Raw genomic sequence first — 71771 nt, forward strand, 5'->3', positions numbered from 1 at the left:
TTTATGCAGTTTGCTATGCCTGCAGTTTTAAAGTAAGGGGTAATGAGGGGTCTTACAGAGAGGTGGTCATGTAGCCAGAAAGATGAACTTACCCAGAAAAAGTATTGAGAACTAGATACTCTCCTGAACAACCCAAGAATTAATTAATTTTCATACATAGATCAGTAAGTAGCTCTGTGCGCAGTAGCAAATGACAGACATACAAACTGAAAAATATTCTTTGAAGTCTCATTTTGGCTTACCATGAAAAGGGAAAACCAAATCAAAAAGATACATCATAATAAAAACTTGTTAGAAACCTCCTCAGGCAAGGAATATAGCAAGGACTAAAAGCTTTGATGGCATTTAGACTCCTGGCTACACAAATCTCTTCTAAAATAAAGCAGTCTCTAGAATAGATAGTCACATCAGACAATGACAGATCACTAGTTAAAAGTTCATGGTCTTTCAGATAAGACATAAAACCAGGTCCTGACCTTGTGTGATCATTAAAGATCTCATAACGCTTTTTGCAAAAAGAGGGTTCTTAATCCCACTGGTCTGGAAACAATCTAATTTAGGTAACTACCTAAATCAATCTTACAGATTCATGTAAATACAGCACTCTGTTCTCCAGGCTAAAATAGTCTGTGGCATTTCTGTGTGCAGTAATACACGAGTAAAAGAGTGCTCCTTATCTCAGCACTAGGTGAAGTGATCTTTGTATATGCACTCATTGCCACACCTACATGGGGGTTATGAAACTCAACATTTGTTAAGGAATTTGGAGATGCATAGTACAATGGATAAGAAACTTATTACAGTGCTCAGTGCAGTTCAGTTTCTGTGAAACCCTTTCCACCCTAGAGTAGCTAGAAACTAGAGCTTATCAAATTTTGAGAGCTAACAAATAAATGACAAACACAAAAGAGCAGAATGCTTATGCCTGTGCCACTGAATAAGCCTATGGGACAATAGTCAAAGAATGGCAGGGGCAAGACTGAGACAGGTGGATATTGCCTGAATTATGGCATTGCTGACATTGATGGTCAGCAGGTGAAACTGTAAGTGATCCAAACCACTAAATTTTCAAAACATAAGGATAGGGCTCTTGGATAGGCCTTAAAGGAAAACACAAAGGTTCTTCCTAAGCACAACTTCCAGCTTCCATCCAGGAGGACTCACAAGCACGGCTCGTTTTCAAAACTTCTTTACAAATATTATCACCAGATGTCCAAAAACTCCTTGGGGTTCATTCAATACGGAAATCCACAAGCGTGGATGAGAGAGCAGACAAAACCAAGCAACAGAAGCATCAACTGTGCTATTCAGTAAGGAGTTAGTCTCCCAACATAGTCAATAATTACCTCTTAGAGGAATAAAGCAGCAATAAAATTCTGAAGGCACACACAGCTGGAGCTACAGAAGACTTGAAATATGGATGTAGTGGATTTTTACTCTAATAAAAATGTAAGAGGACAATTACATCTGTCACCAGAAATATTAAGCTTTGAGAGACTTTGAGAGTGAGGTCTTAACATGACCATGCCTGTATGCATGTAAAAGAACGCCTGGGTCAGGGTGGGCCTCTGGATACTGACAGTGAAGGTTTATTTTGACTTGAGATCTCTATTCATGACTATCTCTCAAGGGAAGTATGTTATTCTTTTGCAGCTATATGAAAAGGAAAGCCTGTTATCAAAGCAGCATTCAGTTATGATTACTTACAGCACTTACCTCTTGTAATCCTTTGGCATTACTAAACAGAGGGCATGATTCCATTCCCATTAAGATACAAGAATAGATTCCCTGGGAAAACAATTAAGGCTAATACGCAGATGGATTACAGAGATGCTCTCACCTGCATCTTGACAAAGCAGAACATCCAAGTTTTCTTTACTAGCAAAGTCTAGTAGGTTACCATTTTCCTGATCTTCACTGTCTATTTACCTCAACAGTCTGACTATATAACTGAAAGTCAATTGCAACTTATGAGAAAGATTCCAAGAACAAGTTGTTTCTCATGATGACACTTGCTTCTTTGATGAGCCTGCGAATAAGAGCACACAACAGCTTTTTAAATGCATGCAAGTTCCTGGTAAAACATTGTGCACTGGAGTCAAGAGGACACAACTCCAGTAGGACTCTCATGCTCACTCTTTCCTGTTCCTCTCACACGGGGGAAAAGCTCCAAGCCAAAAAGGTACCAGTAAAGATTAGCTTATAGTATGCAGTAAGAAGACTTTGGGAATATCCTCCAGTTAATTATTTAGTACAGTTTGTTGGAGGGTATGTGGTTAACAAAAAAGAAGCCTGAACTAAACCACAAAATACATTTATCACACTCTAAGAACGTTTTTCCTATAACAATTAATTCTTCATAGTCTGTTGAGGATGAACAAGAAAATCGGTATTCCATTTTGGATACAGTTTTAACATCATCACATTTAAGTTCACTGTAGCATGAAAAGTGGAAATTTCAGAAAATTGGGAAAATCTTTCACATTAGAAGACCTGTTAGTACAGTAATTGGGGTCTCCCCCATAATGAGAAATTACCTTAATCTCGGGCTATATATCTTTCTGGAGTGCATCATACTTTCTCTTTAGTTTAGACCAAAAGCTGTATTCTGGAAATTCATAGAATGGCTTAAATTGGAAGGGACCTGAAAGATCATCTAGTCCAAGCCCCCCTGCCATAGGCAGGGACACCTTCCACTAGACCTTATTGCTCAAATCCCCATCCAGCCTGAGACAAGGAAGTCACGTGGGACAGTGTCAAATGCTTTGCGCAAGTCCAAGTGGATGATGTCAGTTGCTCTTCCCTTATCTACCAATGCCATAACCACATAGAAGGCCTCCAAATTTGCCAGGCACCTTTTGCATTTAGTGAAGCCATGTGAGCTGTCACTAATCACCCTCTTAAACTCCATGTGCCTTAACACTGTTTCCAGGAGGATCTGTTCCTGTCAAGGGTTTAGTCTGACTATAAAATTGCATTTTATGTTTAGGCAAAAGCCAAGAATTCCATTCTAGCTGTAGGTTTATTGCTTCTTTCTTCCATCTGCAGCTAGGTATAGGAATCACCAAAATAAATAACTACAGAAAGCAGTAGATTGCTGGTTCAAAGGAAAAGTTAAGTTGCAAAATTCAGAATAGTTTCCTAATCTCAAAAGTATCTTGGTAGCAGAAGACTATTTATTGTCCCTAAAACAGTATTAGCAATTATATAATAAGACTAGAGAAGCTCTGCAAAATGCACATGGGCACCTGCTAACTTTTCCAACAGTGCAATGCTTGGCCTTCATGGCACCAGTGCATGCTGAGAATGAAAAGTTTTGACTCGCATTGCACCGGAGTAGTTACTTACAGATAACTTAAGTTCTGCATCCTAATTTTAACCTCAAATTGTACTGTTACGAAAAATATAAGCCCACACCCCTCCCTTAAAAAAAAAGCTTCAGAAGCTATAAAATATAAAACCTGCTGATAAGAGCTCATTGCGAAGAAGCATGGTCAGCAAGCCCATACTCTCCTTCATAAATATTTTAAGTGTTCACAAAACAGTACCAAAGAGAGAAAGACACCAAAAAGTTATTTTATATCCCCTTTCCTCCCACTTCTTTTAATAGTGGACAGATAGGAGGAGAGCAATGGCAGCTTCTGCCCAAATAATTTCATCGATCCAAACCTGATCAATCTTACAGCAGACAGTACCAAAAGGAACAAAAATGAGCCACCATCTGTGGTGTCTTCTGGGTGGCAGCATAACTAACATTTTCTGAGTGAGCTGACACTCATGTCAGAGACAAGAGATGCAGGATGGTTTAGAGAAACTTTTGTATAATTCTAAATTTGTTTTTTATAATCTATGTTGAAAGATACATTGAGGCCAGGAGTAGCAAGCTGCTTTATTTTTAAAGATGCTAACAACATACCTTCACAGTGGCTGTAATTGTATCATCATGCTATGTCACCCCCCTCTGAAACTACAATTCATTGCCAGCAGTGCAATACCTGAAGTTAATTCAGAGCTCTCTGCACTTCCTGTTACTCTCAAGATAACAGAGAGCCACCCCAAACATGCATCGTGCTGGAAGCTGCTAACGAAAGTCCATGTGCACTGAGGAAGCCTAGAATACTGTTGTGGAGATGTTCTCCTTCATTTTGTGAGCAAAAATTTGCTGTGGTGGAAGCAGTAACAGTAAAAAGTCACTTAATACAGTTACTGTCCTTTCAGGAAGACAGATCCAACAGATTAATTGCTATAGTGTCATCAAATATCTGACAGATGAGACTCAAATGGCGTGGTGTGCTTACACCACCTACGTAGCATGGATCTTAAAAGTAAAGTTACAGCCTTCTTTGCTGTAAGATTTCCAAATGGGCATGTTGTGCATGTTATTTATGGACATCTGCCCAGACCTTCAGATGAACACCCCAAGAGACGTGAGCTTCCACCTCAAACTCAGCGGTGACATCTCAGTTCTCCAGTTTAACTGTTGAATTATGGATTGCTTCTGCAAACAACCAAAAGAGTGAGAAAAGCCAACAGAGAAGAACTAGAAGTTACTATAATGGTGGAAAACCAAAAATAGAAAGGGAAAAAAATGTGTACAGAAGGAGAGTCGAGTGACTGAGGGACATGGAAGAAAACAAATGAAGGGATAAGGACACTGTGGAGATAGAGGGGAAACCACAAATTTCATCTCAATCTGAGAGACCCAGAAACCACATCCAAAAGCTGAGCCACTCTCCAAGCTCACTGGCTCACTCAATCCTTCCTTTTGTCCCATCCCAAAGCTTCAGACTGGTTACTGTGGTTGGGGAGCAAGGTCCCAGCAGCCACCCAGCACTCTGGAGAAGCAGAAAAAATGGATGAAACAAAGTATTTACCTCCAGTTGATGCTGCTGCTGCTGCTGACCGCTCCCCAAGCTCCCTGAGGGCTGGTGCTGGGCCCAGGTGTTCCCCGTTACTTGCCCAGCCCCATAGTTGTTGCCCCTCAGGATGGGCTCCCAGCACCCAGATTATTCCACAAAACTTCCTTCCAGCTGTAGTCATCAACTAAGGCCTCAGATCTTAGCACACACTGTCACCTATGTGGCTCTGCTTTGACAGCAGTAGTATTTCTCCATCACACAATCCCCCTTTTTGTTGTGGCCTGGACAAGCAGTTGCTTTGTAATGAGCATTGACTTCACTGGTCTGGTTTGTCATCCATGTTAGATTAGGGCAGAGGGACACAGAGGGTAGGTGCCACTAATCTTTCCCATATGCCTTAGACTTCATTATAATGTCCATACACAGTACTTTTTGGAAACATCCATCGACCTGATTGGACTTACGAGCTGGTTGCTCAACAGACATCAAAGTACTGCAGAAAAGTTGCCCGGGGCAGAGTAAAGCAGATTCCTCTGGTCTCTGGAGCCATGGGTGTCTGTCAGTATCTAGTAGTTACAGTCCACTAGCAAATAAAGAACTGGACCCAAAGATGGGTCAGGTATTGCTCTGTCTACAGTGTCCTTTGTCAGTAACCTACTCACAACTATTGCTCAGGTCAGGGTTGACTGGAGGCTCAGAACACCGCCAGTGAAGCATCTGGTCCTCAGTCAGGTTGGAGCTCTCTGTGCTTTGGCTGGCCAGAAACTTACAGACAGCATTTTTGCAGCAGCTGTTTTGAGACTCAAGATTACCACAAAAAAGGGAGGGAGGGGAACAGACAGCGGCCAATTTACCCCTGATTGAAACCACTACTTATCATGCAAAACGCAGTTCTGAGAGCATGGCTTCAGCACAGATTCTCCATTCAAAGGGAGAGGGTAAGCCAGTTTTTAAAAACTAGAGAAAAAGGCCAGGAATTTACCATAAAGTTATTTAAACAAGGGATATCAGAGGGCTAGCTTTGTAAATGGAAAGCTTATATGAGCTTCTGTAAGCCAATGGGAATAAATTTGTTTTGCCCCCCAAATATGATAATTAGCTGGAGGCAGCACCACTTCATCAATGAGAGATTTCCAAGGAGAACTTTGCAGAACTAGGAAGGAGCACAAGCAACAATAAAAATGCCTTCTGCTCTACTTTCTGACACCGAAAGAAATGCACTTGTCTGACCCGTACTATATTTATACACCCCCATCTTATGGCTTGTTCATGACTTCATCAGCAAAAGGTGTTTAGGGTTTGCCTGATGTTAAGTGGCCAGACAGAATGCATTAGTCTAGAAATGGCTTATTAAATTCCGCTGTCAAACTGAAGGAGTCAATAAATACAGTGGAATGTAAGTGCTTTACTTACATAATGCTTCATGTGTATTGTTAAAAAGTTCTCATACAACACAGTTTCAGTTCTGTTTTAATTTCTTCCTTGTTTAACGCATTACTTTCTTCTGCCAGGTCTTGTCCTACCTCAGTGTGTAGTACTGTCAGCCACTGAGTTGCCTACATCTTTTTTGGGAACTGCCCCTACTCAGCAAAGTGGGCCAAGTCATCACATAGGGATTCTAAACTCAGGGAATTCAAACCACTCATGCAGTTGAAGGATCACAAATCAACTCCATTTTTTCTAGGCAAGAAAGGACATCCTTCCAAGCTGATGCAAGCTCACTCACCCATTACAAAATGCAAAAAAAGATTTAGCAGAATGCAGAAAACTTCAGCCATTAAAGTTATGGGATGCAAAACCCTTGACAGCCCCACCATCTTACTTACCAACTCAACAGCAATACTAAAAGCATTACCTTCAACTCATGTCCAGTACAATCAATAATTTTTAAAAACACGTCGCTGCCTTCCAGCACAGCCCCTGCTAAATTTGTACCATATAGATTCCACCGTTATCCACACGGGACAATATCAGTAACTTGGATGAAATCAAGCATTTTCGAGCCACAAAGGACCAAAAGATGAGGCCTTTTTTTGTTTCTAAGAATTAAAACATAGGCAGGGATAGTTTTATTTGGTTGTTGTTGCTGGTTTTGTTGACTTCTGATGAGAGGTATCAGACAACATACGTTGTTCTGAGCTAGAACCACTTCAACCCCAGAAACCTATTTGTGGGTCTTATTTCAGCAGAATTATTTTCTTCTCAAGGAAATCTTAAGCTTTCAATAAAGATTTAAGAAGTCACATCAATTTTTTTGGGGACAGTTTTAATTTTCTTCATCTCCTCACTTACCCTGATCAGGATTAAACTGGATTAACAGAACTGGCATGCTTTGGTCCTGCCTCTGACTGCATTCAGCTGAAGTTTAAAGCTTACATTCACTCTACCAGGATTTTTCCAAAATGTTCCTGCTGGTAAAGCACCAAATAATTCTTAGCAACCTATCACATAAAATATTGAATTCTCCACACTTGCTCCAAAAGGATTTGCAAAAGTAAAAAACACAGGAAATTCAAACCATGTTTAAAGGCTGGTTGTTTTTTGGTGGGATTTTTTTTCCAAGTTCCAATAGCGCTGAAGCTGAGAAAGCTTGCATTTAAACTAGACAAAGCAATGCCCTCTAGTGTTCTGCAGAGAAATCTGGTAAAAGGCTGCCCAAAGCCTTAAAAAATTCAAGCTTAGGACTGCTGTACCACCTCAAGTGACATTCGACATTTTGAAAACTCACATGCAGCATCCTTAGAATTTTCTGCACATAACTGTGGCCTGCAGAACTATTTGAGATCCTTTCTTTTCCTTCCCTCCGTTGCTGATACTTGTATCATAATTACAAATACCACCCATGGACAGTATTTTACTGTCTTCCCACCTGTGGTGTTTGACAAATCACATGATACCCACTCTGCACCTTCCCCAAGTACACACAGCATTTCGTACCCTGTATTACTGACCCATCACACAACATGTAATTTTTGGCTTGAGGAGCTTTCTTACAGAGCTGCAAAGCTTAGTGCATTTTCTCACAGCAGTAGCATTCCCAAGATATTGATAAATTGCAAATAGAACTCTCCAAATTCAAGAAAGACTTAAAGAAAAGCAGTCTCACAGTTAAAAAAATACCTGCAGAGTTCTCAAAATATTTATTTACACCCTGTACACAATACAAAACTCAACTTTGCATCGCACAAAGTACTGGAAGACATTTTATAACTGGTGGTCTAAAAAGCAAAAGGCAAAGTCCTTGATGAAGGCTGGTCTTAAAGGGGCAGCTAGGAGTCCTTATATTTTACCATCCATTGCTCTTGAAAGACAACTGCTGGGCTCTCACCATCTAGATAAAAGCAGAAAAAAGATTGAATGGAAATGCCAGTTTTGCCCTTTCTGAAATAAGGTGAAGGTAAATGAAACTGTTTATTTTTTGGCAACTTAAGGGGGACTGATACACATAGAAAACTGCCAATACAAAGACAGCAACCCAGTCACAAATGCCCTAAGCTCTATGTGATTATGTAGCCATATGAGGGGGCAGCAACACTTGACTTTTCAAGTGAAAGAAAGATACTGTTATCATTGGGCACAATGATCTTAAAAGGTCTTCCCCAAACTAAATGATTCCTTGATTCTATAAAGCTGCTATCTGGACTTTGTTTCTTGTCTGAACAATTTCAACTACAAGCAGGCCTATTAACAGTGTTTCATACTCCTCTTGGGACATTGACTGGAGCAAGGTTAATACAGGCATGGTTTCTTTGGAGGGAAGCTAACTTGGCCTGTTTGATAGGTAACAACAGGAGCTTGGCCTTCAGACTAGGCATTACCCTGCACCTTCCAGAGGAATTTATTTGTAAGAACAAAAAATCAGAGATACTTTTATGAACAAACCTTGTTAAAGTTCTCCAAACAAAAGCCTGCCAGAGTGACTGTAGTTCTGCAAAAATTACTGGATATAAAGAAAACATCCAGGGGGATCAAACCTAGAGTAAATTCTGGACTTGATGTGGCACTTGTGAGGAGCCTTTTAGCCTTGTGTCTAAGGCTGCAATATAGAATTTGGATGTAGAAGTGGGATCAAATTAAACATTGATAAAATTACATTTGAGCTAAGAAACTCCACTTCAACACTGAAATTGAATTCTCCTCAGAAGGCAATCAATACATATTCTAGCTAAAAAAGCAGAGACTTTTTTTTTCTCTAAATTATTTTTGATCTTGTTATACATGGAACCAAATTAAGGGAAAAAAGAAAACAGTTTAGAGACTATCCAAAAGACAGCCAAGGGAAGACATTCATGTTCGTACCACTGCATTAGGTATTAATATTTCTTAGAGGTCTGACGCAATACATCTGTATGCACAGAACACTATCCTGGAGAAACTGCTTATATATATATATTAAATATAAGGAAAAAAAGAGCTCACAGGATCAGCTTTTTCCCTGTCACATCATCATTCTATTTGCAGGGGATAGTGTGGGGAAAGGACTATTCAAAATTCAGGGTACAAAAAAAGCAAGGGAAATATCTAGGGAAGACAGACATCATCTTGAAAACCCAGTTTCCAGCCTGACTGAATGAAATAGCTTTTCCAATTCCTTCAGTTCGTCCAACAGTCCAGTGCCTTTCAGACACATCCTCACCTTCTCTGGGAAGAAGAACAATACGAAAGAAAATGAAGGAAAATGCTCCAACATTCAACACAGAAAGGCCACACACACAAATACTGTGCATTGTTCTGCAGACCTGGGAGCATTCTATCAGTGCTTCACGTGGCAAAGATGCCAAGAATGTCCAGGTAAATACTAAAACCATCTGAGCTGCAAGTAGTTTCATCAGTGAAGTATAAACTGATCTCTTCCATTCTTCACCTTGGCTCTCTTCTTGCACAAGTGTTTTGCTATGAGTCTAGCGCTGGTGCATTCTCCTTATTTTCTTTCTGTGTCACCATCTGCAGGTACTTCAGTCTCATGGGAGGGAGCTGCTCATAAAGGTCAAATCCCATAGGGTTCTCTGCATTCAGCAGTCTGTAGTATAGCAGGTGTTTTTTCAAATTCTGAAGAAAGAAACAGTAACCATTAAACATGTCTGAAAGGAATCTAATCTTTTCCACCATCTCCAACACAACATAGCAATCTGCAGATAGTACAATTCCATCATTCCCAACATATTTAATTATATCTTCAATTGAAGAGCTATAAAAGGCAAGTTTCTTGCAATAAAATTTACTTTTGATCTGTATGAGAATTCCTCTTCTGAACACAACTCCACCGTCTTCTCAGCAGCCTCTCATAAGGACTTTTTTGCCAGAAATCCAAGTGGGGTTTTGAGTGGGATCTAATAATTTACCCTTGACACTAACCACAGAGGGCCAAATGACCCCATTCTGTCACAAAAAGGATAGACTTTGGCAAGCTCCTTGAGAAAAGGAGAAACCTTGCATCAGTTCTGCTCTTTTCAGGGGAAGCATTAACCTCAGAGTTAAGGCAGATCACTGCTGTCTGTCTATTCATAGCTGTGCTAGAATCATTCCTCTAGCACCTCTGACTATCCAGATATAATGCTGCCTGGACAAGACGATTGAAATACAGTACAGGAGATTCATCTAGGTTTCAATGGGCTCCGTGTTTTGAGTTTAATTACTACAAGAACTGGTTAACAGTACAGACATTGCAGGCCAAAATCCTACTGCTAATCTCTCATTCTCAAATTAGCAAGGTAGTTAAACACAAATTTCAAAAGCCAAATATAAGTATGTAAGAGTACCAGGTATAGAACATTTAATTCCCAGGGGTACAAACTGAATCTTATAGATCCTACCTCATCCACCAACAGCCATGTTTTCCGCAGCATGCTCTTCCGAGCAGCATCAGTCTCCTGGGAACAAAACACATACCTTCCTTAATAGAGTACAATAATAATTTTGCCCATGAGCATACAGCACTCCAAGATGATTTGTTAATTATGACAATGAGCAGCTTGTTCTAGCAGAAAGTGCTTGAGATGGCTATCACTTGGATCCTGCCTCTCTCCTCCTTTCCCTGATCTGAATCTCGGCTGATTTCTCATCCTTCAGGTAGAACTGCAGATGAGAGGTGAAGTGTTGTTAGCACAACTAATTATTGCTAGAGGCTCCAAGGCCACGGGAAAGCTTCTGCTTGGTTACTCAAGCAAAGTGAAAGTAAAAAGTACTTTACACCTTAAGATTGCTCAGGCAGAGGTCAAATCTTTTACAGAATCACTGAATATGCTGAGTTGGAAGGGACTTACAAGGACCATCAAGTCCAACTCTTAGCCCTGCACAAGACCATCCCCAAGAGTCACACCATGTGCCTGAGGGTGTCATCGAAACAATTCTTGAACTCTGTGAGGCTTGGTGCTATGACCACTTCCCTCGACTGGCTGGCGATGCTTTGCCTGATGCCCCCAGGACACGGTTGGCCCTCCTGGCTGCCAGGGCACTGCTGACTCATATTCAGCTTGCCACTGACCACGAACCCCAGGTCCCTTTCCACAGCACTGCTTTCCAGCATCTCATTCCCCAGTCTGTACATACATCCAGGGTTGCCCCATCCGGGATGCAGAATCCAGTACTTCCCCTTGTTGAACTTCATATGACTGGTGATTGCCCATCTCTCCAATTTGTTGAGGTCTCTCTGCAGGGCCTCTCTACCTGTGAGGGACTCAATAGCTCCTCCCAGTTTTGTGTCATCTACAAACTTGCTTAGTATCCCTTCCAGTCCTGTGTCCAAGTCATCTATGAAGATATTGAAGAGCACAGGCCCCAAGATGGAGCCCTGTGGAACCCCACTGGTGACAGATCACCAGTCTAATGCCACCCCATTCACTATTACCCCCTGACCCGCGAGCTGATTGCTCACCTACTGCGTGATGTGTTTATCCAGCTGTGTGCCAGACTCATTTACTGTGGGAGACAGTATCAAAAGATCTACTGAAATCCAAAAAGATTACATCAACTGGCTTTCCTTGATCAACTAGGTGGAGCTCTCTCTGCCTGCAGCTCCCTCATCCTTTCTGCTTTATTCTTCCCTCGATACCACAGCCCACATAGTTGCTGACTTCAAAAATTTATGTGGGACTGGCTACCATTAGTGCAAGTACTTCAGGGCATAATGAACAAAAGCTGCTGCCTCATACGTGGTCTACTGAACAGCCGACCAGTCCTCTCAACACAGTTGCTTACAATCTTTGTTTTTAAGTCCCAAGGTCAGTGATTCACCACGAGCCACACTGGACCCCTGGGAGAGCAGATGCAAAACCCAAAGAAGTTCTGCTATCCGTTACCTACCTGTGTCGCACTTTCTTGGGAGAAAATAAAGCTGTTCACATGAGCCACAGCCACCACGTAAAGAACAGGGCACCAGGCGTGACGCAGCGCACCAGTGACCAGTGTTCGGAAGTAGAGTCGCAGGAGGTTCAGGTTATCCTCAGGAGGGGAAGTGTATCGCTTAAGCGGCACAGGGAACTGCAACAAACCCATACAGAGGCAACATTACAATTTTTGTCAGGGTCTAAGTAGTGAGGGGAAGTTCATGATTTCTAGGGTGTTTCCCAGCTGTTTGCACATGGTTGCCTATATAACATGATGTACATGGCGGCATGACCCCCATTTGCAGCAAGAGCTGCTACTGCCCACACTGACTGATGTAACATGCCTTGACAAAGTGTTCTCAAGACCTCTTCAGCTTTATGGAGCTATGTTTTACAGGTTCTATCACTGTGGCTGATTTTTGGCACAGGTAAGAAGAGTGGTTACAAAGTAAGTAGACAGAGCACTTTTGACAGCACCACTAAATTCTATCTCTTGTGCTCTGCTTATTCAAAAAAAATATAGTCCTGAAGTTGACAGATCAAATTTTCTTGCCAACTTACCCAGCAGAGCACAACTCCAGTATGACTAAATGTGGAAACATGGTTGATAGGGAAAATTAGTATTTGTCTATGCACTGGGTAAGGAAAAGGTTCGCACCAAGGTGTGAAATATTTATTTAAGGGAAAGGCAATTGCTGGCGGAACATGGGATGTGGTGAGCCCTTCATATACAGCCTATAAATTAGAAGGTTCTCAATCACTAGACCAAGCAGGGTGTGGCACAGTTTTCACTGAAGACTGAGCAATTTCACAGCTCCTGCCCTCCACATATACATACTATCTGCTTTCAAAATAAAGTTCAAAAGGTGTCTGAAAATGCTTATGTGACCTACAGCTGCTGGACTTTGCTCTTTAGACTTACAGTCAATCAAGCTGTAAAATGTACATACTGCTGTTACAGCCTTAAATCAAAAGAACATTGCTCTCCATTCCTATTCTATTTCATATTTCATGAGTTGGACTCTCTTCAAGGAGAATGAAAAGCTTCTAAGCAAAGAAAGCATGATTATTCTACTGGAACAGAGGAATGGGGAAGAAGGGGAAGGGCTCTGATGCCCAAATCAAGGCTGGAGAATCACAGGCAAGAGCCCAGTAATCCAGAAATATGCACTGACATGCAACTACCATAAGCCAGGATTACCTGCTGTAACGGCACTCCAAGTGCCCGCAGGATATTTGTGTGCTCCCCAAAAACAGAGAGACGCAGATGAACACTGAAACGCTTCTGTAGAGGTAGAAGAACAAAGACTCCAAACAGTGGGTCTCCAAAGGAGACACCTTCAAACTGCTCCAGGAGACTTCTATAGAGGTCATGGAAGGATGCCAAACCAGGGAGAGGAGCATCCAAGTTCAGGGAGTCCAGGGCCTTGGGCTGGCAGTACACAGAGAGAAGGCCAGCTGTGTAGTGGTGGATTGGTGCTTCTAGAAAGAGGTCACAGCCTGTGAGAAAGACACACATAAGCCGTGCAAGTTTGGCAGCAGTAGGGATGCTCTGAAGGGTTTTATCACGCCAGGTTTCCAGCAGTAAGACCCATTGCAAGTTCCAGGTCACAGTATTGACAAGATCAAGTGGGAGAGAGTTCAGTACAGCCCCATGTGTCTCTGCATTAGTCACTTTGTTGTAGAGGCTGATAAGTGGAAAGAACGGCCAGTCCGAAGGCAGGATGGGCCCTCTGACCTCAGGAAGCAGCATTGACTGGATGAGGTAATTCCGCCCTTGGTAGGACGCTTGGGAATGCATAAGAGTAGGCTGCAAGTGGACAAAATGAGAAAGGTAACAGGAACGAATGGAAGGCAGATTCTGATATGATTCTCTCAGCAGGGCACCACGAGTAACCTTTGAAAAAACTGCTGTCGCAGAGCCAGGCTGTGCCAGTTTTGCACTGGTACCCAGATGCAGAATATCAGAGAAGTCAGCTGCTTCTGGCCCTCCAGCTTTCCCTTCACTGTAAGACAAAGACAAACAACAGTTTAAGAAACAAACAAGCAAAAAGCCCCCCTAAAACACCAAACAAATAAAACAGCACATAAATTCATCTCTACAACCTTCCTGGAACAGGAAGAGTAGCATATGCACAGCACTGGCAACACTTGCTACAGCATTCAGGTGCTCTAATATAGAATGCCCATAAAGCACCAGCTATCTTGGTATTCATAGGGAATTCACAGAACCACCTTTGGAGTTAGCAACACTGAGGTTGTGCCATGAAAAACCTCCACATGATACCAGCAGTCTGGTGTGGAGGCTGAAACCCCTTTTCCACAGAGGCAGACTACTTACTAACACAGATGTCAGGGTGCTGAGATGAAATACTGTGTATCATATAAGGCCTACATGAATCAGTAAGACAATTCTCAAAACAGTAGCTTTGCAGCTGGCAGTGGAAAGGTCAGGGGAACCATACAGACTGTCAGAAACTGTGTGTGTGGAGGGTGTTTGTCAAATCCATATGCCATGATCTCAGACCAAACACTGACCATTTTACTGACCAAACAAAAAACTAAAGCACCACCACACAAACATACAAACCCACTCATAAACTTCATTAAGTTTTTCAGGCTATGTCAAATTCCCATTTATTTTCTAGAATTGCTACTCTCTAGATGGCAGATGCCAGGCCTTAGTGAAAATCAGTTCTATCAGGAATCACACAAGCCTTTTCACAGAGGAAACCAAAAGAAACCAGGCACATTTCTCAACATTGGTACACTAGAGAGAAATACGCAACCATGGTGCTTGTCTGATTAGAAGGTTCAGTGCCTGGAGAATAACCACAATTCAAATACGGGTCCTGTTAAAGGCCAGAAATTATGACAAAATTACAGTGCCAATGTGGTTTTTTCCATTTTCCCCAAGTTTTCCCATGTACCAGCCTAGAGAAAGGAAAAAATGCAAAGCTTACGGAAGAAACTCTGGATTAAAGGCAAGATCCAGTAGGACCTTGTGAGCCAGATGCTCGCTCCCTGGCAACAGGCGGCTTAGCAATGCCATGGCAACACAGTGATGGAGTGAGGCATGCTGGGTGTAATTCGGACAAGCGCCTGCCTGTACAGGAAACAAAACAACACATAAAAGCACTATATCATTTGTCAACAAAGACAATCAATGAGGACAGGAGGGTCAAACAAGACAGAAATCTCACTGGAAAGTGAAAGACTGAGGTAGACTGCAAGAGTTGTCAGCATTCATACCAAGAGATCTTTCTCCTTCCCCTGACTGCCTTAGGTAGTCAGACATTTTTTTAGCAGCACAGTTGAAAACTTTGTTCTTACTCTATCCCAAAGACAGGCGAAAATATATTTTGCCATCCAAAGTATTTTGGAACTAAATCCCCACATCAGTAACTGTAAAGATGTTATTTGCTAATGGGGCATAAAAGTCATCTGAAGAGTCACCAGACCTAAGTCAGACACAAGAAAGAACATGGATGTGAAGACTGGTTGCCAGCGAAGTCAATTCCTTGGGTGAAAGAAATGAAAGGACTAATAACAATACCATTTTCTGAGCCAATGCTAGCACAAAGTACTGCAGATGATATTCATGGCGTAGGATCCACGCAGATGAGGGAGTCACAGAGGGAGGTCCAGTCTGCCAGCTTTGATGCAGATAATCCTTCAAGCCTCTGAAGCCCAGCACAGAGCTGTACTGTAAAGGAATCACAAGCAGGGGTACAAATAAGACAGTTTGTGCTTGGAGGAAAGTAAAACATAGCCCTCTCCAAGGCTTACCTCCTACCTCCTTATATGAGAATTCCTGCTGGCTACTCCAAAAGGGATATTTAAAAACAGCCTGATAAATATCTGCTTTTCTGCCTCTGGGTTCACCTGCATCCATCATGACCATCCCCATCACAGGTAACCAATGGTCACTGCCTGCATAGTGCTTCATAAGGCAGAAGTCTGGCCAGGGGCTTAAACATCTTTTTCCCTTATCTGGCCAGATATTTCTATTAGTATTTACCTAATTCAACACAAGGTGACAGGAAGGCTTTGAGAAAGCTTATGCTAGGTACTCCATCTCTCTAGGGCTCAGTCATTTCCTCCTCAGAGTCTGTAATCTTCCATAACTCACTCATTCTACAAATTCAGGACAACCTGAAGTAGGAAGGAACCTCTTCAGTCACTGTAGCAGTCATTCTCTTATTTAATATTATCCCATTTTCCTTTGTTATACATGCTTCAACCATGCCTTTCCTCCACTGACATTCAAGTTACTTATTCTGCTTAGCCAAACAACAGTTACTCAATTTTTCTCAGCATTCTTTATAAGTTCATCCTTTAAGTGCCACTTGCTCTATAATTCCAGCTTCCTGGCGTCAACTGGATATTGCAATTCAAAGACGAGATATTTTTCAGATCCTCATCCCACCTGTTCTGAAAATGGGGGTATTTCTCTCTATAATACTTGAATAGTTTTAAAATAAAAATGCACAGCAATTTATTTTTAACGGTCCTTCTAACATCTCTTTTAAGCCTGGAAAGATAGAAATACTAACCTCCCTCACAAGTATATCATCATTCACCTAGAATTTACAGTGAAATTTACAGTGAAAAAGTCTTTTCTTACCTTGCTGGTCAGGCCCTTGTGAATATGAGTGATACTATTGATGAGAAACAGGAGGGCAGTAAGGAAGGGGAAAGGTGACTTGGAGCCAACCAGGCTCAAAGGAGGTTTGCCTCCAGTGCAACTCAGAGATGAAATGCTGATGACGGATTCTGGTGCCGGGGAACAGGACAGAGGGTTGCACAAAGCAGAACACGGCCTGTGTGAACAAATAAAGAGAGGGGGGTCAGGTCAAAAGCATTCATACTGCTGAGGAGTTATCTTGTAAGGAATGTTACTTTCTATCTCAACTGCACCACACATTACAGTAAAACAGAAGCCCTGAAGACTGTGCAAGAAAAAAACTAGTATCATGGTTAGTCCAGTAAGCACTACTGCCATACAAGCTAATGCCAGTGAGTTATCACGAATTCTTATCTTCAGCTAAATTGATCACAACGAGCAGAAATACTGATGCAGTGACGCATCTCTGATGTCAAGCATTTGGAAACACCAGACCTTTGATTGAAAAAACCCCCACACATTTCCCCACATACATATGCAAACCAGGCTAATAAAGCTGCCCACCCACTCAAGACATTACAGTAATAAACTTGTAGGCAAAGCCAAAAAGCCTGATTATAACTAAAATTGACATGGCAAAAATGCTGCCCTTTATGTGCTCATGAAATGCATATTTTTAGAATCTTTTCAGAAGAAAACTAGCTTTAAGGTACATAAACATGACTATGCAAACCACTCTTGGGGTGCGTGTGTTCTCTGCAGGCAAAACTAGAACTTTTTGTACCAGCAGTGCTTGTGGGCCCCACACTGGATAAGCCATGTCTGTACAGGCAAGACAGCCACAAGGAAGAGTGACCATAAGCGTGTTGCTCAGTGGTAATGGGGCAATAGGAGAAACCCTGTCAAAGATCCATATTGTTACTCTGTGACAGAAAACAGTTTGCTTAAATGCATGGCTCTTTCTACCACTGGCATTACATGTAGGAGATGCATGAACGCATCTGGAGCTCATGGAGTACCTTGAACTCCTGGCCCTAATCTGCCCAGAAAGTTTAGACAAAATTGTAAAAATATTCAGGCAGAGATTCACTTACTCTTCATTTTCACCAGCCAATGTTAAGAACAGCGTAGGAGAATTCTTGCTGATGGGTTTTTATAGTCTGACCTAACCCACTGTTTTCAGACTCCAAGGACAGGCAGAAAAGGGTCTAACGAGTGCTCACGTTGGAAGCTTTGGTGCCAAGAGCTTCAGACATCGATTCCAGTCATGAAAGAACATGGGCCAAACTGTTTGGTGACCATTCAAATACCACTTAAACCCAAAATTTCCAAGTGTCCCTTATATCAGATGTTCTCAGAAGCAGATGGATTTCTCCCCGATTACCAGGCCTTTTAGGTTCCCACTCTCCTGTCCAGAGGATTGATCACAGCCTAGTAAGGAGGCTCCCTCTACAGCAGAAAGACAGAATATCTGCAGTGTTTAACTGTTCCCAGAGTCAGAGCTTATGTTATCCCGGTATGTGGCTTTTCACTTTTCCACAGGGGTTTTCAAAGCCTTAGTGAAGCTCTGCAGGAGCTTGAAGATGTGAATCTAGTAAAAATATTTTATATATATAGCATCACACAGAGCACATGAATGGTACATGCACATACACACCCCCCTCCTCACATAAGAGGGACTCAACTAATGTTAGTTTTTTTTAAAAAAAAGCAGTGAAACCAAAGCAGAATCAAAGCCAAGAGTGACTAAAATAATCTGAAATGGATATGAAAAACACAGCTACATGGTAAAACAGAGATGCAGCAGCATCTCTGAGGTAGAAAAGGAGGAACTGAAGAACTTCTGTGGCCATCATGCTTTTTCTGTGAGGGGAAAGAAGACAGCAGTGTGTAGAGCCCTGCTGCGCTCTAATTCACACTTCTGGGGCACATAGGTACAGGGAAAAGAAATGGGAGGGGGGAGAATTGTCACACAGTACAGTGTAGAAATGAGGCTCCCTTAGCTTCTGGCAACAGCATCTTAGCAGTGAAATGGTTTTACCTGAGCAAGTCCCACATGCTCTGTATGGCTGGCTGGCTGAGAAGGGGCTGCAGCACCTGAGATGTCAAACATTCCAGTTCCTCTAAGCAGTCAATTGGATTGACTGATGGCTGCAGAAGACATGGAGAAACACAGGAAAAGATGGTGAATGATGAGTGTCTCCCAGTGAGGACAAAAAGATAGATTTGTTTAATTGTTTTCTCTGTGTTTATTCTTTTTTGGCCAGACCACATCACCTACAGAGTGGTACTGCTCTAGCTTAGAGCTGGCCTCATTGCTCATAGTGTGGAAGCTGAGAGCTGGCACTTCAAGGTGTTCTCACACTCAAGTATTAAAATGCATCTCAGAGATTCTTAATTGACTGGAAGCAAGGTATGGGATCCATGGGATCAAGATTCCCTAAAAGAAAACTTGGCTAAAGCCTCCTCCTCATACCATCTACATCTTTCTATTTAAATTGAAGATCACACAAAGGTAATCAGAACTACCTTGAGAAATCAGAGTGGCAAACAAGGGTCTCCAAAAAAAAATTGAAAAAAAAATCATCTGCAAAAAGCATGATTGACCTACCCATCAAAGCACAACTGTGGATAAACACTGCACAGAGGATGAACTGTGGCTTTCAGGGAACCATCCAAATTCTTCTGACCCTAGTAAGCAATATTCTGGGTTGAAGGAACACACTGGCAAATCTTAATGCTCTTTTCCTTCATTAGAATGTTGCTTTGTGATACAGAAATATTCATTTCCATTACATAAAATTCAATTTCCCCTCAGGTGAAATTCCCCTTCAGAAATCAGTAAAACCTCTGTGAAGATGTTAACCTTAGTTCTTACTAGTCTAACAAAAATATTCCAAGAAGGTCCCAGTACACACTAATCTGGTTACTATACAAGTTGATTTTTTTTTTGCACTAATCTATTCAAAGGTGCCACATGCAATTTTGTTTTTTAATCAACTAACCACAGGTAGATAATTAAACTTCCTTTTATGTGAAAATTAAAAAACCCAGCACATTACAGTTCAAGGACTTAAGAAATTGTTCTGTCAGCCACTCTCTTGGGTATCTGTAAAGGTTAAAAAGGAGTATTAACCTCTTGGTTGTCCTGGTTCTCTAATGCCAGGACATAATGATAGCATGTGAAGGGTACTGCCAACCTTTGGGGCACTGAAGACATCTTTGAGAGATACAGACAGTTTCTACCCCAGCCACAACTAATAAACTCAGTTGCTTTTGTCAAGTTTCAGAGGATTTACACAAGTGTGAATAACTACAGCCACTAAATTACCCCCACACCTTGAAGGAAGCTCTCCCAGGTTAGAACTCAGGCACGTCAGTTGGGCAGCAGAGAGGAAAACTGTATTTATTTTTAGATCATGAATCTTTAGGGTAGATAAAGCACAAGACATTATTCTTCGACAGCGTCACACTGATGTGTCACCTTCAGAAAATTCACTTTAAAAGATGGTCACATACTACAGCTGTAACTGTACAGAATTTGACCTTGAATGTCAGTGGGGCAACAAATAAATTTATTTTTATTGTTTCCTATCCAAAGTTCATATGGTATGACCCTAATGTTCAGTCTTCCAACCAGATGAGTGCAGGTAGGTGTCCACATGTAAACTCTTACACTAAAGCAAATGCAAAAATGCACAGCTTAATTTATCCCACCAGAAGAAAGGACTGCCACGCTAAATTAGGTCATATTTGCTTCACACTTTGGATCTCCACATTAAATCAGAATAATCACTGCACTACCACATACCTTGATTGAGACTCTGATCTCAACAGAAGAAAGGATATTTGGCACTCCTAATGTAAAGGATTAGCAGACTTATGTGCCCCTGAATGTCACACAGTCTAGATATAAGCTGTGGTAAACAAAATCTAGTTCTCAGCTAGAGAGACAGTTCTGTCTTTTTCAGTACTGCCTTTAAGTTCAGGTATTTTAGGTAACACACAAGCTGATGCTGGTGAGATGTGAAGACAACCTGTATTTTCAAGTCTTACCTGTTGGCTGCAAGCACTGTAATAAACTCCCAAGTAGATCACACAAGCTGTGGTCAGAGGCTGTAGAGTTTGCCAAGTTTCTGTATGGGATATCTCTTGAAGTATTTTTTTCAGACTTGTCTCAAGGAAGGGCTGTAAGCCTGACACTTGATTCCATGCTACTGGAGGAGGTGGAATCTGTACACTATCTTCTGAGCTATTACTGAAACACAATGGAAGAATGACACAGGATAGCAAATACATCTCAGAAACAACTGTCATCAGTTTTAACAGAAAGATTACCAATTCCACGTAGCTTGGAAGGCCATATCCAAAAACAGCGATTAGGGGGAAAAAAGTCTTTGCATATTCCCAAAGACCAGATCAAATCAATTTAGGCAGAAAGGAAAAATGCAAGATCTACTCATAAAAGCTGCAGTTTCTTCTCCTGTACTTCTATGCCCCTGAGCTGTGCTCTAGCTTTACCAGACACGCTATCTCAGTACTCAGCTTTAGTTGAAGAGTTTCTTCCTTTCCACCAGAAAAAGTACCTGTGTCTTCAGCAAATCCTGCTGCTTTGATGTCTATCAAAACCAACCACCTCTTAATCCTGACCCCTCTTGGTCTCCGCAGAGAGGTTCTTTCCTCCAAATCTCAGGGAGGTTATTTTCTTTACCCCAAAAGGAAGGTCAAAGGAGCCTTCTAGCTCCTTTCAGCAGGGCATTTGGCTAACACTGCCCATCTGCCCCATAGCTGAATACAGATTTTGACTCCTGCCTCTTACCAGGCCAGCAGGCATACAGCTATCAGACTAGATACTGCTTCTGACCTCGTGTCAGAGGGAATACAAGAGGACCCCACCACGCAAGGATATGGTGGGACAGGAAACCATTGCAAATGAAAGGGGGAAAAAGGTGATAGCCGGGTCTCCAAACCAAAGAAAGGGAAGACAGGATGCCAACTACTCAGATGCACAGAACTGGCAGAGAGAGCCTACCTGCTCAGCTTGGCCTGCAGCTCTGCCGTGTAGCCTGCTGTCTGTGTCACATGTATCAACAGAGTAACTACTGCCGCAGCTCGCTGGACAGACAGCTCAACCATAGGGCTCCTACCAGCGCAAGTGCTGAGCAACTCGGGCAGGGACTGCAGTATCCTCACCAGCACAGGGTAGAGATCACTGTAGTATGAATCATAGAACAGATGAGGTTACAAAGGGTCTCTGGAGATCATCTGTACTTCAACTCCCTGTTCAAGTGAGGTCAGCCAGACCAAGATTGCCCAGGGATATGTCCAGTTGGATTTTGAATATTTTCAAGGATGGAGAGTTCATGATCTTGCTCTGCAACATGCTCCAGTGTTTGATTGCCTTTATAGTAAAAAAATTTTTCTTACACTTCAGTGAAGTTTCCTGTATTTCCATTTGTGCCCATTGCTTCTTGTACTTTCACTTCATACCACTGGAAGAACCTGGCTCTATCTCTTTTACACTCTCCCATCACATATTTATAAAGATTGCTAAAATGACATTATGAGAATCATCACCGCCACCACAATAATGAAAATAAGCAGACATGGAAAAAAGATGACAAAGGAAGAATATTGCCATTCCAAATTCATGTGAATGGGACCTACCTAATACTCTGTCTCTAAGCACTCTGACTATCTCTTGGAAAAACTATTCTTGCAAGGGAATAGTTCTCAAGTTCTCATCCACAGTATCCACAGTTATAATCTTACAGCTTTAAGGAATCTTCCGCTGTTTCTTTCGTCAACATTATTTACAATGCTAACATACTATATACAGTTTTTACTCTTTTTAACTAATATACCTGATTGTGCTAGAGAACACAAAATGCTGCTGTGGATGAGAATCTCCCTTCTGAAACTCAATACTGACCTTCCTTTTACTCCTCTTCAGAGCAACTCCACAGCCACCTCTTTGCTTCCAACTCCAAGGCCATATCTCTGCTTCCAATTCAGTGCAGTTACAGAAAGAAGATTCAACACTTGAGCTAGGTCAGACCCATCTCCCAGTGCAGACCTTGGCAGTCAAGCACAAGAACTTGTACTGAACTGAAGTCAATGCACTGTGCAGTTTGACTGCATGAGTCTGCTTCACTCAGCATGCGTGCTGATGATTGCTGCCACAGACTGCCTTAGATCAATCAGATTCAATCCTAGGTGTGCTGCAAAGTGTGTGTCTTGATGTCACACAAGCATAGATTATTCATGCCTTCAAGGGGAAAAGGATGCAGCCCTAAAAAGTTACAGTGGTCTCCCATAGCATAGAAGAGAAACAACAAAGTACCAGTGCTTAAACCAACCAGAAAAGGACAATACTCATCACAAATACCTTTAGAAACTGTGAGTTTTACTGCAGGAGGCCAGAGAAAGTGAGATAAGACACTCTGAAGGAAACAGAGACTGAGCCTAGAGAACCCTCTATTTGCCCCTCTGGAACAGGATGTCCATTTTCTCCGTTCTGCCCTCCACCCCCATTTCTCCAGCTTTGGGCTGTACCTGTAGAGATCACAGGCCTGTCCATAACCAGCAGCCACAGCCCAAAACCGTAAGGCTTCTGTGCTTAGCCTTATGGCTTCTTCCCTTGGCAGAAGCAGATCCAGAGGGTCTTCAGCTATAAATCGACTTAACCGACTTTTCATTTCAAATTTGTTAAGCTGTAAAACAAATTAACAAAAAAGAACAAGCAAGAAAAAAGATAAAGTGACAAGGTACATCAGTTGCATGCATCATTACCTCATTACTCTGATACACAAAAAGAGCTGCAGATTTCAATTCAGCCCACTCTAAACTCCTCTCTTCAAATCTGTCTTTATTTTGTGTAATCTTAAGGAGCATAGTACAAAGGATTAGTAAATTGTCAATGGCTATTAACAGAGAAGTATTCCTTGAAGGGATGCCTAGGGGTACCTAAACCATTCCTAACACAAATCAACTACACCTAAAATCATTTCTGATGGAGGTTTATCTAGCCCATGCACACTCTTGTTTTGGATGCTTTCTGCAGCATTAAACTGATTTTTAAAAAAATACGTAACTATCCTTCTTTAAATAGTCTTAAATAGAACTCCGTTAGTCGATATTACATGTAAAAATATACCTTATGAAAAAAACTGTATACAAAAGTACTGAACTGATGCAGACGTTCTTTTTGGGAGGTCACACTAAATGCCATTCAGAGGTTCTAAATCTTTCTATGATTCCGTGTTTATTTTAAAAGAAGAGTGTACCTCCTGCCTATTACTTTCAAAAAGTTATAGAATGTTGATGCCTTGGAAATGTTCTGAGCTTATTTTAGTATTGAATTAAGCATGACATGACTCATTTGCAGTTCTCTAGAAATAATTTTTATCCTCCCCTACAATTGGGTATTTTTACTTAACCACAAAAAAGAGCTTCTCTTTCCTCCTCCCACACATACAAAAGCTTGTGTGTGCTCTGTCTAAACAAATGAGGTAACAATATCTTTTTCACAGCACAAGGACATACAAATGATTTAAAACTCAAATGCTTTAGAGACATCTTGTAGGGCAATCAATGCACACCAACAAGAAAGCAAAAGACCTGATGAGTCAGACTATGAATTCTGACACCCCTCCTACAGAGCAGAGGATAAAGTCAATTTTACTTCCAGGAGGAAGATGGAAGAACTTTGTTGTTAGCTAAAATAAATTCCTACATTGAAGGTTTAGTTTGTATTATCTTCCATTCCCATATTTAAGCACATGTAAAAAACCATAGAAGAGTGCAACAGAACCAAAGCCTGAGTGTCAGGAACCGTGTAAGCAGTTTTTGTGTGCTGGAGTACACAAAGCCTGAAGTGGAAAACTATCTGAATTTTACTCTAATATGTTCCTATCACAACTTACAGCCTTTAAATATGGCACTATCCATCAGCAGCACATTATTCTCCATATTTTACAGCACAGACTGATGTTCTTCTGTTGATATTAGCAATTTCCTGGCTAACAATTTGTTAGATGGTGTTAACAAAACTGAACCAAAAACCCAAAGAAGTGTTCTTTGCACTGTAGTGGGTGCTACTCTTGGTAGATTTTATGCATTTATAGCACAAGCATGACAACCTATATGAGTGAATGCAATTATCTCTGAAGTGGAAAACCTCTCCAGAACTTGTTCAGAGGAGTTGAAAATACTGATAAATGATCTCAGAGTTATTAAGACAAATTAATGGCAGAAAAATTCAACCAGGGTTGTAAAACACAGGGACAGTGATTAAGTCTCTGGCTTATACAGTCCTAGGCTACCTATCACTGGAACATGGGAGAGTACAGAGCATCACACACCAATGTGGGCTCTAAACATTTGCTACTGGTCAGCATCACCATACTGTGTTCCATGATTTTGCATAACTTCACTACATAAAAAAGCAGAGAAAAGCTTGAAGCTCTTCTGCCGGTACACAGCAAAATCACCATTATTATCACACCATTGACAAATCTTTCAAAACACACTGATGCACTTTCTTCACAATTATTATTTCAGCTTCAGCTCAGAGTCACCTCTAAATAAACTTCTCTCTTTACTTTGAAAGTAAGGCATAGAGAGCAAAGGCCTTTACAATCACAAAAGCTCTTCCGAGAACCACTCACCAGCCTGGCTGTTGCATTTCGGCCTCCAGATGCCAACACTCTGATGAACTTCATAGCACTGGCACAAGCAACTCCATGGAGACTGGTAAGTAAAAATCCTGGTTCGGCCACTTGGGGATCCCACTGAGTAGGAAGAAATTCCCTGACAATGGTCTCAATCAACCGAGGACAGTCAAGCAGCTGCAGAGAAACAGCAGGCAGCACAAATAACCAAAGGTAGGTAAGCAGTTATGTAGGCAAGCAGAACACATGCAAAACAGACAAGTTGTCTAACATCCTTGCCATAACTTTGCCCGCTTCTTCCTTCCTTTTTCAAACCCTTCTCTATCATTCCCAAGCTCCTGTACAATGGGAGATTTACCTGGCTACATGCTTCAGAGGAGTGCCTTGCTATGTGGGTGAGGATGTGCAGTATATCCAGGACTACCGTTGGAACAGGTCGCACCACCTCCAGGATGTACCTCAGCCGGTGCTGGATCCGTGTCTTTAAAAGTCCCTGAAGGGTGTTAAAAAAAAATAAATCCATTATACTCTAACTGATTTCTCTCTGCACTTCAGTTGCTGGAAGACATAAGCAGATTCAATTACATCTTCTGCAGAGATGGTTTTAAAATTAGCAGTGGGGAAACAAAGAAATAAGGTTCTGGGGATTTTCAAGTACACTGGCAAGCATTACCTCAAGAGAGCAGGAACAACTGAACTTCTGTTCTGAATCAGACCATTGGTGGGGTTTGGGTATTTGTGTTTTCCAGAATATAAAACGCAAGTGACAGGGAATAGGAAAATAATCTTCCCTATAGAGGACTATTAAAACCTATTGTTGCTGAAAAGAGTTCTCATGCTCCTTGAATCATTTTCACCACATCCACCTAGTGCAGCACTTTGTCTGATAGTACCTGCCATGTCAGAGAAAGTTGGCAGAGACAGAGAACAGACATGAATTCCTATTTTGCAGTAGAAAAAGAGATGTATAGAGATTATGTGATTTTTTATTTATGGTTCACTGAGTAGAAGACCATGACCAGTGGTAGTGCCAGGAAACAAATCTTCAGTTTACTTAACAGTGCTTTGCATTCCTGGTTCTGCAAAAAGGTAAATCCACAACATCCCTAATTTCTAGTACCGTTACTTTTTAAAAGTTGCAGCCAAGCAAGTTGCAGTTCTAGGCCTGACCAAGTTCAGCAGCTAGTTTAAATACTCCTTTCCCAACTGTGTGGAATAATTGGGTTGTAACAGCCAATATGCAGGTGTGAAATCAATTTCACAACAATGAATTGTTGTGGGGAATTTTATCCCAAATACCTTCTGAGTTCAGGTCACTTAGAACAAGTTAAAATCCATTATGCTGAACCATGTAACTGTTTCCAGAATCACAAACTGGTCTCAATTCTACCTAAAACTCTTTTGTTAAGTTTTTTAAACAGTGTCACCAACAAGTAGAACACATCCGAAATCATAAAGCTTCTAAACAACAGCAGATGCCCAAGTACAGTAATTCATTCACCCAGTGATGCTTTTAAACCAAGCGCTCAAGCAAAAGGACTAACTGATGTGATCACAGGTTTTAATGACTGCAGCAGGAAAGAGAGTTGCATCAGCTCGACCAAGACTGAATTTGAGATAACAAAAATTTTTAGATCTTGTATCAAAAATATGGGATTAGGCTTCAAATGTGGGAGGGATTCCTTACAAATGCTGTAAAACTCCTAATACGAGTGTAGTAGGGGGAAACAGTTTTCCCCCTGCAGTTATAAAATGGTAAAACCCCAGGGGGTGGTGACTCTGGAAGTTTTGAAGTTTTAACCAATGAGTGCTTTTGCAAAATATAAACATACCACAAGCAAACGGAAGAGAAGTGTAGTTGTAGTTTGGTGGCAGAAGTGGTAGCCATGTTCTGAGGCCACGAGGAAAGGGGTTTGGAGCCCCTTGGGGCCTCTGGGGCCCCCCAGCCCCTGGCTGGGGGGGGTTGCAGGGACTTGGAACAACATAATGCTGGGCTAAGTACCTGTGGCTCAAAGCTAAAAAAGTTTTCTCCACCGTGAGTGATCAGAGACAGAGCAGCAGCAGAAGCAGCATCCAGAGACTGTGGCTAAGAGCCAAAAGATAAGAAAGCCACAGTATGCAGCCAAGAAGACACAGAGATGTCTAATGAAGAGAGAGAGAGAGCAGGACTAAACTCTACACAGAGTTTTGGGGGTAAGAACTGAACCAGACCCCCCAAAACCCTTTTGAGACCCCTCTTAAGTTGGGGTGGTGGACTCCTACTGGATGGAAGTCCTAAAATGCAACATGCAGCACCAGAGAGAGAAGAACTGAAAAGCTCAAAGCATCCTGGAAAGCTAGACTGGGACGGAGAAGGAATGCAGAGGGGAGTGACCTTGGCTTTCCCCCCCTCGCCACTGCTGCCAAGCCTAGCAGCCTGAGACAGAGCACAGGAGCTCTGGTAGAACTCTTGAGGCAAAGGCTTTCAACTGAAAGCTGCCCAAGATGTTCTGACTCAGGGGTGAAACTCCTGAGGAAGGGACTTTCATGAAGATGCCCCTGTACTTCATGATATGACCGTGGTGAAGTGAGTGTTGTCCCTGCTACGCAGCCCACGGAGGAAGACCCTCATTTGAAGATGGGTGGCCGAGGGGCTTGGATACCCCTCGTGTGTGCTGGCAGAGATCCAGCTGCTGCATGAGAAGAAGAGTGAAACAGATAAACCTGCTGCCTTAGAGACATTGCTGCTCTGAAGAAGGGATCTTTCCTTCTTCCCTCCTAGACTTTTATTTGGAGGGGAGAAGAGATCTGATCCATTGTAAATACTGATTTATCATAGTAGAGATAGTTGAGATCGTGTGTGTAATGTATTATATTTATGTGTACAGTCATTGTAATATATTCCCTTTCCCCCATTTTAAGTCTCGTGTGGTTGTCTGGAAAAAACCTTCTCACACTGAATTGAGATTGGGGGGGGGTTTGAAGATAGAGAATTAGATTTTTGGGGCTCTCAAACCATGACAACGAGAAACACAAATATGAGGAATGAAATTTGGGGAAATGGTAAGTAAGCACCTAATGTCAAATAGAAAAAGAAAATCATTGTATGAATCTACTAGTTCTGAACTATCTAGCTGTAATATTCTTGTTCAACTTTACAAAAAACATTTTAATAACAGTTGAAACCTCTTCACTTTTAGCTCAAATAAGTGAGCTTGAAAGTCACGTCTGTATCCAGCCTTTCAGCAAAGTCTTACAAGGTCATCAGTGTGCTTGTTGTCAATTTTCCTTGAGGAAGTTAAGAGATATTAAAGATACTGAAATCACACAAGTCAAGTCTCAACATTTTTAGAGATCAATAAAATCATCCTCCTGGTAATACATGACAGAAACATAACAACCAACAGCCAGGGAAGAGTTCCAATTCTTGTTCAGAATGTTCTTGTCCAGGATGCACAGGAAGGTAGATGTTTCAATAGGCTCAGCACAGTGCTGTGTGTGCTATTTTCCTAAAAAGATTTCAGGACTAACACTGTGCTTACCTTTACAACATCATATCGGGCCACATCTGGATCTGGCTTGTTTTCATCCTTTAATTTTTTATCTTGAGATTTCTCTGTTCCATTTAATTCTTCCTCTTCCTCCTCTTCTTCCTCCTCATTGTTGGGGACAAAGGGAAATGTAGCCATCCCTTGGTACCACGAGAAAGTCCAATCAAGATATTTCTATAAGGAGAGTAAAAGCATATAAAAAAATTCTCCCGAAGAAATCATGAAAGACAAAAAATTTTCAAAGATGCTTTTCATTATGGAATGCTTTATTGATTCCTACCTAAGCCAAGGAAAACAGGAACATAATAAAGGATATTCTAAACATATACAAGTAGAAAGCAATGCTTTTTTGGGGAAGTGATTTTAACCTCATACACACACACTTGGGAAACCATGAAAAGTAATTACTGTGACATGAATTAAATTCATTACACAGGTAACAGAAATTTAGCTTAACTGGAACACATTTAGGATACTAAATAAATAAATAAATGATCAAACCACCAAGGCTCTAGAAGTTCAAATGAAATTTAACATTTATTGGCTCTATTGCCATTTCTGCACCTGTGTGGAACTTGGGTCACAAATAACACAGAAAGATCATGTAAAAATTGTTATGATAAAATAAAGACTACCAAGTGTATTTGTTCACATGTGTTTGGCTTTTCTTTGAACACCTCAAGCTTCAGCAAACAGAAAACCCCCTTTTTTTTGTTCACAGCTAATGACAGGTCCTCTCAAGTTCTACAGCAATAGTACAACAAGAGAGCTTCCAACTCTTCAGAGAGGGGATTGTTTCCATAACAGACTTGCTTCCTCCAAAATGTTTTAGAATATAACAGATAGCCAAATCAAGTACTTGCACTGTTTAATTAACTGCTTTAAATTTCCACTTCCTGAACCCATAATCAGAAATAACTACCATATTAGTCAGAAAAGAAGTGATAGACTTCAACTGCCAAGTAACAAGGAAGGACAAGTTATTATCAGACATTGAAAAAAAAGAAAGAAAAGCAAGATTAACTAAAGATTGTGAGTGAATGACATGGTCAGAAGAGGCCTGACTTTAGGGGATGAAGCTATGAGTCCATTTGGAATACAGTTTGGGACTATTGTCTTCCTTCCACTGAGAGAAGAAAAAACATAAGAAAAACAGCCTCCTTCTTAGGGCCATTGAAGGATGAACAAAACCTTCAGACTAATTTTTATATGTGTTGATTTTCTGTGTTTATAGTGCAGATAAATCCTACTTGTCTTACGAATCCTGGAGCAGAATGCCAGACTTTCAGCTCTGCTCCTTTCTCAGAGACCTTTTAAAATTCAGCAACACAAGACTCTAGGAAGGACTCTCCAAGTTAGAAAACATACTGACAGAGCACCCACAGTGCTGCTTCTGGCACCAACAGTTAGCATTTCCGGCTTACACAAGACATCACGCCACAGGCTTTGATCTGAAAATCAGAGCACTGCAGACATTATAAATCAGAGCAGTATCAGAAGAAAGAAAAACACAATAAGAAGCTGATTTATAGCACTAATTACCTACCATGGGTGGGCAGGACTCATCTAGCAGAACTCCATTAGGCTCATAGCTTAGAAAAGGAGCAACATGTGGAGAAAGCTATCTTCATTTCTATTGCCTCCCACTAGGGATAGCCCTACAGGCCTGGTAAAATTGCAGGGAGCTTCTACCCACTCTTGTCTGTCACCAGCCCCTCTGCAGTCAGACATAGGAGCAGCTCTCAAGAAAGGAACTTGCAACAGAGCCCACAGCATGCTTTGCCTATAACAGACTGCTTCTGTCCAATCAGGAATACATTTTAATCTTGTTACTGGAGGGTCTTTACTAGCTCTGAACACCTAAAAGAAGTCTCAACCTTCTACCAGGTAAAAAAGCATCAAGAAGAAAATAAACATATGAGAAGGCAAAATTAGGTATGTATCAGTGTTACAAAAGAACATGGGAACAAAACCACATGAGAACTGCAGAAAATGGACAATGAGAGAAAAAGAAAATGGTATTATTATGAGGCATAAAGGAAAGCATCTGTTAAGAAGCAGGAAAACTATAAAATAAGAAAACAACATAAGAGGCCATATTAAAAAAACTAAATTCTACACATACATTAGTAGTGGCCTGATCTACATGGCAAAGATATCAAAAGAAAGAGAAACAGCTCAGCAGCCCACATGGAATTTAATCATGGGGCAGAGCTAATTCAAACAGGTGGAAAAACAGATACCTGAATCTCTCAGACTGGGATAACATACTCCAGTGTCTGTCCCAAAGCACAGGAATGATATTCTCTTCACCATTAAGCTAAACCTGTCCAGTAAGCCTTTGTTCAAGCTACTTACCATGTCTTCTCATTCTGATTCCTGTGAACAGCTCAGTTTGAAATCAAACCCAAGCACTTATTGATTGTCTTACCTCATCATCGAGGGACACCAGTAGAGCCCGGAGAGCACCAACAGATGCTGCCATGACATTATCCACTGCATCATCCAGAGAGAAGCGCAGCAAGAAGAGAAACCCAGCATCAAGCAGCAGACGCAGAACGCTGCCTTTCAAGGAGGAAGCAAACTCTCCAGCCCTGGCCTGAAAAGTATGTCACACAGAGCCAGGGTTAAGGATGTCTCAGCTGGGTACATCTTAACATTCCACATCTTTGCCTCCTCCCTTTTCTACTGTAAAGCTGCTAAACTGTGTGCAGGTTTTTTTCCTTTATTTTATCCTCCTGTCATTCTACAGAGGCACACAACTACAGTTCTTTAATGCAAGAATATTTTCTTTCTAAAGTCTGAACCCATCTTTTGACTTCACTCTGTTCTGCCCCATTGTCCTTCTCAAAACAACACTGCTATTTCTTCTCTGTCTCCAATGCCATTAGGCAGAAGGTTAGCACTTCCCTCAAGAGTTAGGTGGAAATGTGCACAGAAGTATTCATTCTGCTTTATGGTATTGGCACGTTGCTCTATGAGTAGGCTTGGTTCTTTCTCACCTCCTACAGGAAATGCACAATGTGAAGCTGGCTCAGACAACCAGAGTGAAAGGGTCAATGCCAAGAATAGGTTTGTCACAAAAGTAACACCAAAAAACCCAAACTTGTGTCCAAATCAACAAAAGAACTGAAGCTGCAGCACTGCTGCCAAATAACAGTTGGAACAACTTGTTGGAAGAACACTCTGGAACCCTTCAGAGAAACCCCAATCTCTGTTATATCCCAACACTAGGTTTTCTAACAGTAAGGATCCTCAGTGAAAAAGAATGCCTTGTAGGTGACTTTGCTTACCTCTATTGAAGTGCAGAAAGCAAACAACTAGTACTAGAGAATCTGGGCCCTGATACATCAGATATTGGAATTATGGGGAGAATTTCTATAGAAAGTGACCTACCTTTTGAACAATACGACCTAGGACCTGTAGAGCCAGTGTCCTCTGTTGTATAACTTGGCTGCGAGACAAATGAAAGAGTTCTTGGAGAGAATAACCAGCTCTCTAAATGGCAGGGGAGAAACAGAACAAAGAAACCAAAACCAACCCTCAGCTATAGGTAAAAACAGGCCTCTTAAAATAAGATTAACTGTAAAAGACTGAATAACAGAAGATAAAACTGCAATGCAATGTTGTTTGCTACTTTGTGGCAATTGCAGAAGAGATTCTCATAATTGATGTGACAGGAGAATACAGAACCTCTTAAGAAAAGGAGTACATGCACCTTTTTCCAATACCACAGAACCTTAACAGCATTAACAGAGTTTTCTGGACATAAAGCAGTTAATGTATGCAGACTCAATTTGTCTCTAGCAGTTTGTTTCTAAAGAAAAATCACTCATCTGCATTTTTCTAAGATTCTTTTTTGTCACTAAAAAGTCTTGACACAAAAGGAATCTACCAAATGAAACACAGAAAACAGAAATGGATGTACCCTTTCTACTATATTATACCTACCTCTGCCTCTTCTCCATGATGATGCAAGCCTAGATGTGTTGGCAAATCAGCATCTGCAGGAATCAATTCTCCTTTTAAACTGAATCGAGCTTGCATTCCCTACAACAAATGGGTGGAGGGAGAAAACTATTATTTCTATTGCTGTCCACTCCATTCATCACTTAGAATACCATTTTTTACATCAACTGCTGGAAGATGACAGTCAAAAATACCCCATATCAGGCCCCAAATTCTTTAAAAAATTTACAGACTGAGTAGCCAGAGGACTAGTCTTTGAAGCCTTCAAAACTGTTACTGCTGAGAAGCATGATTCAGACACAAACATGCAAATATCAGTTTCTGCCTTCAAACCTCTTTGGTTTTCTTCTGCCGGGGTGAGGGCAAATCTTTCATCCATTCTAGCTTCTCAAACTCCACATTGTCCATATGAATCCATTCCTTCCTGGGCTTCACAGGCAGATCATCATCTTTGTGTGGGGGGAAAGAAATGGCAGTCTTACTTTCTAAGATAGAGATGAAGAAAATACAAATCCCCCTGTGCCAAGCTACTCGGCTTAAAGACTGCTTCAAATATAGGATTACATAAAATAAAAAGAAAACCATTTTCAAACTGTCTGTTGTCTGATGCATAAACATCAAAGGTTTAAAGCTATTTTCATCTTTCATGAGAGCTAGAAAAGGAAGTAAACAGCACTGTAATGAAATTCACTGACGAAGCTAATTTAGGAGAAGTTGAACAGAAGTCAGGACACAAATAAGGCAAAATTGTCAGAACTAGTGCAGAAAAAATAATATCAGCCTTTCTTTTGAGAAAGCAAACTAATATGCAAGGAGGGGAGTGTTAGGGGAGATGTGAGATGATTCAGAAGTATTAATGCAGAGAGTCCAAGAAAATTATTGGAAGCCAGTATGATTTCAGCCCAGATACACTGAGGAGAGCACAAATACTATTATTTGTGCTTTTGTCGCATTCATGATGGTGCTCTTCAGTATCGCCCCTAAAGGCTTGAGGAGACCAGCTTGGGAAACAAAACAGCTGAAAATTTGCACAGCTTGCCAGGGAGACAGCTCGGTGGGGAAACTGGACAGCTGAACAACAATGTCAAAGGTACAAGTACCAAAGGAAGAAATTACTAATTTAACTTTATAAAGAGCTTTGATTAGAAGAATTTGAGAAACAAGACATTTATGCCTGACATCATAAGAAGTGCCCTAGGAAAGAGACAGATCAGCATGTGGAAGAATGTCAGAAGTGAAGGGACTAGAGATGCAACTGGAAGTTATTTGAACACTAGGAAAGGTAATGCTTTTATACTAGGATATTATCCCAAACCAGAATGAGAAGAGATGAGCTAAGAAGTCTTTCAGAAGTCTCAAAAGAAATCACACATACAGACAGTAACAGGCAGTCTAAGGGCATGAAAAGCAGCATCGTCTCTCCTGCTGGAGCTGCCCAGAGCTCATCTGCATTGCAGCTATTAATCCTAGTGCTGTGGTCTTCTCTTGCAAGGAACAGTGAGTCCCACTGAGATGCTCTTCTTTCATCAGATCTTTTCCTGCTGATAACTGGCCTGAAACCTAACCTTTTACTTTGCTCTAATTAACAGATAAACTTTCATGAAGGGTGCTCATTCTCTATAGGATGAAGCTTCACTCTTATGATCAATGTGGTATTGGATCAGGCAAAGAACCAAGCACAGAGTTATCTTGCTCAGCCAGAAAGCTGTTCTACAGAATTTCAGCCAAAGGCTCAGCACGCATTTTAATTGAAGAGAAGGAAAAAACATCAGAAATGTATGAAAGCAGAATGTTTGTGGGTGGTAGATGCAAAACTAGAGGAAATAAAATCAGCAGAAAAATGAAATATATTGACGTTTGTAATTTAAGAAAATGTTTTCTCCATTAATCATCAAATTAATAGGGTTAAGTCATTCTGTGAACAGGATTACGCATGTTACTACCAGCCCTTAATATTATGATCTTGTCAACAAAAAAAGATGGATATATATTTCAAGGTATCAGCAGATTGTTACTAAGAAATCCCTTTGCAAAAACACAAGCTGACAGCACAGATGCAACATTTGCACTGAACTTTTTCAGACTTGGGTTACATTAAAGGCTACTACCCAACCTCTTCACTTTCTGCTTTGTTTCCCCTCTTGTCTCAGTGCCAGAATCTGCTTTTCCATTTCAGAAGATTACAAGTTGCTGGATAAAGGCTTCACCATCTTGTTTCTAATAAACAGTAGCCTTTTATCTCATTAGAGAGGCAGGTTTGACTTTTGAGCAATCCCATTGCTTTGTGTCATCATACTCTCCCTGGGGAAATTCAGTGTAACCCAGCTGGGCTATTCATGATGAGTTTATTTCTGAGCATGAACAGATGCTAAAATCCCAACATTAAGTGATAACGTCAGATTAATTTTTACATCTCCTGTTGGCCAAGATGGGCTGCAGGCATAAACTCAGGTGCTGTAAAGGTTACCCTTGGTTTTATAACTGTGTTCCACTCACATTTTCTTAGTTATTTCAAATACCTTGGGAAAACTCCTCTTTTTTCCTGTGTAATCTTCTATAGGAAGCAAAAGATGTCAGAACACAATGCTCTAAACACTGAGCTATTTCCAAGAGCACCGCTATGGAACTCCACCACTACAGGTTCAACAACATGCTTCTATTGCTCCCAGGTGAATAAAAGAATTTCACTTAATCTGGTGCTGCTTGTGCACTCAATTGTTTTGGAACTAAAAAAGAACTAAGAATAGCCATTTTGATTAAGATGGATTTGTAGAAAAGTAAAATTTGGGGAGAAACAGCAAAAGGACTGTTCAGTCAAGTGTTTTCATCAAAAAGAGGTTAATTAGCTTTATTTCTCCTGCACATGTACATACATTCACTCACAGACTCATCCTTCTCAGCAAGAAAATGGTAAATGGTTGTTATCTCTTGCAAACATCAAGATGAAATCCAGGGGTGATTCAGAGACTTCTTTAATAGTCTGCATGTTACTGGAATACAAAGAATGCATTAGAAGAGAGGATCAGAGGAGATGGAGACAGCCAAAAATTGACATGAAATTGTGGGAGAAGCATACTATGAACAAAAGTGTGAAGAAAATGAGAATGGGATCCTAAAAATCACCACAGAGAAAAAGAAATTGCTAAAAAAAAAAAAAAAGCAGTGAGGAAATTAAAGCAGAAGCTTAAGGAGAAAACTCTTACTTTCCCTGCCATGAAAATGTATGGGTTGCTCTTGTTGCTGCTGCTAAAGCAGCTTTCTCCTCATACAGGTATATATTGAGCATTAAAGAGTTCTATCATAAGAGGCAAGAGTTCTGTAGCATTCTTCACAAAAAGCGGAACAACACTCTACACCTTAATACTTCCCACTCCATTCACAGTACAAAGAAAAGAACTGTATCCTGTGGAAATCACTGTCTGGGCTCTGAGACACAAATCACAGAGTGGGTCCATCAGGAGCAGTGTCATGCTAAGAGATCCATGCTCTATATGAGCAATTTCCCTGAAGTGAGACCATCATCTCCATGCTATCCTGTGAGCAAATCACTAACTCTTACCTACCCATCACCCTCTTGTCCCCAGTCAGTTCTAGTTAAAAGAAATTATTCAAGCAGCAGCTGAATCTCAGTACTTACACTCTCCTGTTTCCCTGTTCACACAACGGAACAGAAGAGTAACAATGTCAAGTTTAAACTACAGTTTTCATCCAGAGGCCTCAGAACAAATTTCAAAAACAAAGCAAGATCTCCCATTGAATAGCTCAGCTCCATTACATAGTGTATCACCTCTCTAATCTGTGAAGTCCATTGATCAATACACATTGATGCACAAACACCATACAAACCTAACATTTATGTTCAGAAAATTAACAACATGCACTTTGTTTCTTACCTGTGATTTCTACCTTCACATTTTCTTCCTTCCTCACAGATTCTTCCAGACCCAACTCCTGCATGGAAAGAGATGATCTTACACCATGCTGAGCCACGGGCAGAGATTCCACAAACTCCTCTGGTCTGTTGTGTTCCATTTTTAACTCTTTTTTCTGGCCTTCATTGTTACCACGTTGTGACTTTAAGAAAGCAACTAAACTGGGATCTGCAAGTATTGACAAAGAGACAGAGATGTGACAGAAAGTCTCAAAATACTTCATATGCCTATGGCTCCTGCTATTTATGTTCCAGTCTTTTCCACATGTCCTCTTCTTCTGTACCAATTGTCACTTCTTTTCAAACTGAGGCATTTCACTGCTTTAAGACCTCTTAGGCACATAAGCTGGGTGCAACTGACGGGTGAGGAGACACCAGAGAAAGAACTGACAAATCTCTTTCAAGGTAAAGCAACCACAAAAATTCTAGTTATTTTCTCAACTTACAAATAAAGAGATCATTTTTTCTTTCCCCCATCCCTGATACTGAAAAGGCACATCCAAACAAGACTATTCATTGTGGAGAGAATTCTGTCTGTTAATTACAAGAGGGACCCAGGTCTGACAGTTCAGTTACCCTGCCTGTGGACCACTCAGTGGCATCAATCTGAACACTATGAGAATACACAGGACAGACATCACAAAAAGAATTACCTGCTCTTTATTCAATTGCACTAGAGCTGCAGTTCACAGTATAGATACTACATTACAAGAAGGAGACCTTGTTTGTTCTGAACTGACTTCTCATCCTGAGAATCAATTATCATCTGACAACATTCAGAAAACAGACACAGCCATTCTCTTCGTGCTTTTGAGTGGAAGAGAAACATTTGGAAGATAGATGTGTTTTGAAGGATAGGTTATATCCCTATGGCTCTAAGATGGTCATTTTACTTTCGGATCTGCTACAGATATATTCCACATCATTTTGGATGGAGTGCACTGTCTCTGAATACTCTTCATCTACAAGATGGTGCTGGGATGCTTATGCCAGAGGTTGAGTAAGAGATTGTGCATTGTGCTTCTGTGTCAGTTCTGGCCCAGGTCTGTACAAGGTACAGAAATACTCCAATAAGCAACGTCAGAGATATATAAAGTAAAAGAACATAACACCTACATTGGTTATTTATTCTTTAGAGGACAAGCAATTTAGAAACGCTCTGTACCTGAGATAAGTCATCTCAAAAATCACTCCCGTGTCTCTGAAACATCTATCCCACACTTTTGATTGCTGCACCTTCTCCTCATGATGCAGTTTAAACCCTCCTTGGCAAAGGACAGGCATTCAGCCCAGTCCCATTAAAGTATTCATATTTTTTCTGAAAGCAAGCAGAGCTTTCACTTTCTCACACTTCACTGTACACAGCAAGGAAAAGACGGTATTCATTATTTCATCATTTCACGCAGTGGCAAACAAGTCACTGATCAAGTCAATCTGTGCACAGTATGCCAAAAACTAAGCCTGCTTCTGTCCAGTCTCCATGAGCAAAACCAGAACAGTACCAACAATGAGACTCTGAAGACACTGCCCAGCACAGAATTGCCTACTCATCCTCATACTTCACACCATGAAGTATCATCTGCTTCATAACTAAGAGGTTAACTCAGGGACTGGGCACCATTTAAGGCCCACAAATCATTCACTTCTGAATACGGAGAAAAAGTCTCCTTAATCCACAGCTCTGTGCCTGTCCAGTTCCAAACTTAATCTGTAAGTCAGCAATTCAGTTTAGGAGTTGCTTCATCATGCATAAATCCCTACCCACAAGTATTCTGGGAATTCCAAAATTACTCCCAGTTTCCTTAAGACCTCAAAGACTGAGATCTACAATTTTAACCCATAGGGCATATAAAAAACCCACACTGCTTCAGAAAATATTGTTCAAAAATACTTAAAATACATCCTATCCTTTTTAACCTCCTTCAGTATTCACTTCAGTAATATCCCAAAGGATGGAGTGGTGAGGACAAGGAACAAAGATAACAAATCAGTCATAAGAATAAAGTGAATAAACAGGGTATTTTTCATACACATGCCATTGTTACAAGCAGTGAAGCTAAACAAAATAGTAATTTTGGAGAGTTCAGGTCTCTGAATGAAGGATGTACTTAAACATTCTGTCTGCAATTATTTTGCAGTTCCTTTGCCACCTTTCCAGTTATACCCAGTATTCCACTGCTGCTAGCAATGAAGTCGAGATCATGAATATGATCTTTAAGCTGAGCCCACGATTTATGCATCTAAAATGCCGCTCACATGTAAATTTGATGTTAGAGGATCTGAAATTATGAGTATCTAAAAAATCCTTGTCTGCCACCTACATCTGTACATCTGCTCTTCTTAAGCATATAAATCCACTGAACCCAATGCCAACAAGTTTTACAGTGCCTTAGGTCACACAAAGTCTTATCAAACATACCACAGTTTTTTCTCCTCTGCCTGGTCATCAGCTGCCAGTGACAGGCATTCCCAGAGCACCACTGTGAACAGGGCTCCAAACCAGAGACCAGATCCCTGTCAGAATTCCTGCACCCAACAGCCTGATAATTAAAACACTTTTTCAAGACTAGTTGTAAGTTCTTCTGCTCTACCAAGAATAGATTTGAATTGAAATCTCCCACATGCCCATATGCTCTCTCTATTCAGATACTGATGGTTCTGGCCCAAGTCTTAGCACTTTGGAGAGGAAGACCAAGAACTCGCTCTCACCTCAGCATTGCTATAGCTTTGCTTTCTTATCTGCTTCAGAGAATTACGTCCTAGGACCTTAATACACATATATGTAACCATTATTTGGTGTGCAAAGCAACAGAGTGCATGGAGCATCTTATCCCACAGCAGAGGGGGGATGAGAAAGACTTAAGCCAAACTATCTCTCACTGAGAAATAAACGCTCTTTAATTCCTTCATAATTAGCTCTTATTCATAAGCTACTGACATGGCATGGAAGACAGATGATACATATATGGAATGAGCAGGAATTCTATGCTCCCACCTCTGACCTGTGAACTTGTTAAGACTCCAGGACATCTATACACATAGTAAACTTTCACATCTCAAGAATCAACCCTGGGAAGCACATACCCATTTGAGCCAGAAGCCTTGCCTGCTCCTGCAGGATCTCTTCCTCAGACATGGACCGCAGTTTCTCCAAGTTCTCTTTGTGAATAGCTTCAGCTTCCTGCTCACTTTTTTGGCTTCCAAGACCCTCTCCCGTTATGAGACAAGGACGCTGAGAGGTCGAAAAGTCACCAGCTTTATTGGTAAGATCTAGCAGAGAAAGCACTTAGTGATTTAAGTGTCTATAGCATCGTGACTAAATCTCAATTCTGTCATTACCAGGCTTCCAAAATTTCCTTTTTTTTTTTTAACTTTGGTAGCAAAGTTAAAATAGGAGTAAAGAAGTTTAATTCAGATTCAAACAAAACTAAAATACTTGGGCTTTCACCCCCCATCACAACAAAACATCATTTCCATCTTGTTTTTTTAGGAGCTTGAGGAGGGGATGGGGGAGAAAGCAATTTTGCTCCTTTAAAGCAAAGCAATGGCAAGAAAAGGTAAACTGGAGCATAATTCACAATTCAGGAGTTGGAGCATTCATCCCAGTTAGTGAATATTTGATTCTTTCTCTGCCCAAGAACACCCGAACCCACATTTGTATGTCAGTTGAACCATGACCTAGTAAATACGTGCTGAGTGAGACAGAAAATTACAGCTATTAGGTAAACCAGTTTCTGGACTGATACAAGATACGTTATCAACACCAGCATGTTTGCTTCTAACAATGCCTTGTACTCACCCCTAAGGGTTAAACATACTAGAAATTTCAGTAGGGGAGCATTTTTCCTACCCTGAACAAGATGAAGTCCCCTTTATCACCTGATCTAAATCCATTTTAAATGCTCACTTCATTTAACAATAGCAGCAGGGTAACATGCTCCTTTGGTCAGAGTGAGACCCTCCAGCTGTCCTGAAACCCACTATACAAGGACCTAACTTAGTGGCTTTATTCCTTATGTTTTATTCATATGCTCCATATATTGACTCAGAACATCCCTATGATCCTAAACTAGCCTACCCTGAAAGCATCAAATCCCTGTTCAAACAACAGTAAGGTTTGATGTCATCTCCACAGCAGTTGTTTTGCATATTGAGCAGAAAGAGATAAGACAGATCCACCTGGTAAAAGCTTCAGTAAGCTTCCCCCCATTAGCAACTAAACTGAGGGTTACTAGGCACAAACATGTTGTTACTACAAGAAATTGACCTCCCTCTTTTCTCTTGCTTCTAATGATCCTGCCACAGCAATCTTGCTGAGGAGGTCAAGCAATTTTCTAATCCCCCTGTTGTGCTGCTACATTTTAGAAGTGTTCTACTTCAAGAGGATCACAGCTATAGGGTTGCTCTATTTCCCTTTGAGATTTGCCCAATTGTAACAGGATATACAGTAAGCACAGTATAGTGACCTGGATGGTGGATTTGTGCACACACAGCACAGCACACCTGGGGGTTCTCATACCAATTCTCTGATGGAAGTCAGGGCTGACACAAACCTTAACCAAATGGTGATAATCTTCAAATGACATCTGGCCTCTATTTCAATGTCAAAAAGAGGGAGTCAGGGTAAAAGCCTGATGACACATGGTGGTCCTAAGCAAACTGGACTGCCCAACACACATACAAACAAATTAAAAAGCCTGGAGATGCTGGTACCAGTTGAATTGGTTTCATCTTTCCTTGTCACGTTGCTGTCAGACAAGTAACTGCTGGAGGTGGCACTGACTCATCAGCACTGCCTCACAGCATTCCTTATGGAGCAAAGCCACAGTCTCATGGCAGCAGATCTGATGACGGAAGACTGAGCTTTCAATCATCTAGGTAGGAGTGAGAACCCACATCGCTGTGGTCTCAAACGCCTTCAACAAACACAAGAACCACCTTCTTCCTAAAACTGTGTAAATCAACAATGAAACAAGAAAAACTTTGCATATAGCAAGCAGAAAGAAAAAGGAGGACAAGAACCTTGAAAAATAAATCTATTTGGCCCCATGTGAAGTAAAAAGGAAATCAGTGAGAAAGTTAACCCAATTTTTAGAATGTTAATCTGTGTCTCAGAGCATTTAAAATCCTAGTCACAACACAAACATTCCAAGTGACCTTGAGATTCTTAAACTAAAGACAACAATGCTACCATAACTTAAAAATAAGGTGCACTGACGTTTCTGGTTACTAAGGCTATGTAAATACGATAGGCTGGATAAGCAGAACCTTCTCCACTTACCACCCCTGATGTTGGGGAGAGGTGTCTCTCCCGCTGATTCCTGAGAATCCAAGGCATCCAGCGCATCTGATCTTACTTGCACACAGTCGGCAGCAGAGGGAGCTGTTGCTGCCTTTTCAGCAGTTCTTTTCGCTGCCATCTTCTGCGCAAAGATGCTTTTTCTTCCAGATCCCACCTTTACCTACAAACAGGGAAGCCATGTGTCACCACTTTCCTCTGCAGGCTGCCCCAGCCACTAACAAGTATATAGATCTGATCCTAAACATACCCTCAAATAAGATTTCGGGACATGACTCAGAGAAGCTGCTGGCATCCACCTGGCCTTTTCTGTGATCGTGCTATTCTTTTTTAAACACAGTTTAATGTTAGGAGAGAGAGACAAAAATATGCATGTTTTCGGTAGCTAGACAAGGAAGATGATTAATCATTAAGTGAATTCAAGAACAGCAAGTGCACCTAAAATATCACCAAACACAACAGTTCCAGCTTTCCTGCTGTATGGAAGGTTGGCATAGCTGAATACTTTGGATTTCTGAGGATAAATGGGGCTGTACTTCACTGTGCTCACCACAGGCCTGGAACAGACTTCTTATAAGGTTATTAGAGAGCAGCAGGGTGAAGAGATTTACGCAATAAGAAATAGGCAAAAGGTGCTAAATAATCCTGACTAATTTTGCTGTGCTGCTTGTCCAGGTGATGGAAGGGCACAGCTCTGAACAGCCTTGCACAGGATGCACAGGAAATCCAAAGCAAACTAAGCAAAAAATCTCTTGCACATACCCAGTCCAGAGAAGAAACTTAAAAGGCAGTCTGAACATTAGGTAGCTGCTTTGTGCACTCCTGTATCAGGTAAACAGAACTGGTACTTTTAAAAGTATTACCCCTGCCTTTCAAAACAGTTGTCCTTCAAAATAAGCTACCTCCTCAAACCAACCACAGCTATCAATCACATACCAATTTCCAGCATCTGACTCCCACTCAGCTAGCAGCTCTTGCCACTACAGCAACAACCAATAATAGCAGCCATGGCTTCCAGTTTTATAGCCTCAGAAAAAAAATATGTCAAAATCCAAAAAGCTGCAAAAGATAATCCTTACAACCATATTCAAATGTCATGCTAGGAGAATTAAGGTGCAACTTCAATAAGAACAGACTTAATCAAACCTGGTGGACAAATTAACAGAGATTGTTCCTCAGAGAAAAACAAGCAGAACAGGATCAATTCTATTACAGCAGTGCAGATTTGATCCACCTTACTGAAGTTAGCTGAAGGGGGCTGCCTTTTTCCTAACCCAAAAGAATTTCAACATTATTTACCTGCAGGGTTTGGAGTGCCTACTTGATGGCAACTTGGAAGAAAAACTCTCTCCTACACTAAGATGGCAATACCAGTGATATGGTGAGCTAACTCATGATCTCCAGCAAACTAAGTCAATCATTCTGAGCCTTACCAAGCCTCACCAAGCATTAGGCTTTACTGTGGAGAAGTTTTAATTTTTAATGAAGGTAGCATAAAATGTCTGCTCCCGATCTTACCTCACTTTTTATCTCGGAGCGGTGAAATGACCTTGGAAATGGGTCTCCCGTGGGCACTGGCATGGTCACTGCTGCTGCACTGGTGTCTCGTTCCTGAAGAAAAAAAGTCAAACCATGTAGAAACCCTTGCAACAGCCAGATATGTTTGTATCATTTAGCTGAGAGCAGACTCAAAATCTCTCAGCTCTGCAGGTCACATCGTCGTCAGGCTCAGAACACCTTGTGCTTATTTAGAGCCAAAGTGAGCTATTTTCCAAAAGGCTAGGCTGCCAAACTCCATACATCACTCAAAAAATTAGATAAAGGAAACCTTTAACATCCCCCTCAGAGTCCAGAAATTCATCAAAATCCACACTACAGAACATGCCTGCATGCAAGCAGTGTGATCTGTAGGCAGTTTGGGCTGGAAAGCAGATTTGAATCCATATTTAACTGACAGCAAAAATACACCCAAAGAGCTTTTTCTTTCAAGGTGTTCCAGAACACTGGTTACAGTGCTGCTTCATTACACTGTAGAAATAAAAAGCAGCAGAGCCCTTCATCCCTGCTTAGTTTACAGCATTCAGAAAAAAAAACACTAGATCATCACGAGAAAAAAGACATACAATAATTTTGCTTAAGACTGCTGTAATGTGTTGATCATGACTCTCCAGTGTGTCCTCCAGATCTTCATCCTCAAAGTGGACAGAAGCATTTTTGATCTTGGACTTTTTTGGAGGAGCTGGAGTTAGAGCTGGGAGAATATCAGGAAAACCTAGGGAGGAGAAGTAATAAGAAAAAAAAAGCAGTCAAGTTACTTATATAACCACTGTGCATTAGGTACAGACCAAGGCTGCCTAATAGCACCTATTACTGCTCTGATGAGAAATAAAGATGAGGAAGCAATAAGACAATTATGAGTCCTCTGTTTTTGACTTGCACTGAGTAGCAAAGAGAAACATGCTCAAGAATTTCATTATTTATGTATTGGCACGAGGTCTTTTCAAAGAGTTCGATAAGCAGGAGAGGGTACTGAGATCTGACTGCAAGCACTAAGGCAAGAAGCAAAGCTGTACAGAAACAGATACTATCCTTGCAGGTTGTGTTCAGACACAGGAAAGCATATTTCTACTGCCAGCTGTAACAGTGAGGGATTTGTATGACCATGAACAAGTCAAAGCCTTCTTTTCACTTGCTATGAATAGATCATATCTCCTCTATCTGGAAATAAAAACTGCACGATTTAAATTGTCGCTTTCTAAAAAGCACCTTGAGCTTCTGAGATTATCAAGCACATGACAAAAGTTACTACTGATGTAGGAAAAAAAAGCAAGCCAGATCTCCTGGCTGAAAGCTGGAGCTGTTAGCAGAGCTAAAATTCAAAGATGCTGAGAACAGGGTCTGGATGGATGGCAAAATAAGCACTGAGTGTCCAATTGATACAAATCACAGAAAACACTCTTGCTAGCAAGGTACCAGAGACAGCTGATAAATGTGGACAAAGGCAACAAAGGTGGTTCTACTGGATGCTAGTAACATTGGACAAGGGCATTTTCCAACAAGGCTAAGAACGAAAAATACTTCAAGGAGGACACAAATGTGGGGCAAAAGCAACACTGGGTTGAGAGGGAGGTGAAAGGCAAGCAGTGAGGAACATGAAAGGGACAGAGAATCTTAGTAATTCAGAGAAGCTCAGAAGAGAATTTACCATCCAACATGACTACATCCTTGCTGTCCTGTAGCGGGGGTCTCCCAGCATCTATGCTCCCTTCCTCCCCCTTCCTCTTATCTGCTTTCTTCACAATCTTCACTGCAGGTGAAGCTCTGGCTGCCAGGAACTGGTTTTGAAAGTGCAGCAGGTCTGCCTCAGACTCCCCAGGTTTTGGTCTTGACAACATCCTGCCTTCTTGCTCTTGCAGTCTAGTCCTATGTACTGTTCACATAGAACCTACTGAAGACAATGAAAACTGGTTACAGAACTGGATTGCCTGGAATTAGGATGAGGACAGCATGGGAAAACTGTTCATTTTTGTCCCACTCTTATGTTCCTGTACATAATATAGCCATCCTACTTCAGGATCACCCCAGGACGCAACTAGATGAACCAGAGTCACAGACAAACTGCTGCCTCGTTCTTCATTGCTGAGCAACACACGACCAGACAAGCCAACATCTGGTCTACCAGTCCACTGGGAGCAGAATGGCACCATTCAGCAAAAATCCAGCCAAAAAGTGCATCACTGACAGAATGCAAACAATGTGTCCTTAGATTTGCAAAGTCAGGGCAGCACCTGGTCCATGACAAGAGATTTGACGTAGTCCATTATCAATATCAACCAAGAAATCAGAGACACAGTATCACACAAATGCCCCCCTCCCAGGATAATATCATCTCTGGATCCTAGCACTACCATCCCCGTCAGGGTGCAAGAGCATGCCCACATGGACAGGGACAACACACTCACTGACTCTGTTTGCTCTCCTTCTCACTCAAATCTCCCAAGTCAAAAATGTTTTTCTTCCTGACATGGTTCTCCTGCTTTAGTTCTGTCTCACTCTTTCACCACCCTCTTATCGGTAGAAGCCATGCTACTTCCAACCATCTTCATTCACTGCCCAGGACACTTTGGGGAGATTTATAAAGACTTTTACTTCTGTGTACAAGAGAACTTACCGGGAAGACAACTATTCCACCTCCCATCTACTGGGCAGGAAAATATTTCTAACTATTACACCCACCTCTTATTCCCTTGGCCTGGGACCACCAATCCATTTCTCACAGGCAGCAAGTAGAGTGTTTGCAAATGCATTACACACGAATGGAATCACTGAGCAGCAATAACGCTGCAGACCTGACACCCTCCCACAATTGCTACGTTGAAACAATTTGTACCTATTTGATCTCTTCCACTTCCAAAAGCCCATCAGCACTCAGTGATGACTTATTGGGAAGATGGAAAGGAAAGTGGATATGGATTTTTAAAGGCACAGTTATCTGCCATATGGACAGGCTGCACGCATGAGAAAGTGCAAAGCTTGGAAGTGAATCTCTCTCTTAACCTCAGACCAAAACGAAGTGCAATCATTGGGAGCTACCTTGTGGGAAAAATGCTGACAGAAACAAGAATTACTTCCTGCAGCACTTATGAGCTATGCTTGGAACTGTTATACTCCTCTCAGGGATCTCGCTCTTCACCAAGGTCGGTTAGGTGTGATGTTGCTGGTTCTAAGAGAACAAAGGCAGACAGGAAGTTTTACATTTGGTTGGTGCTTTTAGTCAAGGCATTAGTGTAAAACCACCAACCACCTCAGACTCAACAAAATCTCTGGATTTGCAGGGCTTGCAACGTTTCCAGGGACTCTCCATTCACTTCAGTACTTCATGACTGAGGAAACAGACCATTCCAGCCAATGCCAACATCACCAGCTATTTGCTCCATTTCAGAGATCTCAAAACGCTGACATTTATGGAAGCTGTCAGCTCAAGAGGCCCACAACGACAGCTTCCGTGTACACCAAACTCACATATGGCACAAGCAGCAACAAGGGGAACTTCCCTGAACCCTCTCAACAATAAAACCCTTCCCCATCACACAGCGAAAACGCCCAATTTCTCTAACAGGGTGGTCAAGGACATTTATGCAACACAGCCACCTGCAAAAGCTGCTGCAGGGCAGGAAGGGCAGGGAGTACCCTTCTACAGTGCCTTACTACTGTCAGAGAAGGACTTCACACAAGAACACCTGGGATCTCATTGCAGGTCTCACTGATGCTGAGAATGCCGAAACACTCCCTTTCAGCCCACCTCCCTTGCTGCACTGCAAAAATTGCAACTTCTGCAGACAGCTCCTTTTTTCTGTGGATACTCCGAGCAGAAGCACACACCTACTTGCTGGTTATTTATGGAGCTTTCTGCCACAACGGGGCTCCCACAGCCACATTTCAGTTGCTTGGACCCTGCACAAGCAGCACCACACACACTCAACACCAAGTGTTCCATGCCCTGTCATCACAGGCTTCAAAGCCCAAAAGAGGAGGATGCCAGGATTAACAGACACAAACCACCCAGCTAGAAGCAAAGTGTGCTGCTAATCTTTCTGCAGCAAGCCTCCTCCACACAGCACAGTACAGAAACTTCTCCAAGTCTCTGTCTATTAGAAAAAGTTAATGAAAAAAATACAGGAGGCCTTGAGAACTGCCTTCCTTTTGCTGGGAAACTGGCAGGCACAACAAGCCAACTAAGCAGCCAATATCTAACAAGGTCGGATGTTATTCCAGAAAACCTTTCCTCAAAGTCATGGCCTAAATACACATGGGACTTGCACACAGACAGAATGGAGCAAAAATACTTTGTGTTCTAATGGTACCTTTTTCCATGGCCCCTGGAAGCCCTCTAAGCACATTAGCAACACTGCCCTGGCCGTCGGAAGGAGTAATTCTCACCCACCAGAGCTCACAGAAAACACGTAGCAGAAACAACAAACTCCTGACGATCAGCACTGACCCCAGCATCCTGCACTCTGGTTACCTCCCATCTAGCAACTCACTACTTAAAAACTCACCATACACAATCTGTTTGCCAAGAGGAACCATCAGCCAGCCAGCATGTGCAACCCAGGGAGGATTTTGTCCTAGGAAAACATGTAAGATTCAAGCACAGCATTTGATCAAACTACCTATCCACTCCTTTGCAAGCTTTTTACCGTATCCATCAGGTTACAAAAAACTGTATTTTCTTGATATGATCTATACTGTTAGGCTTTTTAATTTCTTCTAGCCCATCTGCATCTACAATGCATTTTTCTTCTGCAGCAGCAGAGCCTGACAACCCAAGGGAGTCACCTGCATTACAACAACATCTATGAACTAGACACAGTCAAAAGAGAAAAGACAGCAAGTATAGGTAGAAGCAAAGAATCGTCTCCTACCGATAATGTCAATTCTGACCCCTGAGGAAGGTTTTTTACCGATCCTGAAGTCTACAGCTTTGCACTCTTTTGATAAAGTTATCAGATTTGGTTGAAAAAAGAATACAAGGTCCTGCTGTCACAAAAAACCTCCTTCTTCAGATCTTGTTGGTTGAGGTAAGAAGTCAAAAGGAGAAGCAGAGAGCCACATCTCAGTCTCTCCCGGGCAGCTCAGCAGCCAGTGAAAGGGTACAATTTCCCCACTCTAGATTACCAGTCAACAAAAGCCTCATTGAGGATTACTGGCTCCTTTGCAAAATGATGATGTGCATGCTCTGCTCTGTCACGAAAACCCTTTCTGCACACAGTATCGTAATGAGTAACAATCTGAAACACCCAGACTTCACGACACAAGTAGCAAGTTTTAGCTGCTACGGGGAAGGCAGATACCTGTAAAGACACTCGTCCCAGAAGGAACACCCCAGTCCAAAGAGTCAATAGTGCAAAAAATCCTCCTCAAAGAGGCTCTGCATCTCAGGCTGGTCCCATAAGGTTCGGTGACTGTGACTACCTGCCGGGCACATACCGTGTGCATGCACACAGCACCCTGCCTCCAGAAACGCCGCTGTGCCCAGCCTGCCTCAAGACCCTCTGCAATAAACAGGCACCATCACAGCACAAAATAAAACGAAAAGCAACAAGCTGCTATTAACACACTAAAGACGAGATGCGTCCCGGCGCTCCCACTGCCTTCATAGCCCTCACGGGCTTTCCCAAAACAGTCTGACTCGAAGTCTTAAACCCGCAGACGGAGACTCGGCCAGGTGAGGCCCCTCTGACCGGAGGAGGGAGGGAAAGAGGGAGAAGAGACCCAGCAGAACAGGCCCCGCAGCATCTCTATGCACGGGGGGCACGGCCGCTGGCCGTGGTAAAGGCAAAGCGCTGGGGCCCCGCGGGCTGCACCGAGCGAGGCGAGGCTCAGCACGGCCCAGGGGACCCCGCGGGACGGGGAGGCCCTGCCACTCACCTGCGCCGGAACCCGCGCCGCCCTCGCCAGCACTTCGCCCAGCCCCGCCGCGGCTACTTCCGCCGGCCTGCGTCACTTCCGCCCGCCCTCGCCGCAAGCCAGCTGTCCCCGCGGGGCTGCGTGGGGAGATTTCCTGGCGCGGATCCGGCTCTGGGCTCGTGTAGCCCAAGGGCGGCTAAGTCTGCCGTTTGGTGCGGACTACCGGAGGCTTCCAGAGGGGAGTCCCGCCGCTGAACTGCCCCTGCGAGTTCGCCCTGGGCTTGTGCAGCCCACGGGCGGCTTCTCCCGCGCCTTTTCCTTAGGTCTCCATACAGGCCACCTGCATCCGATAGCGAGTGTGTGCACACACAGAAACACGTTCATGTAAACGCAGGAGCTGTGCCTTGTCAGTAGGAGAGGGCGTTGACGTGCCCGACACTGCAGGTGTTTCAGGAGAGCAGACACAAAGCTCTAGGAACACGGATGTAATTTATTATTCGTGTCTGATCGCTCGTTTGTTATACGTGCCAAGCTTTCTTACAAACTACTGGAAAGCTGTTGGAACTTGCAGCAGCTTTGATATTAATGTTGGTTGGTCACTGATTGTAGTGCTCAGTTGCCTTTCAGCCTTTTGACAGAACCACGGAATCCCAGGATGGGTCAGGTTGGAAGGGACCCCAGTGAGTCATCTGCTCCAACCTCCCTGCTCAACCAGGGTCATCCCAGAGCACAGTGCACAGGATTGTGTCCAGATGGTTCCTGAATATCCCCAGTGAGGGAGACTCGGCACCCTCTCTGGGCAACCTGTTCCAGTGCTCAGTCACCTGCACAGTAAAGAAATCCTTCCTCGTGGTCAGGTCAAACTCCCTGTGGTTCAGTTTCTGCCCATTGCCAATTGTCCTATTGCTCGGCACCACTGAGCAGAGCTTGGCTCTGTCATCTGACACCCTCCCTGCAGACACTGACAGACATTGGTGAGATGAATAGAGCTGAGACATTGGTGAGATGAATTCTCTGAACACGAGAACAAGGCACAGATTCTTACAGGGACTTGGACTGGACCAGGTAGGCCCACAGTTGGGGAGACTCACCACAAGTGACCTGATGCTTTAGGAAATGAAGCACTTTTCCACTGCTCTTTTTATCCCTTCAGAAAACTAAAATACTGTGGCAAAATTACAGCCAGAAACAAGTTTTATCCCTTATGAACACTGAAAGCACTTAAATCTATAGATTTCTGTTCATCTTCACACTGGACAAGAGAGCACCACTGATTTTACAAAAGGCTTTGGCAGATGCAGTGGTGCAAATAGAGGGTCTCTCTCACACTCTGAGGCTTTGCTGGAGCTGAATTATGAATGATTTCTCTTGAATCCCATGAACACCTTTCAGTTCTCATGCTTAGACAGAAGGGCAGAGAAGCCTTGGCATTGGTTGTGTTGCAACATGTTTGGATTAACCAAGGGTCTGTTTAGACTGACAGCCACTTGAGGTTGAGCTACTCTGACTCCAGGGAATTTAACAAGTAGTTGTAAGGTCACTTTGACCTTACTAATGTTTGGTATGGACATGGTGTAAATGAATTCAGTAAAAAAGATACCCTGGAGGTGTACAGGATATTTGATCCTACGTGTCTCTGAGTCAATTCACTAAACCAGATAGTCTGAGTCATGAAAGGGCCTGTTTGAGTTATCGTTCTTTGGAGTGGTCCACCCATCTTTTCCTCCCAAACCCAGGAGAGATGTCTATGGAGACATAATGAATTGCTAGCTGAATTTTGCTTTGCTTGAGTAGTCCTCTGATTATAATCATAAAAAACATTAACTTTGTCCCTTGCTCTCTGCTGAAGCCAGCCTGTACCTTTCTGTCACACTTCTCATGGAAATGGGCAGCACTGAACTCTGCAAAACTAATACGTGTTACTCGAGCTATATCTCACCTAAAACTACTCTGAGGGTTAACCAGACAGAACTGGTCAGCACCCACTGACAGTAATCCTATCCTGAGTGTAGGGTGGCGTTCAAGCCCAACAGCCATACGCATTTTTCCTCCCTGGTTTTTCTCACGCAGGCTGCACAGCTTCTGCGGCCACACACAGTGTCTCTTAGCATGCAGGTGAAGTGAGGAAATAATCTTTTTTGCCAGAAAGACATAATATATACTCAGAATATATTCAGTTTTAATTACCACAAGACAGGAATGCTTCCCATCAAAACTCCCCAGAGTTTTATGTATCTTTTCTTCATTCCATTAATTATTTACCTTCAGTTTTAATAATACAGTTAAAGGCACTATATATAGCTTATGCTCTATCAATAAATCATGCTCGTGTGTCTTCATATTTATCCTATAAATTATAAGTACCAAAACACTTGCATGATCTGCTAAGCAATTCTGGCAAAGAAATTCCCACCAGAGCATCGCTAAGAGCCTTTGGAGGTGAACTCAAACATTCCTCACTCAACAAGAGCTTTTTTATGTCATTTTTTTACTTTACGAGGTTGTCAGTCTTCTCAGAAGTCCCAACAATCTCCTTCATCCTCTTCTTATAGCTTGCCACAAGCAAACAGTTTCATGTGACTTTCTGACCTTTCATCAAAACCAAAAATCCACAAAATATCATAAGGGCAATATGTACATGCTATTTTCCCCATCTCATAAGTCCAAGGCACTTTAGTAGCAATGTGATCCATGATCCGGGCTCAGTCCAACAAACTACTCCTTCGGTTGCATTGCTTGAAATAGTTCTCCCGTTTGTTCAGCAACCTCCTTCATCTTCTGACGTGCTTCTTCCATGGTGGTGGCAGCATTATGAACAGTGACACAGCATTCTCCATCCGTTAGGTTTAGCATCCCGCATACTCCGTGCTCTTTCAACAACACCATGTCCAGGGCTAACCGATTCTGCAAAGCCATTTTTGGTACCTGTTGGGCCTGCAAATTCAGTTTCCCATAGGCACGTTCGGTCCAGTTGCTCAACACATGGATTTGCCTAGTTAAGTTCTCCAAGACATATTGATGCCGTTGATTAACTCCACTGGGCACAAAAAATAATTCTAAGTCTAAAGCAACATTTTGGCCCCAGGTATAATAGTCAGGGACTTGAATTCCCTCAATCCAACCTTTTGCATCTACTGGATTGCGGATTTCTCTCTGCACCTTTTTGTTACAATAAAGTGTATAATTGAATGTTTTAGATGGACACATGGTAGGAAACCCAATAGTACACTGGAGTCCAGCCATATCATACATGTTCAAGTGGGAATACATTTTCCCATCTGAACATGCCCATACTGTTCCCCTCGGAGCTGGATATTTGGCTTGTGAACACTGATACAGGTCGCCTCGGGGAACTTCCTGTGCTTCAGTACTTGAATTCAAGACCCTTCTTGGGTCAGGGCCATGTGTAACGGGAATACCGCAGGATAGTGCTGTCTCCGAATTTTCGTAAGACCCATTGCATCGGGTGTCTCGATTTAGATAGCCATAGTTGGGATAACCCCAACACGTACACATGTCCCGGATAAAAGTTCTCAGCTCCGAGATATACCAAGTTTCTATCGGCTCACCTGCACCAGTGGTACAATCTAATATACGGGAACAATTCAGAAAGGAAGTCTCTGATTTACTTTGGATGATGCTTCTGGTGTTCCTCACTTTCCAGCAGATGCTCTCTCCATTAGGTAGTGTGATCTGCTGGTCCTTACAGTCCGATTTCCCCACTTCCCATTCCACTATTTCCCCTGTGGGGGTCCTGGAGGCCCATTGTAGGGGAGATATGGGGTCAAAGATTTGTTTCAGAGACCAAGCCCATTCATAATTTGTTTGGTTAACTTGGTGTGGGGTTCCTGGGTTACTGGGGATCTGTATACACCATCCTGCATCCCAATGTAAATTGTACTCATGTTCGAAAAACCCACCCTCAGCAGGAGAATCCCACCATGGTACAATCGTGCAAGGGATAGAAGTGACATTTTGCAATGTCTCAGTAGGGTTAGCGTCTAATGATCGGTAACATGTCTGATTCCATAAATGGTTCCAGGTAGAGTTGTGTGGGAGGTGGTAAAAGGCTTTCTTGTATTCTACCCATGTCCCATTTGCAGCCCATTGTTGTCCTTCCTTCTGGTCTAGGAAGGGGGACTCGACCATTCCCCAGGTAACATTTCCTCCTGTTTTTTTAAGGTTATCTAGTTCTCTTGTTAATATTTCTGAAAAATTTAACCAAATCATCATAAATCTAAGCCCCTCTGATGCAGAGTTGGGGAGGTTAATACATATTCCTTGATTCGTGTGGTTCCAAATATGCATAAATCCTTGTATCAACTCCCAAGCTAAATTTGGCTGAGTATCCTCATTCTCAATCAATTGAGACAAAATTGTACACCCATAAAATAAGAATAAAAACTTTTCCCACACCATTTTTCTCCAGTAAAAAGGCAAAATAGGCTTAGTAAAATCAAACTAAAAATATGCAAAATGGTCCATCCACTCAACAGTTGAAAGTGTAGCTCCAGCAGTGGATTTCAGATAATCTGTAAAACATATATGTGCATAAAAACAAAACATGATTAAAAGGAGGGAACCATCATTAACCACCCATACACAGAGGTTAAGTGGTTTTTTTAAGGTCAGAGGTACCAATCCTACTCTTGGTAATTCTACCAAAACCAGCTGTTCTGGGTAATGGGGAGGATTTGTAGGGTCTTTGGCTTCTTTTGTCCCAGGAAGTATGAGTGGGGATTGAAGACAAAAGGCTGAGTCATGGGCACTCCTTAACTCCCCACCCAACTGTGGTCAACCAGGTTCATGAGGTTTCAGGGCCCTCTTCAAGAGCCCATTGGTGCATTCAATAATACCATTTGCCTGGAAGTAGTATGGGGTGTGAAAGATCCACTGGATTCCCTCATCCTGTGCCCACTCTTGAACCACCCTGACAGTAAAGTGACTACTGTTGTCAGATTGGAGGTATTTGGGCCATGGCAAATAACTAATCCACAGCTTCAGTCCCTTTACAGTGCTGTACCCAGTTGCTTGTGCTACTGCCTCAGCCTGAGTGAGCCCTGACATTACTTCCACCCCAATGACAACATATTGCTTTCCCTCTGACTTCAAGAAAGGCTCTAGATAGTCCACCTGCCAGGTCTCCCAGAGGCCTTTTCTGTGTCATAAGTGAAGGGGAGCCTCCTGCAAAGGGTGTTGTTTCTCTAGTTGGGTACAACACTGGCCACAGGCTGAGATGACTGTTACACAGTTCCTGAGTGACAGGCCACCCTTTGCTACCAGCTCCCTTAAAAAGATCCTTAACTCCTGAATGGCCTCCCTTTACAGGTAACCTCTGTAACAGATGCTCCCATTTTAATTCTTCTCCCTTTACTGCCATACCTGCCACACAGGTCAGTTAATCTACCTGATTATTCAGGAGGTGATCCCTCTTCTGGTGAGTAGCAATCCATCCCACCAAGAGACTTCTGCTTAGCTGTGTTTAGGATGTCGTCCCACTTCTCTTGCTGGCACACTGGGAACCCGATTGACCTCCCACGGGTTTGTTCGCAAAACAGGAGCCATCCAGTGCACCCCTTAAAAGCAGCATAGGAGTCCATATAAATAAACACTGTTGGTTTTAGTTTCAGCCTCTCTAAAAAACACACTGCACATGGCTACCAATTTTCCCATCTGAGCATTTCCTTCTCCCTTCATCACAATTCAGCTTGCACAAAAAACACACAGGGCTCCCCCTCAGTATCCTCCTCTCCTTTGGAGGATGCATCAGTGAACCATGCATTTTTCACGTGGGGCTCAAATTGCGAGGTTGGTTTCATACATGATGGGGGAAGCTCCTGGCCCAGTTGATTGCCTGATGGTTCTTGTATTTGGAGCACTTCATGTGCTCCCTCCTCTACCTGAAGCACATGGCACTAATGATATAATTGCACATACCAGTGCCCCAACCCTGGCAGTGTTCAAAGCCAGGTTGTACAAGGCCTTGAGAAACCTGGTCTAGTGGGAAGTGTCCCTGTACATAGCAGGGGTGGTTGGGATTAGATGATTTTAAGGTCCATTCCAACCCTTTAACACTCTATGATTCTATGATTTTCTGAAGTGGATCTGTCAGATGTATTGGACCTAAAGCCTGATATCTGATATAACCCAGCCTCAAAGATTAACAATTGTAGGCCTTCTTCACGGATAGGGGTCCAGTCCCAGCTGGTCCTCTGGTATGTTAAATCAAAAAGGGCACTTGCCATGATTGAGAAATTTGGGATATGTTTTCTCCAAAATACCAGCAGACCCAGGGAATACTGTAGCTCCTTCTTTCCAGGCATTTTAACTTGTTAAAGGATAGCCAAGGTTTCAGGGAGAATACACACCATTCCCCCCCTCCACCATATACCCAGGAACTTCACCTTGGCAGATTTGGGGTTGCAGCTATTCTGCTTGAATTTGGAACCCTAAATTTTCCAGTGAGTAATTATCTCTGCTTAGATTTCTCCTACTATTGTGCATTGGGACCACCCACGAATATACTGTTAATATATTGATACATTTTAAATCCCTCTGAGGGAGAAAGCATATACATAGCATTTTCTCCAGATGCTAGCATTACCATCACTGTCACGGTGCAAGAGCATGCCCACATGGACAGGGACAACACACTCACTGACTCTGTTTGCTCTCCTTCTCACTCAAATCTCCCAAGGCAAAAATGTTTTTCTTCCTGACATGGTTCTCCTGCTTTAGTTCTGTCTCACTCTTTCACCACCCTCTTATCGGTAGAAGCCATGCTACTTCCAACCATCTTCATTCACTGCCCAGGACACTTTGGGGAGATTTATAAAGACTTTTACTTCTGTGTACAAGAGAACTTACCGGGAAGACAACTATTCCACCTCCCATCTACTAGGCAGGAAAATATTTCTAACTATTACACCCACCTCTTATTCCCTTGGCCTGGGACCACCAATCCATTTCTCACAGGCAGCAAGTAGAGTGTTTGCAAATGCATTACACACGAACGGAATCACTGAGCAGCAATAACGCTGCAGACCTGACACCCTCCCACACTTGCTACGTTGAAACAATTTGTACCTATTTGATCTCTTCCACTTCCAAAAGCCCATCAGGACTCAGTGATGACTTATTGGGAAGATGGAAAGGAAAGTGGATATGGATTTTTAAAGGCACAGTTATCTGTCATATGGACAGGCTGTACGCATGAGAAAGTGCAAAGCTTGGAAGTGAATCTCTCTCTTAACCTCAGACCAAAACGAAGTGCAATCACTGGGCAGGCACAGCCACTGCCCTGAAGCCAATGTCTGGTCTTATGCTATTCATATCCTACTGGACTGTAAAACACATGGGGAGCTACCTTGTGGGAAAAATGCTGACAGAAACAAGAATTACTTCCTGCAGCACTTATGAGCTATGCTTGGAACTGTTATACTCCTCTCAGGGATCTCGCTCTTCACCAAGGTCGGTTAGGTGTGATGTTGCTGGTTCTAAGAGAACAAAGGCAGACAGGAAGTTTTACATTTGGTTGGTGCTTTTAGTCAAGGCATTAGTGTAAAACCACCAACCACCTCAGACTCAACAAAATCTCTGGATTTGCAGGGCTTGCAATGTTTCCAGGGACTCTCCATTCACTTCAGTACTTCATGACTGAGGAAACAGACCACTCCAGCCAATGCCAACGTCACCAGCTATTTGCTCCATTTCAGAGATCTCAAAACGCTGACATTTATGGAAGCTGTCAGCTCAAGAGGCCCACAACGACAGCTTCCATGTACACCAAACTCACATATGGCACAAGCAGCAACAAGGGGAACTTCCCTGAATCCTCTCAACAATAAAACCCTTCCCCATCACACAGCGAAAACGCCCAATTTCTCTAACAGGGTGGTCAAGGACATTTATGCAACACAGCCACCTGCAAAAGCTGCTGCAGGGCAGGAAGGGCAGGGAGCACCCTTCTACAGTGCCTTACTACTGTCAGAGAAGGACTTCACACAAGAACACCTGGGATCTCACTGCAGCTCTCACTGATGCTGAGAATGCAGAAACACTCCCTTTCAGCCCACCTCCCTTGCTGCACTGCAAAAATTGCAACTTCTGCAGACAGCTCCTTTTTTCTGTGGATACTCCGAGCAGAAGCACACACCTACTTGCTGGTTATTTATGGAGCTTTCTGCCACAACGGGGCTCCCACAGCCACATTTCAGTTGCTTGGACCCTGCACAAGCAGCACCACACACACTCGACACCAAGTGTTCCATGCCCTGTCATCACAGGCTTCAAAGCCCAAAAGAGGAGGATGCCAGGATTAACAGACACAAAACCACCCAGCTAGAAGCAAAGTGTGCTGCTAATCTTTCTGCAGCAAGCCTCCTCCACACAGCACAGTACAGAAACTTCTCCAAGTCTCTGTCTATTAGAAAAAGTTAATGAAAAAAATACAGGAGGCCTTGAGAACTGCCTTCCTTTTGCTGGGAAACTGGCAGGCACAACAAGCCAACTAAGCAGCCAATATCCAACAAGGTCGGATGTTATTCCAGAAAACCTTTCCTCAAAGTCATGGCCTAAATACACATGGGACTTGCACACAGACAGAATGGAGCAAAAATACTTTGTGTTCTAATGGTACCTTTTTCCATGGCCCCTGGAAGCCATCTAAGCACATTAGCAACACTGCCCTGGCCGTCGGAAGGAGTAATTCTCACCCACCAGAGCTCACAGAAAACATGTAGCAGAAACAACAAACTCCTGACGATCAGCACTGACCCCAGCATCCTGCACTCTGGTTACCTCCCATCTAGCAACTCGCTACTTAAAAACTCACCATACACAATCTGTTTGCCAAGAGGGACCACCAGCCAGCCAGCATGTGCAACCCAGAGAGGATTTTTTTCCTAGGAAAACATGCAAGGGATAAGAAACGCTGTCAAAGGACCACACAGACCTTTACACTCCACAACATAGTGACTGTTATGTGCACACACTATCATTCGCTGTTGCACACCCTGTCTGTACCAAAAGTCTCAAAAAATAGCTGTCTGTCACGCCCTGGACTTCCCACGGATACTGTCTGAAAAGCCCACCAGTGCTGCAGGAAGTTTCACGAGCGCACTTGGGACCAGAGGTCTAAGCCTGACTGGAAGAAAACAAGAGAGCACAGAAGGCAGTAAAGGTACAGACTGCTTCAAGGGTCAGGATGCACCTCTGAAATAACCAACTTCAGCTCCAGCATGAGCCTGAGAAGGAAGGTCAGTTAGGACAGGGAGCGACCCCAATCACCAACTAAGGCAGCACCAGTGGGTCAGAGAGAACGGCGTTTACTTGACATAGAAATGCAGGTCCGCAATACTCTTCCAGTGCTTTCCAGAAGCAGCATTTAAGCCTCTGAAGTAGATCCTGCCAACCCCTGACGCCGCTCCCGCAGCTCAACCGCCGCTCACCTGCGCCGGAACCGCGCCGCCCTCGCCAGCACTTCCGCCCTGCTCCGCGGCAGCTTCTTCCGCCCGGCTACGCCACTTCCGCCCGCCCTCGTCCCGAGCGCTGTCCCCGGCTGGGAATGGAATTGAACGAATTGGATTTTCATTTTATTTTTTATGAGTTAATCAGGGCCCTGTTTCCCTGACACTGCAGCTAAGTCTGCTGTTTGGTGGAGGCTACTGGAGGCTTTCAGAGGGGAGTCCCGCCGCTGAACTGCCCCTGCGAGTTCGCCCTGGGCTTGTGCAGCCCAAGGGCTGCTTCTCCCGCGCCTTTTCCTTAGGTCTCCATACAGGCCACCTGCATCCGAACAGAAACACGTTCATGTAAACGCAGGAGCTGTGCCTTGTCAGTAGGAGAGGGCGTTGACGTGCCCGACACTGCAGGTGTTTCAGGAGAGCAGACACAAAGCTCTAGGAACACGGATGTAATTTATTATTCGTGTCTGATCGCTCATTTGTTATACGTGCCAAGCTTTCTTACAAACTACTGGAAAGCTGTTGGAACTTGCAGCAGCTTTGATTTTAACGTTGGTTGGTCACTGATTGTAGTGCTCAGTTGCCTTTCAGCCTTTTGACAGAACCACGGAATCCCAGGATGGGTCAGGTTGGAAGGGACCCCAGTGAGTCATCTGCTCCAACCTCCCTGCTCAACCAGGGTCATCCCAGAGCACAGTGCACAGGATTGTGTCCAGATGGTTCCTGAATATCCCCAGTGAGGGAGACTCGGCACCCTCTCTGGGCAACCTGTTCCAGTGCTCAGTCACCTGCACAGTAAAGAAATCCTTCCTCGTGGTCAGGTCAAACTCCCTGTGGTTCAGTTTCTGCCCATTGCCAATTGTCCTATTGCTCGGCACCACTGAGCAGAGCCTGGCTCTGTCATCTGACACCCTCCCTGCAGACACTGACAGACATTGGTGAGATGAATAGAGCTGAGACACTGGTGAGATGAATTCTCTGAACACGAGAACAAGGCACAGATTCTTACAGGGACTTGGACTGGACCAGGTAGGCCCACAGTTGGGGAGACTCACCACAAGTGCCCTGATGCTTTAGGAAATGAAGTGCTTTTCCACTGCTCTTTTTTATCCCTTCAGAAAACTAAAATACTGTGGCAAAATTACAGCCAGAAACAAGCTTTTCCCTTATGAACACTGAAAGCACTTAAATCTATAGAAATTAAGATAGACCTTCATGTCTGCCAACAACCAGGCTTAACCACAGTGTCAGGGAAATGGGACTGTGACGACCTTATAAAAAATTGATGTGAAAACTCCAATTTTTTTAAATGCTGGGCAGAAACATCTCCGTGAGCCAAGAGTGACCATGATTCTAACCTTATGATCAGACATATTTTGACTATCTGAGTGCTTCTTTGATGCTGCCCTGCCAGACTGCAGTTCATCAGCCGGTGGAGCTCTGCTTTGCACTCCCTAAAGGAACAGGAGTTATATTAAAGTCAAAATTAGTTCAGGAATAACAGTGACTGCTGAGAAATGTGGTGTCAAATTCTCCATTTCTCTGAAAACAGCTGTTACCCTACCAGCACCATCTGCCACTTAATATTGTCATTCCCAATCTATATTGGTTTGGGATGCAAGAAGCACTTTGAAATAATTGCTCAAGTTTCTTGCAGTTAAACCTCACGAGCACAAGTTTCTATTCCTTTGTCTGTGGAACACATTGCTACCAAAGGTCTGGCTGACCAAAGGGGAAAGTTTAATTTGTCCTTTGGCACCTTGTTACTTTTTGTGCTTCTGGGACATTGAAGGTCACATAAGGCTGCTCCAAAATCTATTGAAATCGATGGATTGTGCCTCTGGTTGAACAAAAATGTGAAATCAAGGTTTTAGTTTTTGCACTGTTCATCTTCAGCCTGGAAGAAAGATCACCACCGATTCTACAAAAGGGTTTGGCAGATGCAGTGGTGTGGATAGAAGGCCTGTCTCTCACACTTCGAGGCTTTGCTGGGGCTGAACTTAGAAATTATTCCCTGTGGAACCCATGAACACAGCTGAGTTCTCCTGCCTGGACAGTGAGGCAGGGAGGCCTTGGCAGTGGTTGCTGAAGCCAGCCTGTACCTTTCTGTCACACTTCTCATGGAAATGGACAGCACTGAACTCTGCAAAACTAGCACGTGTTACTCAAGCTATATCTCACCTAAAACTACTCTGAGGGTTAACCAGACAGAACTGGTCAGCACCCACTGACAGTAATCCTATCCTGAGTGTAGGGTGGCGTTCAAGCCCAACAACCATACGCATTTTTCCTCCCTGGTTTTTCTCACGCAGGCTGCACAGCTTCTGCGGCCACACACAGCGTCTCTTAGCATGCAGGTGAAGTGAGGAAATAATCTTTTTTGCCAGAAAGACATAATATATACTCAGAATATATTCAGTTTTAATTACCACAAGACAGGAATGCTTCCCATCAAAACTCCCCAGAGTTTTATGTATCTTTTCTTCATTCCATTAATTATTTACCTTCAGTTTTAATAATACAGTTAAAGGCACTATATATAGCTTATGCTCTATCAATAAATCATGCTCGTGTGTCTTCATATTTATCCTATAAATTATAAGTACCAACACACTTGCATGGATCTGCTAAGCAATTCTGGCAAAGAAATTCCCACCAGAGCATTGCTAAGAGCCTTTGGAGGTGAACTCAAACATTCCTCACTCAGCAAGAGCTTTTTTATGAGATTTTAAAAGATTGTCAGTCTCCTCACAAGCCCTAAAAATCTCCTTCATCCTCTTTTTCCCTAGCTCGCCACAGGCAAAAAGTTTCACGTGACTTTCTGGAACATGGTTTTGGTCTTCCACAGCATGAGAAGCATGAGAGCCTAGAGCCAAATGCTTTCTCAGTGGATTATAACAGGGAAGAGGTCAAAACAACAAAGACAATATGGCAGTGGCCTTGGTGTGATTAAAAAGCGTAAATCTCTAAATGTAACAGTATTATCTATGTTGCAGAGATGATAAATATTAGGACAAGTTGTCTAAAAAGCAGGTGACCACAGAAGAAGATAATCCTGCTGCTTTGTTGCCAGAAGACAGAAACTGAAGTTGAGAATGGAACAGCTGGAGAGCAGGGTGATGGGCAGCATGCAGGTCTGTTGGGGAAAGGAAAACAAATGATCATATTGGTCCAAGATACAAGCCTTACTTGTGTTCCTTTTTGTTAAAGAAATTTTTGGCACTAAGCTCTTCTCCATCAGATAGATTTATTGGTACAGATCAATCCCTGTATCTGGTAGCTCAATCTAGGTATCTCAAAAGAGAGACCCCATGGCAATTATACCCTTACAATCTAAACTCCTCATCCCTCACATAACAGTCTGGACCAATAGCAACATTATAGTTTGGGGTCTTCTTTCTCTTCATTGGTTCACTGTTTTGTTGTCAAGTGGTTGCCATGTGGTCATCTTCAAATCCTCTTAGGTCAGTTTTGGTGTGGGTTTAGCCCATGTTGTAACATGGTTGTTACAGTTCATATACAATGATCTGTGGGCTGTCCAGTCTAATTATTAATTTTGTAATCCATGTAAAAAAGAGTTGAGTCTGGTAGGACACAATGTTCAGCAGTAAGTTGTCACCTGTGCTAAAGGTTTAACTCTGCAGAGAACTACATGTTGATCTCAGAAGGAACGGCAATATATCATACCTCAAAGCAGTGGATGCACTGCACAATAACGCTGTCTGCAGGAATCCACCTGGAAGAGTGAGAGCCCAGAGCGAGCAGAGAGGGGACTTACACACAGCGGTGTCATGCACAGCACATCATGACTGTCTGTGGTAGTAAAGAATTCTTAAAGAAATGTGCATACGTGAGAGCAAAATTGCATTGTGATCAATCAGTGGCAGCTTTCTTGCTAGTGGGAAAACAGGACAGTCGAGCAGAGATGATGTATGTGTCCAAATATCCTCAGAGATCCACCCACAAATCCTTGAGTGAATTTTTCTGATGTACTTTTGGGGTCAAACCCTGGCACTCTGAGGCAGCAAGACCTCACTGAGTAATAGCTGCTGGGCATCCCTGGGACTAGGTGAAGCAGAGATATTTTAAATCAAACCTCTACTTGTTCACCAATAAAAAGCACACACCCATGCTCAATGTGATTTGATTTAACTGTGTAAAGGAGAGGGAAGGATTGCGTATTTTAAAAGCCCAAAACAGCAGAGTATTTACTGATCTCTAGTAATGCATCTGCTGAGCATTATGTTGGCTTGTGACAGTTAGCATTTCCTCTTTGTTGTTTGTTTCATCAGTTGTTTCTATAGAAATGCCATTTTTATCAGACTAGATGAAAATATCCTGAAATAACACACGTCTTCACCAAATAAAGATATTTTTTTCTCAGTCTATATATTATACCCCTATCACACTGGGTTTTCCTCCCCTAATTACAACATATAAAATAAAACCCAGTTAAAACCGAGTTGCTGTACAGCTGGGACTCCAGAGAATAGACTGCTGTGGAAATTAGAATGGGCAGTCAAGCAAACGTATTTCTCAAGTCAGGTTCCTGAGACACTGCCTTTGAAGGGTATTGCAGGTGAAAATCTGTGTTTGCACAGATGGTAAATGTGTTGTCATTGACAGTCACTGCTTCACAGAAGGCTTAAATGAAAGCGGTCTCTGAGCTGACCCTGCCTGACAATGCCCTCTGCCCCTGCTATCACTGAGGAAAGCAACATTTCTGAAATCCAGCTGCTCTGGGCTGAGGACAGTGTCTCCCATGGCTGCTGCTGTGGGATCTGTCTGACAAAATCCGAGTGACATAGTTGATGCATTCAAATCTACTGTCATAGATTTTAAAGGAAGCCTGTCAAAGTGCCTAAAACTGAGATTTCATGCAATTTGAGACAGTTTAAAGCACTGGATATGCTCAGATGATTATCCTCCGTGGCAAATATCCTGAAGAACTGGCTGTTTTGTTGGCATTCAGGATTTGTTCCTTTCTTCTTTTCAGATTATTTACTGTTGTATTATGGGGAAAATCTTATACTTTTGCACCTCAACAGGATGAGAGTGGATGTGTATGTGCTTTATCCAAAACCCATCTGTACCAGTCAGAAAATATACTGAAAGGAGGGCCATGGGAAACTCCCCTCTCCGAGGCTTCAACTCTCACACCATGGGAATGGAAAGCATGACCTCTGCAATGCTCTTGCTGTAGGGAGCTCAACATGGACCCAGAACTACTGGAATTAGTCCACAGGAGGGCTGTGAAGGTGGTCAGAGGGCTGGAGCACTTCTCCTAGGAAGACAGGCTGCAAGAGTTGGGGTTGTTCAGTCTGGTGAATGGAAGGCTCTGAGAAGACCTTCTAGCAGCCTTCCAGTACCTGAACAGGGCCTACAAGAGAGTTGAAGAAGACTTCTACAAGGGCAGGTAGTGATAGGACAAGGGGAAATGGCTTTAAACTGACAGGAGGTATGTTTAGATTAGATGGTAGGAAGAAATAATTCACTGTAAGAGTGGTGCGTGAACAGGTTGCCGAGAGAAGCTGCGGACGCCCCATCCCTGAAAGTGTTCAAGGCCAGGTTGGATGAGTCTTTGAGCAACCTGGTCTAGTGGAAGGTATCCCTGCCTGTGGCAGGGAGGTTGGACTAGATTATCTTTAAGGTCCCTTCCAGCCCAAAGCATTCTATGATTCTATGAATATTCAGTGTAGATGCATGCACAGCAGCTGGCTCCTACTGCCAGTGGACCCAAGCCTGAAATACTTAACTCTAAATAGCTGTGCTAATGCAGCTAGATCTGCCAAGAGTTTTTAGCAGTGATGATCATGATGTCCTGATGATTTAAGTGATCTGGCAGAACTAATTGCTGTCACACAGAGTTGGGTTTTCACCTTCATATTTGGAAACATAAAGGGCTGTAATGAGTAGCTGTGCCTCATCTTCATCAATACTTGTCCATGCGTCTTTATGAGGCCAGAGCTGGTTTCCTTTATCCTTGGGAGTGACATGAAAAGATGCGGGTTCCCAGAGAAGCATCCAGGTGGTGCGCATTTCTGCTTCTCAAGTAGCAACACACTGCTTCACCCAGCTTTCTGGTAGGGAGAGACAAGCAGTCTAATGAGAAACTACTGTCTAAAAGAACAGCCCAGCAAAGTGGAAGAGAGGTATTCTAAGGAAACTACCAGAACTCTATTGTTATCAGATGAGTACTGTGCCAGTCTTCCACAAGATAGGAACTTGCACCCTGTATTTCCAGAGGCTCGGTGCTTGTGAGGTTTGGTGTATGCATGGCACCAAGACAGGACTGTTCCCTCGCTGGTAGTATTTTGTGATGGAAGTGAAGTCATGAGAAACCTTTACCTATACACTCTTTTCTACCAGACTGACATGTAAGCATCTTTCTACAGTACTCTCTTGTGCTTATGATTTGCCTGACAACAAGCTCTCTTCAGTGTTGTGGGGTGTTTTTAATTTGTTTTCAGAGATATTTATAGTTATTGTGATCTCTCATGACAGTTGTGTACATCAGGAGCAAAGATGACACTGACCAGTGGAAAACTCACTGGCAGTGAGTTTCCCACCCTTCTGTTAGTGGGAAGTGGTACCATTAGCAACACCAACATTTAAAAGCCCTTTTTTTTCAGCAGTACAGTTACAGGAGAAACAGCAGAGATCACTGGTCCTTGCTCAGTGTCACCATGTGAGAGCATTGATTGCTCATGTGCACATGTGCACCTTTTCATTTTGGTTTGTCACTGAGGGCCATGCTTTTTAAAAGTCTGTTTGGCACTGGACAGCAGTTCTGAATCCTGGCAGGCTGCCTTCTGGAGACATACAGCAGCAGCAACTGCCCAGCTTTCTTCTCATGGGAGAATGTTGGGAACTCTCTAAATTATCGACTTGGCTCTAGAACGGCACTGCCCAGATGGCTGTTCTGCATCAGAAGTCATGAGATATGGAGGTCAATGGAGAGATTTCGGCTTCTGAGTTCAACTTGGGAAAGAAGTTGGCCAAGCCCCATGACAGTTAGATATTTCCTCATAAGGATGAAAGGTATTTGCTCACCTTCCAGCCATGCACGTGATATTTTGGTGCTTGGAGCTGTTGGTGATGTGCTTAGCCTAGGATTGCTCCTCTGGTCAGCCACTGTATCTAAGGACCTGTCTTTCATATTGTCATGGTTTGAGATAGTCCCCAAAATCCAATTCCCTAGCTCCATTCCCCCCCCACATCTCAACCTAATGTGAGATGGGTTTTTCCAGACAAAACACACCAGACTCAAAGTGGGGGAAAGGGAATATATTACAATGACTGTACAAATAAATACCATATCACATTATACACATGATCACAAACTATCTCTACCATGACATATGTATTTACAATGATCAGATCTCTTCTCCCCTCCAAATAAAAGTCCAGGAGGGAAAGAAGGACAGATCCCTTCCAGTCCTTAAGCAGCAGCATCTTCTGAGGCAGCAGTCTGTCTGTCTTCTCCACATGCAGCAGCTGATAGCTGGCTTTCTGCCAGCACTCACGAGGGAGGTATCCAACCTCTCTCGGCCCCATCGCCTCCAACCGAGGGGTCTTCCGTGGGCTTCGTAACCCCAGACAAGGTCGTATCACCACGTCATATCACAAAGACACAGGGGGGTCTTCGTGATGGTCTGGTATCTCCAGGAGACTCAGCTCCTTGCAGGGCCTCTGTGCCCTGCCTTCAGGCTGCCACCGTGGCAGCAGTGCAAGGGGGGGGAGCCAAGGTCAACTCCCCCCGCATTCCATCTGGCCGTCCCGGTCCAGCTCCGGGACGTCTTTTGAGCTTCTCAGCTCCTCTCTCTCTCCAGTGCTGCATGTCTAAAACTCTTCTCCTTAATAGGAGTCCATCTCCCTCTTTTCTCAGAGGGATCTCAAAGGAGTTTTGGGGGGCTGGTACAGTCTTACCCCCAGAACTCTGTCTCTCAGGCTGCTGGCTCTCTTTTTCCCGGCTCTCCTTCCAGGAGTCCTTTCTCTGGTGCTGCATGTTGCTTCTGCTGCTCCTCCAGTTCAGGTCCTTATCTCCTGGCTCTCTGCCACCGTTTCTCTGGTCAGTGCCGGCTGTTGCTCTGTGCCCATGGAGAAAACATCTCCCGGCATAACTACAGGCACCTAGCCCAGCTTTATGCTGTTCTAGGTCCCTGCAGCCCCTCCCAGCCAGGGGCTGGGAGGCCCCAGAGGGCCCAAGGGGCTCAGAGCCCCTTCCTCGTGGCTCACAACATGGCCACCTCTCCTCAACAACCCCCAAACTACAACTCATCTCTTCCGGTGAGCTTGTGATATGTTTACATTTTTGCAGGAGCGCCCATTGGGCAGAACTTCAAAACTTCCAGGGGTTTCCACCCCTTGGGGTCTACCACTTTTCTAGCTTCTGGGGGAAAACAAGATTCAAACCATGACACATATATAATGAAATATTGTGAACAGATTCTTGCATTGCTATTCCATTTGATTTACAAAGCCCCTCAGTGCTGTGAAGAGAGAATCTGGGGGCTCAAATCCCTCATGATTGTCCATAGCACCCCATTAAAATTGAGACACCTTTACAGTATTTGTAAAAAGACTTTTGTCCTGATTTTCTCCAAAGCAGTTTGTGGACAAAACATGGCTAGCATTAGGCTGAGCTTCCAAGTCCCATTAAAAGCAGGGTACATCAACTCAGGCTTGGAAGGACGTGAGCAGCAATCATCAGCCTCAGAGGATGATGGTGGACTATCATAGACATGACCTTTTGCTGCTGCCTATCTCTCAGAGCATCTGTCCGGTTTTGTGCAGGTCTGTTCAGCATACCTGTCATAGGAAATGTCAGCACTTGCAGAAGACAACACCCCAGTGCAGAGAGAAGGGCAGAGGCAGGTCTAGGTCCCTCATGTTGCCCACTGCCTTTCATGTCCTACCTGGGACTGAGATTATCTGTTCTGTCTCTATCAGTGGGGGTTGATGACACAATAAAAAGAGAGGTTGGATTCTGCTCCAATACAGCAGAGGAACAGCCTTTACTTATTCCTAAGTGCTTCTTGGGAATGACTCAAGATAATGCCATGAGGGAAGATGAAGTTCTTGGTGATGGTGATAGGGAAAGAAGTAGGAAAGGTTTCTCAGGACTTAAAGGTTGTAAAAGCTGGGAAATAAGTTGTGGGAAATGGTGATTGTTCAGGTATTGGAAATAGCACATCATAAAGAGTAAGATAAGAGAAAGAGAGAAATAGGAGACAGGTGCCAAATATGAAAGACACAGGGCAGAGAAACAGATGAGAAGAGAGAACATTTCATTCTGAAAAGAAAGAGCGACTGTCAGTGCAAATTCTGGTATATCTGTGCAACGTGGCAGTATTATGAAGTATGAAGATTGGGAATAGGCATCACTGCCCCAGGAAAGAGATGGAGACAGGACAGGAATATCTAAGAGAACAGGAGGGAGACAATATGGAAGCAAAAAGCCTGGCGAGTAGAGATGGGCTGAGAAATACAATGAGCAGTGCTAGGAGATGACAATGGCAGAAGGTGACAATGAATGAGGAGCACTTCACCCCTCTAGAGATGGCCCTTGTCTTGGACCTCACGTCTGTGGGGGTGTCACCCAGCCAGGTCGGGTCCCCAGAGGTTTTGTACGTCTGTTGTTAAAGTCCAAGCCTCTCAGGGCACCAAGCCTACTGTTTACACCAGGAGTGCCTCTGTGCCATGGTGGTACCAATCCCACATGGCTCATTTCATGCTGGTAATTGGAAAGGCATCACACAACAACAGGCTGGTTGTTCATCCCCCTGCAGTCCCCAGAGCTATGATCATCACGCTGAGAGCCAAAATGTCCTTCAAAATAAGGCAACCTTTGTCAGCACCAACAGATTAGAGTATGCAAAGACTTTACAGCCTAATAGACAGTATTGCCTTTGTCCTCTTTTCCTCCAAGAAGGCAGTAAACTACAAGCACTGGAGGATGTAATCCAAGTGCTAATAAATTATTGATATCTCCCTTCAGCTTTTTACTTACTAAAAGGACATCAAAGCTCATTTTGTGAATGGTCCCGACAGATTCTCTTTTGCTATATCCACAATTTGATTCACAAATATTGCACTAAGTGTTAATATGGAAGCAATGCAGTGTTCTCTCTTTACAGATAATAAGCAAAAGATAATAGACATGTTTTGAATTACACAGATTCATAAATAGATACAATGAAGGAAACACCACTTACTACTCCAATAGACATTTGATTTTGTAATATAAAAAAGGCAGAACTCATTATTAACTAGGAATACACTTTTTTTTAATATTAAAAGCCTGATTGAAAGCCTGTTGAAATCATTGTACTTGCTCCTTACAGATAGTCTGCATAGTTCTTTGGCAGCACACACAAGTCATAGAACAGTGTGACTTAGTTTATATTTAGCAATAGTTCCTCTCTTCCAATATGCCTATTTCCACAAGTCAGCTAAAACTATCTATATGGAAAATAGTCTTTCCATTACTGTCAGCTTTGGAGCAGTATGTGGCAGTTCCTTAACAGCATATATTAATTTATGCTATTTTTTGGAGCAGCACAGAAATAATTTGAAGTCCTCATACTGCAATTTTCCTGGTAGGAGTCTCCCCTAAACAAAAGGCTTAATTTTTCTCTTTCAAGGCTCAATTTTTCTCTCTGCAAGTTTTGGTGGCCAGAAATTCTCAGGATCTTGATAGCTGTTTCATCTTAAAGACAGATACCAGGCTTCCAGGTATATCTTAAAAATGATACCAGATTTTGCAAATTTAGCTCAAATGCCATCTCCCACTACACAGCAAAAATTCTGCCTGCTGTCAGTGCAATGCCCCAGCCAAACTCAGAGAAAGGATTGTCAACATTTTAACAATGGCAGGGCACTGATCTTAAAGTACACAAACTGCAGTTCCTGACTGCACCGGTTTCTTCTTGCTCTCAATAGAGGCAGCTACGCTGTGCGTGTTGTCTCTGTTCCTTGCTATCTGTTTAGAAAGACTGAGTGACCAGGCACAAAGCCCAGAAGAGAGAGCTAATTTTTGCAATATGGTATACATATTTTGCAAGCCAGCCTGCAAACTGCTTATCACATTTTTTGTGCTATATACATAAATATTCATCATTAATCTGTGTTAGAACAGAGTAGAAAGCTCCTAATGAACAAAAATAGCCCCTTCAGGCATCTTATACCAGTGACACTGATCCTCTGCATTTCTGACATTAAAAAATGAGCTTCTTTGCATAGATTTTGCAGTACTCTCTGGCGTTCATGCTTCCTTTTTTACCCTGTTCCTTCAAGTTGTGAAGACGACCTTGATAAGAGAGATTGATACCTTGAATCTGGAGCTAGAGAGGTGGAAATAAAGGCACCTGGTGAGAGATGACATTTCCAAAGCTTAAATCTCAGGGGTAGCAACCTTCATTTTCCCTTCTCCAGATCTCTTTCATCTCTAGGCTTTTTTCCTATGTTTTGGCTTCAGGTACCAGCAGAATTCTGACAGTATTGCAGGTGGGAAGATGTATACATGTGTGCCTTTCGGGTCAAAAGCCTAAATTCAACTGGGGGCTACGTATCCTCAGAGACAACATCATCTCTTATAGGTGGAAGGGCCAATTAGCCAGTCCTTGGGACTGCTTGCAGCTGTTAGCCAAGCAACAATCAGGACTGGTTCAGATTAAATAAATCCCACTTTATTCAACAACAAAAACAGAGTGTCTGCAGTAATGAAAATAAATTCATAACGTTGTTCAGGCAGCCCCAAAGCCCAGTGGGTATTAGATGTATTTATTAGATAAAGGTGACCATTCGGACTGGGATGGCAGACAAATCTGACAGGCTGAGCTCCGACAGGTCTTTGTTTTCTGTCCTTGTCTGACTCAGCTTTTCAATTTGATGCTCTTATTCCTGGGTTGCTTGGCTTGCCAAGCTGACACCTTTCTGGTGCACAGCCTCTCCCCGCTGCCTGCAGAAATGGGGCCCCCAGCTTCAGAGAACTGTCAACCCTTTTCCTTACTGAACAGGGATGCTTCTTCACAGCTGTCTTGTGATACACCAAAGCACATTTTTCTCTGTCTCCCTTCATGTTGCCTTTAAATGTGGCTTTTTGACAGTCCCTACAAGTAGAAATTTGGCACAAATATAAAGTTCAGCCCTGATTTCTCAGTGCACAATTTTCTAGTTTGGCACATCTTCCCTCTAACTACAACACTTCATCATTCCCCAGCACCCATTTCATAGCATATATAAGGTCACTGAAACCACCTAGACAAACATTCACTAGCTGACCAAGCAGAACTGTTTAATATCTCTCTTCCCCTGTAGATCTTGGTGGGTAAGTCATAGGCACTCCTTATGCATTCTTTATGGCTCCTTTCTGTGTCCCAGATGTGACCTACTCCCTGCCCGTCTGCTGACTGTCTTATCCTCCAGAGATCATCGCCCATTGTACCACCTACAGAAAGGAAATGGGGTATTTTAAATGTGCATTTTCACGTAGTTTATAAACCTGCATTGTATTGCCTTCCACGGTGCATTTGACAGCTCCTCTACAGGGCTGGGAGAAGTAAAAGCCAGACTACTCTGTACGTATGTATTGAGTGCAGCCAAAGAAATGCCATTCCTGTCATCAGGGGAGGACAAGGCACACGTATCTCTAACTACAGTGGTAGTAGCTGCACTGCAGTGTGAG

The 71771-nt window shown here is 42.8% G+C and overlaps 2 protein-coding genes across 7 annotated transcripts; both read right to left on the reverse strand.

Annotated features, from left to right (window-relative positions):
• Nucleotides 1–7976: 7976 nt before the first annotated feature.
• RPAP1 (RNA polymerase II associated protein 1) lies at nucleotides 7977–49454 on the reverse strand. Of its 3 annotated transcripts, none has more exons than XR_001921962.2 (26): nucleotides 49067–49454; nucleotides 45418–45657; nucleotides 44336–44484; nucleotides 43731–43823; nucleotides 42195–42375; nucleotides 39998–40183; nucleotides 36876–37082; nucleotides 33316–33431; nucleotides 32965–33063; nucleotides 32410–32511; nucleotides 31445–31612; nucleotides 29005–29187; nucleotides 25842–25976; nucleotides 25481–25660; nucleotides 23367–23524; nucleotides 21844–22023; nucleotides 20868–21069; nucleotides 18853–18962; nucleotides 16812–17007; nucleotides 15741–15890; nucleotides 15148–15290; nucleotides 13386–14190; nucleotides 12162–12338; nucleotides 10673–10729; nucleotides 9496–9908; nucleotides 7977–8190 (listed from the first exon to the last, which is right to left on the reverse strand). XR_001921962.2 is itself a non-coding variant. In XM_018082806.2 (26 exons), the coding sequence occupies exons 2-25, from the start codon at nucleotides 45605–45607 to the stop codon at nucleotides 9753–9755; spliced, it is 4323 nt and encodes a 1440-aa protein (XP_017938295.1). In that variant the 5' UTR covers nucleotides 45608–45657; nucleotides 49067–49454; the 3' UTR covers nucleotides 7977–8190; nucleotides 9724–9752. The 3 variants fall into 3 exon arrangements, 2 of the variants coding, with proteins under 2 accessions (XP_017938295.1, XP_017938294.1); XM_018082806.2 differs by having other exon boundaries at nucleotides 9724–9908; XM_018082805.2 differs by having other exon boundaries at nucleotides 7977–9908.
• Nucleotides 49455–51774: 2320 nt separating this feature from the next.
• Nucleotides 51775–59111, reverse strand: ERV3-1 (endogenous retrovirus group 3 member 1, envelope). 4 transcript variants are annotated; one of them, XM_018082989.3, is made up of 4 exons: nucleotides 58953–59033; nucleotides 58456–58525; nucleotides 55030–55198; nucleotides 51775–54154 (listed from the first exon to the last, which is right to left on the reverse strand). In XM_018082989.3, exon 4 carries the CDS (start codon nucleotides 54039–54041, stop codon nucleotides 52338–52340), a length of 1704 nt encoding a protein of 567 aa, XP_017938478.1. In that variant the 5' UTR covers nucleotides 54042–54154; nucleotides 55030–55198; nucleotides 58456–58525; nucleotides 58953–59033; the 3' UTR covers nucleotides 51775–52337. The 4 variants fall into 4 exon arrangements, with proteins under 4 accessions (XP_017938478.1, XP_017938481.1, XP_017938479.1 ...); XM_018082992.2 differs by lacking the exons at nucleotides 58456–58525; nucleotides 58953–59033 and adding an exon at nucleotides 59072–59111; XM_018082990.3 differs by lacking the exon at nucleotides 58456–58525 and having other exon boundaries at nucleotides 58958–59071.
• Between the last annotated feature and the right edge of the window lie 12660 nt (nucleotides 59112–71771).

The sequence above is a fragment of the Manacus vitellinus genome, unplaced genomic scaffold (assembly GCF_001715985.3).
Source record: "Manacus vitellinus isolate BGI_N305 unplaced genomic scaffold, ASM171598v3 scaffold_6_pilon, whole genome shotgun sequence".
NCBI lineage: Eukaryota > Metazoa > Chordata > Aves > Passeriformes > Pipridae > Manacus > Manacus vitellinus.

What these genes read in the sequence shown, in the direction of transcription:
- RPAP1 (XM_018082806.2), bottom strand. Translation starts at nt 45,607, where the DNA reads ATGTTGTCAAGACCAAAACCTGGGGAGTCTGAGGCAGACCTGCTGCAC. An exon ending in CCCGATATGATGTTGTAAAG is followed by an intron (nt 25,977 to 29,004) that starts GTAAGCACAGTG and finishes AACACCCTTCAG; the next exon opens with GGACTTTTAAAGACACGGAT. An exon ending in TTGGAGTGCCGTTACAGCAG is followed by an intron (nt 12,339 to 13,385) that starts GTAATCCTGGCT and finishes GGTTTGTTGCAG; the next exon opens with TTCCCTGTGCCGCTTAAGCG.
- ERV3-1 (XM_018082992.2), bottom strand. Translation starts at nt 54,041, where the DNA reads ATGGTGTGGGAAAAGTTTTTATTCTTATTTTATGGGTGTACAATTTTG.